Source organism: Spermophilus citellus (genome assembly GCF_964194105.1).
Source record: "Spermophilus citellus genome assembly, chromosome: 3".
In the NCBI taxonomy this organism is placed as follows: domain Eukaryota; kingdom Metazoa; phylum Chordata; class Mammalia; order Rodentia; family Sciuridae; genus Spermophilus; species Spermophilus citellus.
Window position 1 is genome coordinate 36,208,627 of NC_138184.1, and position 72,089 is coordinate 36,280,715.

A 72,089-nucleotide genomic window follows, 5' to 3' on the forward strand; every position below is an offset into this window, starting at 1 on the left:
GATGAGTGTGTGTGCTTGTAAAGATCGTCAGATTTCCTCGCCATTAGGAAGTATAAATTAAAACTACAATGAGATACCAAAACATGACCAATAGAACGGTTAATAAGAGAAAAAAAATGTTTGGGCAAGAATATGAACCAATCAGAATTCTCATTCACTGCTGGTGAGAGGTAAATTGGTAGAATCATATGGTGAATCTGTTTGGAAGTATGCATATGCTATGAGTGATCTATCACCCAGAAATTTTACTCCTAGGTATATATACCCAAAAGAAATGTATATACATACTCACCAAAAGTATGTACAAAAGTGCTCTTAGCATCACTATTCAAAATAGGTCAAAGTAGGAAAGTACAAAAATGCTCATAATCTGTAAAAGTTTCCGCTAAATAAAAAATAACAGAGCAATGAAAATTACCACTAAAAATAACAATATGTTAAAGGGGGGCGGGAATATACCTATACGTATGATTGCATCCCTATAAAGTTCAAAGATAGACAAAAGTAATCTGTGGAGTGATAGACCCAGATGAACACAGTCCCAAAACTGGTTCTTCTCATCTCCCAGTTCCCAAAGCCTTAGGCCATGGAAGAGTAATTAAAATACAATAGTAAACTTTGAAACACTAATTTGGGAAAAATACAGTTAGATTATATTAGTCAGGGTTCTCTAGAGGAACAGAACCAATAGGACATGTATATGTATAAAAATAAAAGGGAATTTATTAGATTGGTTTACACAATCAGCAGCTGAATAGTCCCATAATGACACCCTGAAGGCTGGAAATCTCAGTCCAAGAAGAGCCTCAGAACAGAGGGACAAATAATGCAGCCCTAGTCTGAGACTGAAGGCCTAAGGATTCCCTGGAGAGTGGCTGGTCAGAATCCACATTGGAAGAGTAAAGGATCTGCAGTCTAATGTCCTCGGGCAATGGCAGCAGCAATCAATCAAACACCTGCTCAAGAAGAAGCCACCTTGCATCTGCCATGGGTTCCTCCTTTTTCTTCAGCTCAGCCCAGCCCAGGAAACAGTGCTGTCCACATTCAGGATGGGTCTCCCCTCTCAGATTGGCTGTTTGACATGCCAGTTATCTCTGGTAACCTCCTTAGAGATAAACACAGAAGTCTGTTCATCCTAGATATCTCTCCGTTCAAACAAAAGAAAAGCAGCATAATGGGAAGGAAGGACAGAGAAAAAGAGAGAATGGAGACATGAAGGGAGGGGGCAGGAAGGAGGTGGGAGGGAAGAAAGAAATCAATTTCAAAATCCAGAATCTCCAGCTGATTCACGGAACAGCTACATGAAATTCAGATGCAGCAAATCTTGATCCAGAAACCCAGAACTAAACAGATAGGTTCACTGCCCTCCCACACATCTAATATATAGCAGAGGGACAAATGCATAGTGACTACAAAAAAAAAAACAGAAAAACATTTTGTTCGGAAAGAAGAAACTCGTATTTAGAAAGAACAAGGATGAGAGGTACATTGTAATCCTAAAGTCCTGCTGGGAAAATGTTATGGCCAAGAACCTATGCTGGGAATAAGCCTTCATTAGTCCCTATACCTACAGCCGCTGAGTAGCTCACCTATCCACTGTTCTCCATAGCTCTTGGCCCTGCCATCTAGAAGAATCATCTTTTTCAATTAATCTTTTTTAATAGATTCAAAGACAACATTAAAACATGCCTTCTTTGTGGATCGAAGGTCCTTTTGCCAATCTGAAAGATAGAAGCTATTAAGACTTCGGAGTCATCTAGCTTTGCAGCATGAGACTTGGCTCAGTGGAATAATACCAAGACTTGATGGTTTAAACAAAACAGAAATGTATTTTCTTTCTCACACCAGCAGTCCCAAAGCAGATGGTTTAGAGATGATATTGCCAACTCTACTCCACTATTCCACACGTGGACTTCTAAACCTGTTACTTGATTTCCTCTAGATTTTGGCCCTCGTCTCTATGACCCATGACTCACTACCACATCCGTCTTCATTGTGTGTGGTTTTAGTTTTGGGTAGACATTAGCCCAACTAAAAATTAAGAGTTATACCATGGCAGAAGAAGGCATGACGGATACTGAGCACACCTAGTCATACAGGTTATAAATCTACATCTTTCTCTACCAGCTCTGACTCTCAGATCAGAAATGGAACCTGTCACCTGCTCATTGTTTTCTGGGAATTATTCACATTCAGCGCACCCCTTGATTCAGTCACCCTTTATAACAGCGTGAGTCAGATGGCCTGGGGACATTTTATTAAGGAGGTGGGACTTGTGTTAGGCCTTCACATAGGAAATCAAAAAGGAAGAAAGATATCTTTCCAGGTTGGATATCATTAGAGCTATCATTAGGCCTGGAGGCTTCCCTAGAATCCTGAGGTAGAGATTTATATGCAGAAGGTTTATCAGGACTTGCTGTTTGGATCAACACCTGTGATGGAATGAGGACAGGAGGCTAAAACAGAGGGAGAAGCTGAACTTCCATGAGGTTACCACAAAGGATTCAGCTGATCTAGGAACACTCCATCTAGAATAGCCCTTTGGAATTATCCCAATAGGTCAGATACTTATTCTTTCAAAGGAACCATCACTGAGAGCAGGCTGTTCTCAAGAAGGAAACCTAACTGAGAGTGAAGCCATTCTTCCCTTTCAGCTGAGGGCAGTTGCTGCAGAGGGACTCAGCCATGAGCTATCAGTAGGCAATGCTTGCAGTAGTTGGGGGTGAGGTGGGGGGGCGGATTCCTGAGACAGATTTTGTGCAGTGCACCACACCATTCTCTACAAACTAGATAAAAACACAGGTCATTCACGTCTTTGAGGAGGTCAGTTTGGCCAAATTGAAAAATTTGTGCAGAGTAATGGTAACAAGCAGAAAGATTTAGGGGATCCTTCAATATGTCTATCACTGTCAATGAAATAAAATTCTAACTCTTCGCTTGACACCCAGGACTCTTCAGAGTCAAGCAACAGTCTGAATTTTCAGTCTTATTTACCTTGATTTCTTTTCATTTACTCTATAAATGAATCAAAATAAATAATCTGAAATAAATAAGCTTGTAAATTGTCGAAGAGTTAATCAACTATTAATCAACTATTCAGATTCACTGGGTGTATTTCCTATTGAGACCTTAGTCATAGTACTAAATAATGATATTTTGAGCTTTGTAGCATTATGAGCATTTCTTCATACAGATGACATTAAGGGTCCGAAGAATCTGGGTGTTTCTCTGCTGTAGATTCAGCAAAGTTCCAAGTTCAGTCTTTCAGAAGGGTAAATTTCTGCATAGCTCTCTAGCACTTATTCTCAAAGGACCCTAATTTTCCCCTCTAGAAGATATTTGCTAGTGTCTGGAGGCAATTTGGGGTGTTACAAATGATGGGAGAGGAAATCTAGGGGTGCCCTTCTAGTAGCTAACGGTCAGAGATGCTGCCAAACGTCCTACAATGCTCAGAACAGCTCCACCACCCCAATAAACAATCATCTGGCCCAAAATGTCAGTAGTGCCACTGTGGATAAAGTCTGTCCTATAGTTTGGCCCACAAGCCTAAGAAATGACCACAAAGAAATATGGAGGTAGAGGACTGGAAAATAAACAGTTCGTATCACTAAATGGGGAGGAGTAATATGTTTTTGGCAAAGAGCTCAAGGGAATAAAAGGGCAGGAGTGCACCTGCCTCCATTACTACAGCCCCCACACTCTACCCACGCTCTTCCCCATATGTCTCCATAGACTTACCAGATCCTGTAGGGAGTGGTGCACAGAAGCCAGATGGCTTTGCCTCTTACCCTCTGCCTGTCCACTCCTCTCTGGACTCCTTGACTCAACACAAATAATCCTAATTACCATAACTATTTTCAGCTCAAGGACAGATTTTTTTGATAAGCTGGGCATCCTTACTGAACAATAACAACATAAAAAAAGTTGAAAAAAAAACATAAAAAAATAAAACATGTGAAAAATCCCCCAACTTTTAAGTCCTTGGCACTCCAGTGCTTCAATTTCATGTCAGGCAACCTGGGCTTGGCCTGAAGGGGAGATGCAACAGAGCGTGCCATCCAAATAACTAGGTCAATTTTCAGCTTCTTCTTGGAAGGCTTTCTGCTTCTTCTCTCCCTGCCTGCTGGGCCCTCAGCCTGTCTGTGCCAACCACCTTCATTTCAAATAACTGGCTCTCTCAGCCTACATCACAAAATCCAAATGCCCCTGGGATTGAACAAATTGCCCACCCACCTTGAATGAAAGAATCCAGTCCTGCTCCTTCAATTTGGGCATCTGTAATTGGTGATGCCTACAGTGTTCCAGCACTAGACCACCTGGCAGAGAATGAAGTTTTATGCAATGCCTGCTGGCATTTTGGGCTTTGTCCACTGGCTCCATCAGAGCATGCCATTGGACCCTAGGAACCGCTAAGTTTCACAATGTGCCTGGAGACATAGTCTCAGTCTTGTGTCAGTGGAAAAAACATGATTTATCAAGCTCACATAAAATCAAACAATAAAACCAAAAAATAAGCCCAAAAGAAATCCAAAAGCCCTGGAGTGGTGGTGGTGGGGGGTGGATGTCAGAAAAGATTCTTTTCAACCAAATCTGCCCAGAAAATGGTGCCCATACTTTGTATTTTAAAAAAAAAAATGTGGAATGACTCCACATCATGTACAACCACAAGAATGGGATCCTAATTAGGATAAGTTATACTCCATGTATATCATGATACACTCTACTGCCATGCATATCTAACAAGAACAAATAAATAATTTTTTTAACTATGGAATTAAGAATGCGGAAAGTAAGACATCATTATAGAAATTCTCATAGTTACTTAACTATTTGTTTGGATTTTTTTTCAGTCCTGGAGATGGAACTTAGGGGCCTCAAACATGCTAGGCAAGTGTTCAACCACTGACAACATTCCCCAGTCCTCCAACTATTTGTTTATACATCTCTTTCTACCTCCAAGCACCAGGAAATAACTTATTTTTAGTCTTTTACATTCCCCAGATACAGCAGAATGTCTCACACATAGTAGGTACTTGATAAAGTGATTAATTCTTCAACCTTTTCTCATACTCTTTTTCTAAGTCTGCTCTCAAACATTTTTCAAAAGCACCTGTCACCCATTGGTCAGCACTCCCTGACCCATGGCCCCAACTGTCCCATTTTATATAAAGCAGTGCATGTTAAGAACTGGCTCTTCCCTACCTGGGAATTATTTGTTTTACATCAACTGGTTACTATGCCGACAATGAGTCAGCTAATAATACTACAAACCATGTGAGATTTGTATTCTAATAAATTAAAAATCCATCTTCATTCCCTTTTTTAAATATATTTAGTTGTGCATGGATGCAATAACTTTATTTTATTCATTTATTTTATGCGGTGCTGAGGTTTGAACCCAGGGCCTCACATGTGCAAGGCAAGTGCTCTACCACTGAGCCACAACCCAGCCCCCCATCTTCACTCTTAACTGACTTTTTGAAAGACAGTAATAAGTGTCTTATCTTACTCACCAGTTTACATTGCAAACTGATGAACTCAACTCTTTCTACCACAGTGTCCTATATAAAACAGATGTTTATAAATACTTGTTGACAAAATTCTTACTTCAATAAAGAAACAACCCTCTCCCAACATCAAAGAAGGCAGTTATTTAAGTGTATCTTTGTGTAACATTTATGCATCAAACAAATACAAAATGAGTCTTGGGAAATTCTTCCCAAGGAGACAAATAAGTAATATTAGGGGATAAACCAGATTGATAATCATAACCTCAATATTAACAATGACCTCCAGAAGCATGGATATTTCTTTTTTTTTTTTTTTAGAGAGAGAGAGAGAATTTTTTAATATTTATTTTTTAGTTTTCAGCGGACACAACATTTTTGTCCCTATGTGGTGCTGAGAATCGAACCCGGGTCGCATGCATGCCAGGCAAGCGTGCCACTGCTTGAGCCACATCCCCAGCCCCATGGATATTTCTTGACTTAAAGTAAATATTTGTTCCTTATTGAAGACTTCTACTATCAATTTCTTATAAGTGAACAAAATAAATGAAAGAAAAAAAAAGTCTAACTCAATATACAGCCTTTACTTAAAGGTATTTCAAACGTCTAGAGGATGAGGATGATATAGAATCAAAACAGCAGAACCTCCCAGTACCAAACCATTGAGGAATACATGCAAAAGGAGCAGGGAGTAAAGAAAGAGAACAAATGCAGCATCAGAGAACAGGAAGCCCGTGCATTGTCAGGTAAGGTGGTCTGCAATATTCTATCATTCCACTATGACCAAGTTCTGCCTTTAGTTCTTCTCTTAGGACACTCCTATTCCTCCATTGGCTCCAGAAGCACATCCCATAAACTCAAAACTAAAACACAGAATATGAGCATGACTTAGACAGTAGTCCTTTGGAATTAAACCAAAAGTTCTCAGAATATGAAAAGGTAGTTGAAAATTGCTATTTCAAGCCTGCAATGAAAGTTTTAAGACTGAGGTTTTTAAAGGCATATGATAAGGTAAAATTTTTAAAATGATAACATTGTCTTCCTCAAGACAACTCTATCTAATGAAATTTTTTAATGACTTCATGGTGCTAAGTAATACCGACAGGAAATGAAACCAACATTTATTGATCTGTACACTATCTCACACAATGTCCAAATCGTAACTTTCTGTAATATCAACTTTGTTAATATTTTTTAAGTAGACTTCCACGTGATTTAGAAAAATGCTGCATATAAAAGTTTTGCATGTTTTCTCCTGATATATTAAAAGTTTTTCTCCATGTAATCAAACATTTTCTAGATATATCTTTTTTTAGTTGTAGATGAACACAATACCTTTATTTTGTTTATTCATTTATTTATGTGGTGCTGAGTATCGAACCCAGTGCTTCAATCGTGTGAGGCAAGTACTCTACTGCTAAGCCACAATCCCAGCCCCTCTAGATATATCTTTTTAACTACAATGTGTTTTATTGATTTAAAAGTAATAGGTTTATTATAGACTGCTTGAAAAAATGTCATAGAAAAGCATAAAGAACAAAATTTTATATTTCCCAAGAGTTCATTCCTGTTGATCTGGGATGTAAATATTTCATTATGAAATTTACCATATTATTTTATCACATATAATAGCTATGTATTATTTCATCATAGAAAACTACTAAATGCATTTCTGCAATACCTTACTGTGTTGAATGCTTAGGTTTGCTGTATAGTGTAAAACCATTATTCTTGTATTGATGATCTTTGTTTTTATCAAGAGAAACTTTAGCATTTCTTATTTAAAGTTGCTATTTTGCTCTAATAATTGCAGTGAATGTAACTAAATTCTCTGTTCTAAGCATTGTCCCAAGTGTTTTCTGTTCACTATTTCATTTACTCCTCATGACAATTCTGTAAGCACTATTTTACCCTATTTTACAGATGAGGAAACTCAAAGAGAGGTCAGGGACTTACCTTAAGTCATGTGATTGTAAATAACAGCTCACAATGTGAATGTGTAGACATGGGAAACCAGGAAACTATTCTGTCTCTTCAGTAAGTCAGACAGTGAGTAATCAGTATTCAAGTAATAACAATATGTTTGTTTTTATAAAATCCTGTCTTCTGAGCAGCCCTTGGAAGTATGTCTTATTATTTCAACTTAGCAAATAAGAAAAATAAAGTTTAATAAATTTAAATGGTAATGCCAAGAAGCTAAAGCTAGCAAGAGACTAAAACAGAACCCCACGTTTTTTGACCACTTAACGGAGTTTAGTATACTTTGTTCCTTAGTTTAACCAATACATTTTATTTGTCAGTGGGTTTGCTTACTTTATTTTTTACGCTTTCTTATTTCTTTTTTCCTCTTTTGTTTTCTTTGTCTTTCCATACATTCATATGTAAAAGTTAAATATCCTATTTTTAATTCTGTTAATGGCTAGCTCTTTTTTTAAACCAAAATCATCCCTGGATCTACATTCCTCAATGTCTCAAATCTAGAGTAAATGAGTATCTTTTTAAATTTCTTCTTTTTATAAGACACAGGGAGTACTTTTTCCCCACAACCACATTTCAATCTTTTTTACTGTTACCTGGCAATAAACTCTAATCTAGATTATTATTGTTTTTACATTATTACTTATTAACCTGTGATTAAATATACTACATAATTTGTAAAATATTGTTTTTTAATCTAGATTATTATCTTTGCATTGCACATCTTTTTTAAAAAATAACACAAGTAAACCGTTATTAAGGTTTACAAAAGTTATTTAGAAGAAACCTTGTTAAATTAATCCTAACCATCCAACAGTCATCTCTTAATATGCATCTCCATTCCTGAGATCCCAGCTTCATCTTCTAAGCAGTTATATTTCCAGTTCTGGGACCACCTCGTTTTTATACCCTTATAGATTTCTTTTCTCCCTCATTTGATACTTACATTAAGATTGTTTTCCTTTGTCATTTAGTTCAATATTTTTTTGCCAGGATAAGTTTGAATATGGGCCTCTCTTCAATTATTTTTCTAGGATCATAATGGAATCTTTCAATATGCCTTCTGGCCTTTTTAGCTCATTTATTACATTTATGTTTATTTCTTTTGTTCCAACATTCTTCTCATGAACACAAATTACCCATTTGTTAAATGCTTACTCTCTGTCATCTGTTTTTATTATCTTCTTTCTTGTCATTTTTATCAATTTAGTTTTACTTCTGCATTCTGGGAGAGTGTGTCTTTGTTGTTCTGATTTTCTATAATGCTCAATCAACACTTTTTGCCTCCAATGGAGACCTTAACTCTACTATTTAATTTTTCATGTACATGAAATCTTTTTTATCATTCATCTCCCTTTTCATTTCACCCTCTTATCTTTACATCAGAGCCTTTTCCCTCTTTTAAATCTTGTCTACTATTCCATCGAGACCATATCTCCTTGCATACTATTGAGAATATTCATTTCTTTACAGTTTCCTCTAAGTCTCACAGTTCTTAGAATAATTTTTGAGAAAGATGTAATCTTGCTCAAAGATTTTATGAATCTCTTCTCTATATTCCATGGCATTCTCCATTTGCTCCATGTTGATTGTGAGCTTAATACTCCTCTTTCTTTGTTCTTTTTTAAAATATATATATATATTTTTAGTTATAGATGGACACGATACCTTTATTTAATTTACTTATTTTTATGTGGTGCTGAGGATCAAACCCTGTGCTTCACACATGCAAGGCAAGCGCTCTACCGCTGAGCCACAACTCCAGCCCCTTTTTCTTCATTCTTCATGGGAAAATATTGCTTGCTGTTGACCCAGCACTCTGTCCACTGGAGTAGTGATCAAATTCCAGTCCAAGTGCAAGTTTCTTATTCCAGCTCTCTGCCTCTGCTCTGTGAGGTAAGGTTCCCTTTCTTCCTGGTTCTCTGAACCAATAAAGGAAGTTCACCATGCACAGAATGCACTACTCAGTACTTTCTTCTTTCTCTGTCCAACTTACTTTTTCTGGAGACTATATTCCCAGGATGCCATCGACCACTATTAGATAAGCTGAACTTCCTTGCCATTTGTCAGTGTCTAAGAATGACTGTCTCTGACCTTTCAAGTAAGTTGGTGGATGAAGGGGACTGTGGAGAGTGTGATCTCACTACCTTAAAAATCAGCACCTACACAGAAGAGCAATGGTTCTGAACTTTTCGCTGTTTCAGGCTTCATCCCCAGAGGGTCTGATTCAGTGGGTCTGTGGGGAGATTCAGCATTCTTCACTTCTAACAAGTTTCCAAGTAATGCAGATGCTGCTAGGGTAGGCCTTCACTTGGAGACCCACTGCAACCAAAGGCTGTTTACTCCCCAAAGCAGACAATAGAGAGAAGAGTGCCCTTCTTTGTTTTTGTTTTGTTTCCAGGTGGGCTTTATATTCAAGACAAACTTGAATAGATTTCCTCTGGGTAGAAGAGATTAAAAATTTCTAGCATCAATTTATCTGTTGATTTTGGCATTCAGGAGTGGTCATTATGGATATTTTAGTGAGAAAGGGCGCTTTAAGGGCTGATAGCTACACAATATTTTAAACCTGAATTTGTAAACATCAATTTTTTAAAATAACATAATATTCCTTCAGATGGATGTTCCATAATTGCTTCATAATTCTCCTAATGTTATACTCTTAGGCTATTATCAATTTTTCAGTGTGAGTAAGTAGAGCCAGACATACTGAACACCTTTACAAATGAAGTCATTTCAGTATTTTTCGATTATTTCCCTAGATAGATTATGAAAAGAATAATTGCATGACCCCTTTCATGGCTACAGATACAAATTGCCAAATGGGTCCCTCAAAAGGAGACCCTCGCAATCCACAAGGCTATCTCATGGTGGTGGGATATTATTTTGTTAATATAATGTAGGAAAAGGGAGTTGTGTCTCATTATCATTTCATTTGCTTTTCTGAGATATTTGTTGTCAAGAAATGTGTCTCCTGCCACCCTGAGTAATCAAAACTTTCCTGAGACCCAACATAAACCCAAACTAGAATGACGGAAGAAGTCTTCCTCTAGTAGAAAAATAGAAGGCCAGAAATTCTTTCATCATAATAGTATACAGAAGACCAAGTGGCAGTAAGTTCATTTTGATAGTGTGAAAGGTCTTTCTTATGCTTTGTCTTAAGAAAGGTCATGCTACAGAACTATCTTCCCCATCCATCTCCAATCTACCTCCAGTATCCAGAACCCTGTGACCTTTCCAGCAACAGAAATGAATCTCAGGTAATGACCAAAATATTTCAGCAGAGGCTGAACACAAGAAAAAGGTGGTCCTAGGACAGGAAATGTAGAAAGGGGAAAGAGAATGAGGAGATTGAACTCAGGAGTGCATGACCACTGAGTCACCTCCCCAGCCCTTTTGGTTGTTGTTGTTGTTGTTTTAATTTTTATTTTGAGCTAGGATCTCACTAAGTTGCCCAGGCTGGTCTCAAACTTGTGATCCTCTGGCCTCAACCTCCTGAGTCACTGGGATTATAGGCATGAGCCACCACACCCTACAAAAGCAAGAGGCTTAAGAGCTTAGAGAAAAGAGGGAAAACCTACAGAGGGCCAGAAATGATTAAACACTTAGTCATATCTGAAAAATTGGATAAATGGAGAGCTATTCTAAGAAGCTCCAATGCTACATCCACTCCTTGGAAGAGCCAAGAGGTGTAAGGAATAGGTTATAGACTCCAATTTCTTCTTTCTTAAAGTATTCCAACTACCTCATTAGATGCTGTAGAACATGGATCCTCAACCCTGGCTGCAATTAGAATCATCTGGGGAGCTTAAAAAAAATCTGATGACCATGACTGTTAAGGTCTGTAAACAAGTCAGGATGGGCCTGGCAAATGTTAGAGTCTGTAAACAAGTCTGGATGGTGCCTGGCATTTTGCCAGGGGGAGTGGTTTATGAAGTAATGCCAGTGAGCCATTAAGTGTGGAGATTCCTTATTGGTTGACTGCTGTATCTAGTTTATGTTAATTAGGATAAGCTGTGTGGAATGTATAAATACCTCTGTTGTCCTACAATAAACAGGCTCCCACTCCTGCTGTATCAAAGTACACAAGCTGCTCGTCACACCCCCCCCCACCCCCGTTATTTTGCTGCAGCCGGGCTGCGGCACATGACCACAGTGGGGAATTTCTCATATAAATTCCTCATTGTAGATTGTAGTCATGGTACATATAGTCATGACTACAGTGAGGAATTTATATGAGAAATTCCCCACTGTGGTCATAGTCATCAGATTTTTTAATTGTTCAGAAATTCCCCAGATGACTTATGTGAAATTGTGGGTTAAAACTAGTTATGAGAAGTTTGGGGAAAACTATTCAATTCGAAACTCAAGAACAGTTCGATTATTTTTTCTGCATAAATGCCAGGACAGTGCATAGGAAGGGCCTTTGGGAACGGTCTGCAGCACTGCCTTCCATAACAGAGAGTGCAAGGCTGGGAGGTTAGATTGAACATTTGTTCATAAGCCATCCCTTAGTTAGCTGAATGGTGAGTTCATATCTATAAACCAGGGTCGTTTCTGCTTATTCTCTGAGTCTACCAACTCAGAGCTGATTGCGGGTCATTTGTTAAGTGCTATGGAGCATGACTTAGGGACAATTTCTGAGTAAAGTATTGTGCCTCTTGTTCTACCACACTCTGGAGTATGCATTTAATGGTGTGTGAACAGAGCAGCTGAAATGTGAACACTGACTTACAGAAGCAAAATCCTTTTTGTTCTTCTCCCCTCAACACCTGATTTGCATATCTATAATAGCAATGTTTATGGTGATGGATTTGAAATTAGATGCTATACAAATAAAACTCTTTTACTATTTAAAATTTTAAATAATTGAGGTTGCAGAATGCTAAAAGGACTCTCTAAGGACCTAAAACTATCAAGAGGATATATAAATAACTCCTTTAAATCAAGATGAAAAAGTAGATAACTCAATAGGAAAAAAAAGTACAGATGTTTTGAACATGTACTTCACAAAAAAAGGTTATTCAAATAAGAAATAGATACTCATCTGCTCTAGTCAACAGGGAAATGAAACTCAAAATCTAATGAGATATTTATATTAATCAACAACAATACCTAAAATGAAATATTCAGACAATATCGTATCAGACACAGAATGGTCATACTCTGCTTGTAGGGGTGCAAATTGGTACAATCACCTTAGAAAACTATTAGAAATGTGATCATACACACCTCCCATGACTCAGCACTATGTACCTCTATGACAGCCCTATGTAATCTATAACCAGACAATTTCAGCCCTAAGGATTTCCCCAAGAGAGATTTTTATCTAGATGTGAACAATAATGTGTATAGCGGTACTGTGATAGCCAATCTGAAAAACAACCCAAGACTCCACCAAGAGTAGGATAGATGAATGTATTATGCATATTCTTACAATGAGAGAGTATCAACAATGATAAAAGTTCACCTATAAACTCACATACATAACCATGTTTATAGATAAATCTTATAAACAGAATAATGACTGCAGAAGCCAGATTGCAAAGTCTGCATTCTCTATGAGTTTAGTTATTTGAAGCTCAAAAACAGACAAAACTAGTCCATAGTGTTATAAGTCACAATAACAACAGGATGGTGATTGTCCTTCAAGAGTAGTTGGGGAGGGTGGCTGGCTATGGGGAAATAAGATTTCTGAAGTTCACTAACATTCTATTATTTTGATATGGGGATGTTGCATGAATTAGTTTGTTTTGCCTAAATAAGCTATAGAGTAATGATTTTATTATCTTTAAGATAATTTTATTCCATAACTGTCAACAATTACAAAACACTAACTTATTTTTGGTTCAGGGGATAAGGAGGAAAGATGATTGCTCTTGATAAAGTAAACACTGTCTCAAAGTTCCTAAAAGTCCTCATTATTTTATTTTTACAAAGTTATTAATATTAAATATCAGTGTATTTAGGCAAGTCTGCCAAGTAGGTCCCAGGGTTACTCTTACATCAGAGATAATAAACCAAGAACTTGATAGATAACATAACTTGCCCAAGATGGTACATGGTGGACGTGAATTTTAAACCCAGGAGGTCTGGCTTGGGGCAGTAAGTGAAGAACATAATCAATTCACCAATGGTTCCCAAATGTCTCTGTAAGAACATTTTTATTCTCTTAAAAATCACTAAGGATTTCAAAGAGTTCTTGTTTATGTGGGTTGTATCTATAAATATTCACAATATTGACATTAAAAGAGAAAAAAAATCAAATCTACAAGTACACAACCATTAGTCCTTAAAGAGATGATGTCACCACACTTCCTATAGCTTCCAGAAAAATCCACTGTGTACACATGAGATAATGACAGTGGAAAAGTCAGAATGCCCCGATACTGTTATGAAAATAGTTTGACCTCACATTAGGAGAAGGGCTAGACATTGAGAACCACTGCACGCACTATGCTCCCTCTCTGTCAGGGATAAGAAGCGAACATCCAGTGATCATAAAGACATCCTTGGTATTGATCAAACTCACAACTCCAGTATCACAGTGTAAAACTAGTAAACTTAAGCCCGAATTTCAGGAAGGCATGACAGAAGCAAAACATCAGGATTTCAATTCTAACACTATGAATTGCTTTCAGGGTAGCCTTGGGGAAATTATTTCATCTCTAAGACTGTGCTTTAACTGAACAATGAGACAAGCAACACTTAGCCCCTATAACTATTGTTATTAAATAGCATGAAAATTAAGTGGAAATGCCCACCAGTGTCCAACATGCAACAAGAGTTCCATAAACATTTGTGGAATTTCTTTGTCTCGTGCTACCCACATGTGAAATAAGCAACAAGAATTACAAATATATATATATAAAAAAGAGCCTTAGTCTACTTTTCTTGGCAGATCAATAATGTTAAGTGATTCAAATTTATCTGATTGCAATTCTTTCCATTTTTCTCTTAGCTCTCTGTTCCCTGGAAGACAATGACTCTGAAAAATTATTTTTGGGGTCCTTCCACCTTTGCCAAAAATTCATCCAACTCTCTTACTAGAAAAATTAAGTCACCATTTCAATTTTGGGAAACCCAGATGTCTCCAAGAATTTCAAGGACTATGATGGATTTTCTAAGCAAGTCTACTTCACTTTAATTTTGAGACATCGCTGCATATTCTAAGAATAATTATAAAGATTATATATAGGGCAAGGAGATAACATATGATATCATGGAACCAAATAAACAGTGAAATGTCTTGGGAACCATTTATTTAAATCAGGGGTCCACTCACTTTCTGTAAGAGGTCAGAGAGTGAATTTGGGGGGCTCTCTGGACAATATTGTCTATGTCACAATTAACTCTGCCATCGTACAAAAGTTGACAATATGAAAATGACTGGGCATCCCCATGTTCTGATAAACCTTTATTTACAATAACCTGTGGTAGGATGTATTTGGCTCATAGGCCCTTATTGGCTGACCTCTGATTTTGATGATAAAGCCAATGGAGAGATGATTTAAAAAAAAAAAAAAAAAAAAAAAAAAAAAAAAACAAGAATCTATTTCTCAACACTTTTCAGGCATGTTTTTAAATGGCCTATAAAAATATCCAGACAATTGAATCCAAATCTACTTGGGACTCTGATGCTGGAGGGCCTTTCTTCCAGCCTTAGACTAATTAAAGACTTGCTTCTCTTTGACCCAAACTCGTAACAACTCCACAAGGATGAGGTACTATATTTCATTCCTCTTCCAGTCTCATCACAGCTGTGCCTCTCTTGTCAGCAAAACTCAGGGGCCGTCAGCGTTTTCATTATAATTTCAACATGCGGGAGGTTATAAATCTGCCTAGAACTAAACTACAACTTGGCACAGCAGTTTCCGGACCAAGACCATTCTCAAGGATGAGCGAGCTTGCACAACAAAATTAAGTTCATACTGAAAGATAGGCCAGAAAACTACCTTTGTGAAGTTCAGGATGATTTTTGGTTGAAAAGATTCTCATATAATTAAATTTAACGAATATTTATGGAGTTCCTGTCCCAGGTAGCCTCTGTTCTTTCCTCTGCCCCCAATTCATGTCAGCCCTGATGAACCTGGTATTAGGGTTTTCTAGCCTTCCCACAGAGTGGGTCACGTGACCTGCTTAGAGCAAATTAGATTATCCCTCATCCCCAGCCACAGAATTCTCCAAACTTAGAACAAATCAAGACTATGTCATTTTTAAAGAATTGACTGCTGAGGACAAGAAGATCTCTCTTCCTCTTTGCTATTTATAAAGTGAACATATGAACCTGGAGCGTCTGTGTGTGATGAATTTGAAGGACCCATGGGACATCCTGTGGGTGATATCCAGCAGGCTGTTAGATTTACAAGCCTAACAACTCAAGAAGAGTCTGGGGAAGCAGCTATGGATATGGAAATGATTGGAGCACTCCAAAGAACAGCTTGAAGCAAATTCTGGGCTCCTGCCGATCTCGGAGAGATCGGTTAAGAACATTGTGAACACAACTAGAAAGTAAAAGCATTCAAAAACTACTCAACAAATACACTGTTTCTATGTGCTTCCCTCTGGGCTAGGTCCTAGGAATATAAAATGGGTAATACTGATAAGGAGGTACAAATTCAAAGCACTTACCTACTGAGTTTCTTGGACCCTTAAAATTTAGGTAATATTTGATCCCTGTACCATGACCCAGGGAAGTTCAAAGCCACTAATACTGTCTAGTCACCTCTTTCTTAGGATTCTACTTCTTCTACATATGTGATTTCCATTCCTTAATGCAGCAGCCTAGACTGGAAACACATTTATGAATCCCAAGAACATTGCTCATCCATCTGCATGTGCTTGGAATCTATCTACTTAACATCTGCGAACACCAAATTTCTTCAGCTATACAAGGAATCTCCTATAAGCAGAGAACCCATCACTAGCTTGCAGACTTCCCAGTAGCAGTACCAGTGTCTTTGTTGGTAAAGCTTCATTCCACCTGTACTACTCTTGAGAATCCCTTCCCCTTTTCTTGTTTATTGTAAGTAACAAGGCAGCAACCTGTTTCCGCAACCTGAGGGATAATCTAATTTGCTCTAAGCAGGTCATGTGACCCACTCTGTGGGAAGGCCAGAAAACCCTAATACCAGATTCATCAATAATAACTTAACAGAGTAAAAATTTATTTTGTCTCACGGTTTTAGAGGTTTCAGTTCATGGTTGTCTGGTTCCATCATTCTTGGCCTGAGGTATGGCAAAGGAAAGCTGCTCAGCTCATGGTGGCAGGGAAGCAGAAAGAGATGGGGGAAGAAGGGTCCAGAGACAAGACAGAGTCCCCAAAGGCATGGGTCCAGTGACCTACTTCCTCCAACCATGCCCAGCCTACCTACAGTTTCCTTCATCTCACAGTAGTCCATTTCAGCTTTCAGTGGATTAATCCACCAATGATGTCATACCCCTTGTGATCCAGTCACTTCCGGAAAGTCCAACCTCTGAACATTGCTTCATTGGGGACCAAGCCTTCAACACAGGAGTCTTTGGGGGGACACTTCATATCCAAATCATAACAGCAATCATAATTGTTCTCTATGGCAAGTCCAATGTAATCCGACAGACAAGGTTGCATCAGCTCACAAACATTGGGTGTATCGTTTGGGTTAGACCAAATAGCTGTGACAAAGAGGTCCAAAAATGTTCAATAGTAAAAATAAAACTGAAGTTTATTGTTATTCACAAAACATAAGTGAACAAATAAATAAACTTCAAGGTAAATATTTTTGATTGGCTGTAACTCTTCCCTGTGGTGACTGAGGGGTCCAAGACTTCTTCTACCTGTGACTCTAGAAAGCCTTAGGACATCATTATTCCTGATATCCACCTGGCATAAAGAAAAAGAGCGTGGAGAGGCACATATTCTTAAAAGCCCTGGCCCAGAGGTGGACCACATCACAATATTTAATCTCACAGACCCACTTACCGTGGGCACACTGGAAGATGGATTCTATCTGATCATTACGTAAGGAGACCACAGATGTAGCTTGATGACCATTGGGTTCTTCCTTTATTGGCTTACCTGCTTTGGTAAAGATCACCAGCCTATAAAGTAAGAGGCAAAAAACTCAGTGTATCTTTTTATTCCCTTTTATCCATTAATTGGCCTTCTGTCTTATAGTCTCAGATATAACCTCATCCCAAACTCCCCTAATTACACCTATTCTCTTGTGCTTATAAGTAAAAAATGTATAATCCTACCATCAGATAATGGCTCTATTTCTGAGCATTTTTAAACTAACTCATGAATGTCCAATTTATTCATTACCTCCACAAATAATACATACTCTGCAAGATAGCCCCAATTTTATAATATTTTGTATGAATATGCTTACCCTGCACCTTTTACAACTGTATTAGTTATCCTAATGATGTCTCCTTTTTTAATACAGAAGACTTCTTTCCTGATTAGAATTTCAGGTCTCCTGAGCATGTCTTCCCCAGCAGCTAGGGGAATGTCACTTTATTTGTGAATTTTATTCAGCATTTCTAGTTACTTTAACCTCAAACATATTATGCATACATTTGGTTAAAAAAAAACATTAAAAGTCTATTATGTGCTCTCAGCAATGGAAAAGATACTGGAGGTTCGAGAGTGAAGAGAATATAGTTGCAGAATACCAAGGATTTATTATCTATTAGGGGAGATATGTTATAAACAGGTATTTAGAGCCCACTGTACTAACAGAGCTCTGAGCAATGCTTTATAAGACAAGAAAAAAGGAAAGTCTGACCCTTACCTGAAGATGACAAGGAAGTATTATTCAGCAGCATTTATTGAATCCCCAATCTGTATTCAGTGCTACGATGGGCGATGGGCGGTGAAGGCTACAAAAGAAATAAAAATGTTCTATCCTTGTCCTTGATGAGCATATCATCTCCATCTATGGTGCAATAATGTTCTCTACAAGGATGCATAGAGTATTGCAACTCAATGAAAAGGGTTATTAATGTTGTCAAAAGATGAGGTAAGCCTCCTGGGAATGGTCAAGTCTTAAGCTGAGCCTTGAAAATCTGTTTTGATTTAGATGGAAGTTGGGTGTGGAACAGCTGGCTTTGTAGACAAAGAAACAGAATCAGATAGAACAGGGAAGAATGTAGCCATTGTAAAGAAATTAATCTTTTTGGAGTGAAAGAAGTGAGTAGGCAATAATGGAAGAGAGTGTAAAAGAGGATGGGTGGAGTCAAACATTCTGAGCTGAGCCCGCAAGATAAGACTCAATACATTTTTAATCATGAAGCCCACTTGGAATGATGTTATTCTGATTTTGTCGGGGGTTGGGGAATGATGCATCCCTATGAGAATCTTATGAGAGATTTGGCTTTTCTTGCTAAAAAAAAAAAAAATACACTTCCAAACATCACACAGATCTCTGACTAAACTTTCACGGACTTCACAGACTCTCTGAATCACTCATTAGAAGCCTAAATCAAGAACAAATTATTTAAAGTCTGATTTTGAGAGAAATTTGTTAAACTCAGATCTGAAAAATGGGGACTTGGGACTACAAGCAAAATTAAAAATGACCAGGTCAGGAATGAAGGGTAACCATATGTTAGCTTTCCATCATTATAAGAAAATGCTTGAGATAATCAACTTGTAAAAAGAAAAGGTTTATTTTTGCTTATAGTTTTGGAGCTTCCAGCTGCTTTGCTTTGGGCTTATGACAAGGGAGCACATCAGGGTGGGAACATAAGTAAAACCACTTTCCTCATGTCCAAGAGGCAAAAGAGAGAAAAAGGAAGGAACCAGGGTGCTACAATTCCCTTTGAGGGCATATCTCCAATGACATAAGGACCTCCCACCCAATAGCACCAGATGGGAGACCAAGTTTTAATATATAGTTCTTTGGGAGAGAATTCAAGATCTAAACTACAGCAACAGTTCTCTGTAATATTGTTCCTGTAGCCATTTGAGATGAACTTCATGCTAGGTGCTGCTCGTTCAGGGTCTAAAAGCAACAATTTTCCATGGAGACCTGACATCTATCTTCAGTCTCCAAAAGGCAAACCTTACATTACTTGATCCTCTCCTATTAGATTGCTAGTATAATACATAGCACAACTGGACAGAAATAAGCCAGCCTGAGATGACATTCAGCAAGGAATTACAGTGGGGGGAGTAGGCTCTGAGTTTTATCCAGTCTGGACACCAGACTCTTGACAAATAATAATCACTGCAGAATGTCAGAATATGCTCTATCTGGAAAGAGTTTTTAACATGGGCTGCTAAGCTTTAGGCTTACTACTTTCGGTCAGGACTAGTTTCCTCTCTGGTCCTCTAGGCCTAGAGTATATACTTCTCTATTGATTTGTGACTTAAATAAATTGCAAGCATTTTACTGCAGTATCTATACAAGCAAGACTCTGCTCAGTGAAGCCAAGAAATCTGATGGGCAAAGTTCCAGACCCACTTTGGCACAGCCAACCAGCCAACAGCAGGCAGCACCATGATAATGTGAACACTTGCCTTTCCAAAGTGTGTGATTCACGGCAGTATTTTTCTCTCTCTAGTTTCTATCGCTCTCGAATCTCAAGCATCTTTTCAAAGTAAAGATTATTTTTGCAATCTTGTTTTAAAAAATGGGAAAGCTAATCGCCTTTGATCAAACAGTATTAATTTAATTTAGTTCTAATATTTTCTGGAGGAAAACATATAAGTACAGATTCATCTTCAAATATCTAGGAGCCACTTATGCTTGCATTTTTCGAATTCTGCTCTGAGTATTTTGAGTTTGGCTGGTGATGAGAAATTTCCTCTTTTGATGAAAGCCAGTAAACTCTAGACGTTGATACCTGATAAAGGGAAAAGCTCCCTTCAAACTTCATAAACAGGAGGGAGTCTGAGAGCATTCACTGTCTGTGGAAAGAAAATAAGGTACTGAGTGAAAAATTAAGTTTCAGGAGAGAAATTACCACAGGAAATTTATTTAAATTCTTTTCCGACTCAGTGTTAAAAGATTAAATGTTGTAAATAAGAGCTAGGTCATGCATTTTCATCTTCCACTTATACCTTTCAGTTGTGTGGCAACAACAACAACAACAAAAAGGGCCATTTTGAAAAATAATTTCTAAAAGCCATAAAAGTTAGTGTAATGTATAAAGTATAACACAAACTGTTTCCAAAAACTTCTCATATACTCATGCAAGAGCAGTACCCGATGGCTAACTCAGAGTTCACCTGATGTCTCCTCTGTGTCCCCCTTTCTCAATAACTCAGGGCACAAGGAAGCCCTCGATGAGGATGGAGCCCAGGAGTTCGAGACCACCTGAGCTAGAAGAGTAATTGATAACAATACAGTGACATTATAAGGTCTTTATACTAGGAAAGCCACTGAAGAACGTGAATTTTGGCCCATTCATGAGATCAGATAAAGATAACATTGAAAAAAAACACATCTTTGCAGACAGGAATTTTTGTCCTCTTCTCATCTCTGCTCTGCTATTCATTCACATCCAAGCTTGTTATCATCTCCCCAGAATTTAAACAATCCATTTAATGTGTATTGGTTAATTTATAAAACCCAAATTCAGTGAGATTTTTCTGTATAAAAAACTATCTTAAAATATAGTGGTTTAAAACAACACTTTACTAAGATGAGTCTACAGGTCATCTAGAGGATGCTGATGTGGCTAAGCTCATTCACAGGCCAGAGGCCTTTCCTGGGACCCTAGGATGACTGCATTAGTTCATGTCAGGTCTCATTCTCAATCGGGCTGCCCAAACAGGATTGCTCACATGGCTCAGGCACTGTTCCCAGACAGAAAATGGAAATACACACACTCACACATACACACACACACACACACACACATACACACACACACACACACACACACACACGCAGGGCTGCTTGAACTCATACCCAGTCACTTTACTGCATTACATTTGTCAAGGAATGTTACAAGACAAGTTCAGATGTAAGATTTGGACAGACAGACTTCACCCCTTTTTTTGGAAAAGCTGCAAAGTCTCCTGTTGCAAAGAGAAGCAGTAAGAGGAGAATCAGAGAATGGTAGCTATTTTTGCACTTTGTCACAGAAACAAGTAGCCCTTCCAAACAAAAATGTTAGGGAGTTTTGAATTTGGAATGAAGAGAAGAATTCTTTCCAACACCAAAGGGTTGTCGCAAATCTAAGCACATGAATCTGTAAAGCCAGGCTTCTACTTTACCAAAAACCACCAGTTTTCCCCTCTGAATTCTGTTGCCAGTCACTCCCCTTCCCATCAAACAACCCTTCAGTTCACACCCAGGAAGGAGAGTTTGGAGGACAGTGTTTGTTGAAAAGTAATTTAGGCAGCCTCTGGCCTGGAATGTATCCACTGAACTGGAAGATTCAGTAGCTACAAAAATAAAACGCTTGATGGACAAATGAATGCTTGGCTCCTTCTAATGGAGGGGGCTGGAGAGCAGAGGAACTGGCAGAAAAGGTCAATGCAAGAACATACACACCACAGGGTCCTCGCCCGGGCACCACCAGCTCCCAGGGAGGTTCAAAGCGCCCAGGGCATAAGGAGGAGGAGAGAAAAGCTCTTGACGGACGGACGGAAGTAGAATATCTGTGAAGGCAAACACAGAGAAAATGAAAGGGGGGAAATGAGACAATAGAAAATCTGGAAGAACAAAAAATAAAATGACTAGGGTTTTAACAAATTTCAAAAAAACTCGTTTTTCTGGAAAATGAATTTCTGGCATGCATGCCAGTTTGCCTAATAGCATTTCTATGATGTTCAGCATACAGCAACAAAAAATAAACAGACCCTTTATTATTTCAAAGGTATATTTTCAAGCCGTGGATTATTCAGTCCTCTTCTTTTTCTCCTATTTCCTTCAGCCGAGGGTCCTTTGTCCAGTAAATGGAGATTCACAAAAACACATTAACAGAAGAGGGTAGCAGGGATAATATAGATGATTAACTGCTATGTGTCAGAAACTTCATACATGTGAGATGTCAGCATCTTCACAACCCAGAGAGGAAAGTATCATTCTATCCCTTTGACAAATGCAGAACTCTAGTTTGGGAACCGAAAAGTAACTTATGCAAAGACTCACATCTTAAAATGTTTTGGTTTCACTCCCATTTCTGGATCCCAAAGCCCCATTGCTTAACAAGATTCCTTAGAACTCTGAGACCATTTACAGGCATTTATTCAAGTCCTGGTACATCCATCACTAATTTGGCAGAGGTGCCAAGCTGATATCCCAAGTTAATGACAGATCCTAGGCTGGAACTCTTTCTTCCACCTTCTAGTCTGAGGTTCCCCTTCATGTCACGGTCCTAAGGGGAACATCCAATCATATAATCATTCCATTCATTCAAAAATTCCTTACGGAGCAGCTGCTGTCTTCCAGGTGCTGTGTGAGGGAGTACAGTAGGAACAATAGTCCCCAGCCCCAGTGGAACTTGAGACCCAACATTATAAGACACAGGCTGGATGGGGAGGAAGCCTAAAACAAGGAGAAGGAAAGTTTGAGGATTCAAGTATCTGCATGGCTTCTACTTTTTCCTTCTCTCTCACTCCTTGGATGTTTGTTCCTCCTTCCTTTAGTCACCCCATGCACCATGCTTTATAACAGGAGTACTTGATCCAGTATTCCTTAATGACTCAAACAGTACCCATTGGGAGCCCCCACTCGCCACATTTGAGACTTTCTTCTGTAATTAAAGGAGCGAAAACCACAGACAACAACAGCTCTGAGGCTTTGAAAGTCCTGAGAACATTGACTACCATCACAGCACTTCTCTTCGTCCCTTCAGTAGGGTAGTAAAACTCACTGCCAGGGATTTTCTCCACAGGCTGCTGACTGAAATATCTCCTTTTGCTGGAGCTTGATGTCTTTCTGTACTTCAGTCCTCCACTAATGTCTAGAGGAGGCTGGGTTAGGGTGATGCCTTCGGAACCCCAAAGCTGGAGATGAGGGTTTGGTCAGGTGGTTTTATGGGAAGTGATCCCAGAAAGCAGAAGTGAGGGAACAGGAAATAGGAAGTGAGAAAAGGCGATGAAGTTGTGTGTTCACAGGCTGGTTACCTCTGTGGGCAGCAAGAGTTCACCTTTGCTGAGGAGCCACGGGGGAGCCATGTGGGTCATAACTCACTCAGACTTATCTCACCAGAGGACAAGAAGCATGAGATGTCCATATACTGGCTCCCATCAGCCTCTGGGGCAACTCTGCCCCGAAGGGCACTCACTTCCCAAGTCTTCCAGGTTGTGATTATGTATAGATGATCAGGTCTTCTATGGCTTCACAAAGAGCCCTCTCAGGCAGCAAAGTAGAGAGACACCATACCCCACACTTGAAGACGGATGCTGGTTACTCCCATGGAATTGTTCACCTCAGTGCACTAAAACTATATGGGCTAACAGGATGCAGCTCAGCACATCATAAGAATTTACTAGAAGTAACAGTAGTGCTTTAATATGAATACTCATTGCAGACCCAATTTGGTATTTTACAATTTACAAAGTGGTCTTCCCATAGTAGTCACATGCTGAGATTGATATTATTATTATTATCTCATTTCCTCATGAAGTTCTGGGGATCAGCAAGCAAAGTCAAAAGTGATATAAATATCCTGTCTTATAGTTCTAGTCTGCTTCTGTCAATTAAATTGACTAAATCAGAACATCTTCATTTGAATCATCAAGACTCCCTACAACTTTCTTTTTTTTTTTTTAATATTTATTTTTTTTAGTTCTCGGCGGACACAACACCTTTGTTTTTTGTATGTGGTGCTGAGGATCGAACCCGGGCCGCACGCATGCCAGGCGAGCGCGCTACCGCTTGAGCCACATCCCCAGCCCCTCCCTACAACTTTCTAACTTAGAAATCCTAAACAGGATTTTTTTTTTAATTTTCAAATTATTTTAGGTCCATGAACACCTGGCCTAATAATGTTCCAGAAAAGTGTGTATATATATATATATATATATATATATATATATATATATATATCAGCACCTCATATTTTTCTTATCCTCCAATTTAAATCAGAACCATAGAGTCCAAGAGATAATTAACAGATTCCAGTTTATCTTAAAATAATCCCCAATATAAGTCATATGGCAATCCAGCAATAGAAAGTTTATCCTTCATGCCAAAAATCCTCCATAGAAATCTGTTGCTGAAAACATTATGTGGCCACGCTCCCATCTGCAGATATGCTTGTCTTTCTCTGTTCCATGCCAGGGTACTTAATCCAGTCATCATAATAAATTGCTGTTTTCTCTGCCCTCTTTATACAATGATTAGTGTATATATCTGAAGAATCTTGAGATCTTAAGAATACAGAAAAGTCTACCAGAAACACTAATAAAATAAAGTCACATATTTAAGAATACAGAAAAGTCTACCAGAAACACTAATAAAATAAAGTCACATATTTCCAAAAAAGTGAAAACATAAAGTCTTAAGGTCTTCCAGCATGTCATCAAATTAAAAGACACAATTATTACTGAATCTTCTTAGTAATAAAATATGTTTATTACTATTCTTAATCATTTCTGTCAAGTGGTGTGATGGTATAAGACTTCCCTCAAAAAAAAAAAGAAATACATTTATGTCATGACTTTCAAGTCCTTGCTTACAGTTATTATTTCCAATTGCTCCCCTTTGATGTATTTTGCAAACTATATAAAGGCCAGGGAGACTTCTACAACTTCCTCAGTGATTACAGAATGGTTTACTGTCTTTCTTCATCCTTTGATATCAGAAGGGTTCACATTGCAAAACCTGGAGGATTTCATGGCTGCTTATTAAGAATTATTAATAAAAAAAGTTCTGTGTAAACTCAGCACACCAAGTTTGACAGATTTGTACATGCCTCTAATATATTTGCTTAAACACAGAGAAACGTTTCACCCAAGCAACCAAGAAAATAACTCATTAAAATGTTCAAAAGACTAACTAGTTTTTATTTTCAACTAAACTAATGAAAAACAGTTTTGGTTTGGGGGCTGGGGCTGTAGTTCAGTGGCAGAGTGCATGCCTAACATGTGTGAGGCACTGGGTTCGATTCTTTGCAACACATAAAAATAAACAAATAATATAAAGGCATTATGTCTATCTACAACCACCAATTTTAAAAAAGAAAGAAAGAAAGAAACTGTTGTTTTTTTCACAATATGCATGAAAACTTCACAAGTGACTTGGAGAGGGTAGATTAGACTTGAATCTTCTGATCTACCTTAAATTCTGCTGGAATTAAGAAAATTCTGGGCTGGGGATACAGCTCAGTTGATAGAGTGCTTGCATAGCATGCACAAGACCCTTGGTTCAACCCCCAGCACCACCAAAAAAAAAAAAAAAAAGAGGAAAAAAGAAAGAAACTTCCAATACTGTTGCTAAGAATCTGTTGCTTTTTACAACAAAATCAAAACATTCTCTTCTTCTCATTGCAAAAGCAGGGACCTGAAATTTCCTTGGAAAAGCACAGGAATGGAGATGTTAATACATGTAATTGTGAGACATTCTTGAAAACAAAAATTCCAGCTGGAAATCATATTTTTACCATCATATTTCTAATACTTCCCAGTACATAAAGCTTCTTAAGAATGGAAAACATACATAGGCCCATTAGTAGAGTCAAAAAATATCTGTATCCAATGTCTCTGAATAACTATATTTCAATAATAAATCACCCCTTGTCTCTATTTTCATTTATTTATACAAGTGTAAGTACCTACTCTGTGCCAGGTACTCTGTAATACATAGGAAATAAGAAAATGAAGAATGCAGAGCCTCTGAATTGAAAGTAAACATAATTCAACAGAAGATAAAAGGAGATCAAGGGAGCATGTCCCAATGAAGCTATAGGCTAGATGTTATAAGAAAACAAAGGGGGAACTAAACTGAACTTTGACCAAGGAATTCAAATTCACATGGGAAGTGATTTTGTTCTATTAAAAAATAAAGAGTCAGTGGTGGTGGACGGGGGACAAAGTGGCATATATACCTAAACAAACTCCAATTCAACTGCTTTTTCAAAAAGTCACAGAAAGGGGCTGGGGTTCTAGCTCAGTGGTAGAGTGTGTGTGAGGCTCTGGGTTCCATCCTCAGCACCACATAAAGATAAATAAATAAAATAAATGTATCCATCTACAACTAAAAAGAAATATTTAAAACAAAGTCACAGAAATTTATTATCTCACATAAGTAAAATATCCAGGAAAATCCAGCCTTCAGGTGTATAAAGATCTAGGCACTCAACAGATCACAAACTAACCTCTCTTCATCTCTGAGCTCCCCTCTGTAGACTAAGCACTGAGGTAGGCTTCCCTTCATGTGGCAAGATGGCTGGAAGCAGCTCTAGACTCACATATCAGCCTCTCAATGACTCCAATAGAAAGACTTTCCTCTTTTCTAACAGTTCTACCATCCTGAAATTCAGCCTTGTGTCCTTTTGAATCATACCATCCCCTGTTACTATGGTGAAAAGGATGTGACACTGGCCAGGTCAGTCACAGGTCCAGTGTTGGAACCAAAGTAGAGTCACTTTCACTCAATTCCCATGAGAAGAAGTGGAGAGGATATGGACCTTCAACAAAAATAAAGATTCAAGATGCAATGATCAGAAACAATAAATGAGAGAATAAGATCTAGGGCATACCTAAAACACATGGCCACTTCAAGGGAGTTTGGGGATCTGTAGTGGTTCAACATGGCTAGGGTGAAGCATATAGGTTCAGAGAAGCAGAAGATCCATCTGCATAGATGATAGTAGCACCTAATAAAGTTAGTTTTATGCTACACTATGTAGGTCAGAATATAGAATAGCAGAACTTCTCTGATTACTAATGAATGTCCTTCTAACAGCAAAGAAGAATCAACATATATTCCCCAGATTTTAAAGCTAAAGATTAAAGCAACTTCCTAGTTGGGCTAAAATTGTTTGAAATTCATATGTTTTAGCTTTAAAATTCATGCTAATTTATTCTCTAGTCCATAAAATATCCATGTTTGTTTAACATCTATCCATGGTTTTAATTGCCAGTGAGAAACTAACATTCCAGAAATTGACAGGAAAGAAGGGCAAGGAAGAGAATGATGCTCTCTGGCTTTGCATACCAACAACAGTATGTCTTTATTGGCCCCCTACTATCCGTCAGGAAAAAAAAGTACTTGAATTGAGAAGCTCTGTGAAGACGATGGGTAATAATCCAAAAGACCACAGATAGCATAGCAGTCTGGCAATCTGGGTTCTCTGGGAGCAGTTACTGAGACAGTTTGTGGAATGAGATGTTTAGGAGGGACCAATACTTGTGAAGGAAAGAGGCAGAGAGGAAGCACAAATGAATGAATGTAGGGAGAAGTTAAGCTAAGATTCAGGTCCAAAGAATACTTGATCAACCCAGTGGGGACTGACCTAGGAAGGGTCCTTCAGAGTTGTATTATTTCCAGAAGAAATCTTTGGGCCTTTATTCCTCACCTCCACCCAGGGTGATACCTGTGTGGGGTGAAGGGAAGTGGGGGCATGTGTAGTTCTGCAGCTGAGCTAGATCCTAAAGGAGCTGAGAACTGAAGCTATCTGTTGACCATCCTCCCCACTGTAGAAAATAAAATTTTCCACTGTAAAAGGATAGGAGCAGATTTGCTTTAGAATGATTACTCCAAGAATTACTGGAAAGGAGGGACTGGTGCAGTCGCCTAGGTAAGCTGTTCTTATTATTTATTTTCTAGTACCTGAAAACAGGGAAACTTGGCAGAGGAAAAATGCTGATGGAATGGAGAGCTTACAGGCCAACTTTATTTTCAACCGTTTTTCTCTTGCAAACCCTTTATTGAATTGCATTTTGATGTTTCAGCCAGAACCAGGATCTCATTTGTGTGATCCTCACAGCAAACTACAGAACTACATTATAACAGAAATAAGTCAAATTGCATTGGCCTGCTGCAGAACACCAGAGCACCATCTTGTCTTTATACACACATTTCCTAAAAGTAGTCTCACATGCCATAGGAATCCAGGCCCTCCTTCCACCTCTTCCATCAGGTACCATCTCTCTCCATTAGGTTTCCCTTTCTCCTTTCTCTTTGTTTATCTCCTCTTTAACTTGTGATTCCTAAAGCATCTCTGGCAGGTGTGAGGAAGGGAAGAAGCCTGATCCATTATTTTCTCCCTTGAGTCCTATTTTTTGTCTATCTCTTCCCAAGTCTGTTTCCAACACTAGTCAAGAAGATTAGATTTGATGACCATATTGGACTTACTTAGACTGGCTAGATATCTTCCAACATATAATCACCCTGAAATCCTTGCCACCAGGCAACAGCATTTCCAGATGGACATCCTGGCTTATGAAGTTGTTGTTTCCAAGTATAGCTCCTACCTTGCAGCCTTAAAAATCTGAACTACAAGACAACATTTGTGGCTGCATATAAATTGGCATCCCCAGACCTGATAATAATCAAACCATTATTAGACCCTCTGGGAAGTGGTATTAGGAAGGAAATAAGTCTGCTCATTGTAGTATTAGAAGCTTCTCCCCAAAGAATCTTTGCCTAAATCCAAGAAGGAGTGAGTGTACATGTGTGTGTGGGGGGGGGGTGAGGGAGAAGAGATTTATTTTGAGGAATTGGCTCTTTGTGACTGTGAAGACTAGCAAATACAAAATCAGTAGGGTGGGCTAACAGTCTGTATACCAAGTGAAAAGTTGCATTTGAAATCCAAAAGCAGTCTATTGGAAAAAATTTCCTCATCACTGAGGGACTTCAGTCTTTTTTCTTAAGGGCTTCAACTAATTAGATGAGACTCACTGATATTGTGGAAGGTAATTGGCTTTACTCAAAGGTAATCTGTTATTTATCAATTTATGTTATGTGCATATACAATGTTACAATGAATCCCATTATTGTGTATAATCAAAATGAACCAGTAAAGAAAAATAATAATGACAACAGTACCTTCAAAGAAACAACTGCGCCACACCAAATATCTGGGCACCATAGCTAGCCAAGTTGACATAAAATCAACCATATCAACTGTTAAGGTGTAGGAAATGTCAAATATCCCCATTCATACTTTGCATACTAATTCATATAGAGTTAACATAAACTCTATATCATACAAAGTGTATTTGGTTTTGGGGTTTGGTTTGTTAGCCTGTTAGAATTCTTGAATGCAAACAAAGAAACTGATTCTGGTTAACTTAGTCAAAAGATAATTTTCTGGAAGGATGTGAAGAGTTTAGAATACCAAGCTAATAAAATGGAAAAGAGCCAACACATCTGAAGCAGCTATACAACCAGGACTCTACTGCTGCCATAAGACAATATGGCCACCACTTTGGATCCTGCTGCCTGCCCCACACTGTACAGCCACCATTGCTGCACATTGGCACTCTCACCTCTGTACCATTCAACAGAGATTGACAGTCACTGAGAACAATGGGTTATCCAAGCCTAAATCATATGCCCACACTCTAGTCATTCTCCCCCACCCCTCAAGATAGAAAGAACATTGGATGTTTTTGGCTTCTATGATGTGAAATAACACCCTCTATTCAACAAGACCCAGACCATAATGGACTCTCAGAAAATGAGAAGAATGTTTGAATTGTTGTAGCCAAAGAATAATTAACTCAATACTTGAAGCCAGAAGCACCAACTCTTCTAAAACAATTAAGTTCTGATTTGTATGAATCTTCTTTTCTGGGAGGAAAAAAATCTGAGGAGAGCATGGAAATTCCAAAGGGAATTGATTGGAAGGCTGTGATCCAGAGTTTCTGGCTCTTGTAGCTTCTTCTTTATCCTCACCCTGAATCTTAGGCCAAAAAATCCACCCGAGAGTATGGACAGGGTTAGGAAATAGCTTTAAAGAAGCTAGTTTATGATCAAACACAACTGGCCTTCAACTCATCTCACAAGAAATTGAAGTGATAACCACTTGAATTACAAGTTATGTTACAGGTTGTTCTCTAAGAGAAGTCATTTGTTTGATGGATATTTATTTAACACCTACTATATGCTAAACATTGTTCTACACATTGGAAATACAGGAGGGCAGGGGCTGGGGTTATAGCTCAGTGGTAGAGAGCTTTCCTTGCACCTGTGAGGCACTGGGTTCGATCCTCAGCGCCACATAGAAAGAAAGAAAGAAAGAAAGAAAGAAAGAAAGAAAGAAAGAAAGAAAGAAAGAAAGATAATGTGTCCATCTTTTAAAAAATCTTTAAAAAAAAAAGAAAATACAAGAGTGGAAAAAAACCAGACATATCCCTACTCTACTGACAATTATATTCTAATGGAGCGATCCAGGGAATAAATAAATGAGTCTATCAGGTAATATACTAAGAGCCATGCAGGTAATATACTAAGGGCCATGCAAAAAGTAAATCAGGTAAAATTATATAAAAGCAAAAGAATGTGCTATTTGACATAGTCGTAGAGATAAGCTCTCTGAGAAGATGACCTTTAAGCAGACACCTGAATAAACCACATCTTTTATGAACAACTGAAGGAAGACCATTCCAGACTGCAGGTTCTCCAAAGCCTTGCAGTGAAAATGTACTTGAACTGTTTGGAAAAAAAAGAAAGAAAGAAATCAAGTAGGTCTGTGCGTCTGGAACATAATGAAGCATAAGGACCGTAGGATGAGGTCATACTGGAGAGTCAGCAGGGGCCAGACCATGTAGGACCTGGTACATTGTGTTCAGAGACTTTGAAGTTTGGGTTTCATTCTAAGGAAAATAGGAGTGTGAAAGAGACATTTTAGCAGAGGAGTGATGGGATCTAATTTCTATTTTTTAGTTGAAAAGAAATTTCTAGGAAGAGAGCAGGAACATAGGTTCTAATTATATAGGTCCCCATGAGAAAAGATGAGGTTAAGCGTAGGCTTTGGGCAGGAGAGGAGTGAAAAGTGACCAGTAGTGGATATGTTCTGAAGGTGGACCCAATGGGATTTACTGATTACATGTGAGATGTAAAACAAAAAGACAAGAATGACTTCAAAGTTTGGGGCCAGAGCATCAGTAGTGATAGCGTTGCTACCAGCATAAATGGGGAAGATTGGAAGAAGAAGAGATTTAGATAAAAGAGTTTTAGTGTGGGAATATAAAGTGTGAAATGTCTATGAGATCCAAGTAGAGATGGTAAATGATAATAAAAATTAAAAGAATCCAGCAAAGAGAATGAGGGCAGAGTAGCCAGACAGATAGGTGGAGAACCAAGAGGATGTAGTGTTCTAAATGGCAAGAGATTAAAGTGTTTCAATGAGGAAGTGATGGACTTTGTCAAGTAAGGTGAGAGCCAAGTGAGACTTTGTCAAGTAAGATGATGAGGACCATTGGGTTTGGCCATTGGAGGCTTGTGGTAACCTCAAGAATATAGTTTCAAATTATGATAACCTAGACTCATGTGGGAGCCAAGGCCCAGGCCTCAGCCAAAGACTGCCCCTACCAACCCACACAGGAACTGAAGCCCAGGCCCCAGCTCAGAAATGCAACCCCAGCCGACCAGCAGGCCTACGTTAAAACCCGGCCCCAGGCCTAAGACTGCCCCGCCAACCAGTAGACCCTCCCCGGAGTCCAGGCTCAGGCTTAGGACTGCCCCACAACTCATGTGGATCCAAGGCCAAAGTTAGTCCTGCAGACTGGCAGACCCACACTGGAACATAAGTCTACCCCACCTCCATCCTGGGACACTGCAGCCATCACCATAACCCTCCCCATGTGGTAGCATCCACCTTGGGACAACAGATAGGACCTAAAGGCAGCTGTATCTCTAAACAGGCATCCCATCTCTGAAATTGATTGCAAATATCCTGGGACACCCCCACTGTTATCTTGAGTTATCTCCACTACCACCACCACCACCTTTAGTTGCAGTAGCATTTATTGTGGGGTCTAGAAGCCTAACACCAAGGCGAGGTACAGGTAATCTGTAGGGACCCTATAAGATTATATTATAGGGTAGAAATGGTAATACCTCAGATCTTCACTGCAAGAAAAAAAAAAAGACATATAGATAATAAGAAAAAACAATGGAGGAAAGTGCCCCAAACAAACTAAGATACTACAATAATAGAATCCATGGACAGTGCAGTTGATGAAATTTCAGAGAATGAGTTCAAAATGTCATAATTAAAATAATCTATGCATTGAAGAATAATGTAAGTGAGCAAATACAGGCAAAAATTGATCACTCCAACAAAGGGATTAAGGAGCAAATGCAGGCAACCATTGATCACACTAAGGACATACAAGGGAGCAAATACAGGTAGCAAAAGACTACTTCAAGAAAGAAAAAAAATCAAAAATACTTGAAATGAAGGAAACAATAAATTTTTTAAAAAACTCAATAGAAAGCGTCACCCAATAGACTAGATCACTTGGAAGACAGAATATCAGATAATGAAGACAAAATATTATAATCTTGAAAATAAAGTTGACCACACAGTGAAGATGGTGAGAAACCATGAACAGAACATCTAAGAATTATGGGATAACATCAAAAGACGAAATCTAAGATTTATTGGAATAGAGGAAGGCACAAAGATTCAAACCAAAGGTATGCACAATCTCTTCAATGAAATAATATCAGAAAATTTCCCAAACATGAACAATGAATTGGAAAATCAAATACAAGAGGCTAACAGGACAACAAATGTCAAAATTACAACAGATCTACACCAAGACACATTATAATGAAAATGCCTAGTATACAGAATAAGATTAGAATCTTAAAAGTCATAGCAGAGGGGCTGGGGTTGGGGCTCAGCAGTGAAGCACTCGCCCAGCATGTGCAAGGCACTGGGTTCGATCCTTAGCACCACATAAAAATAAATAAAATAAAATAAAGGTATTGTGTCCAACTACAACTAAAAACAAAAAACTAAACACACACACACACACACACACACACACACACACACACACACAACAGAAAGGAATCAGATTACATATAGAGGAAAACCAATTAGGATCTCCGCAGATTTTTCAACCCAGATGGTAAAACCTAGAAGATCCTGGAACAACATATACCAAGCTCTGAAAGAAAATGGATACCAACCAAGAATCTTATATCCAATAAAAGTAAGCTTTAGATTTGATGATGAAATAAAAACCTTCCATGATAAACAGAAGTTACAACTATAAAGCCTGCACTACAGAACATCCTCAGCAAAATTTTCCATGAAGAGGAAATAAAAAACAATGATGAAGCTCAGCAGAGGGAGGTATTACACTAAAGGAAAAACTAAACAGAGGAGAAACCAAGTCAAGTTAAATACCAAAAATAAAGAAAAATGACCAGGAATACAAATCATGTCTCAATAATAACCCTGAATGTTAATGGCCCAAACTTACCAATCAAATGGCATACACTGGCAGATTGGATTTAAAAAAAAAAAAAGACCCAACAATATTCTGCCTTCAAGAGACTCATTCATAGGAAAAGACATCCACAGACTAAAGGTGCAAGGTTGAGAAAAAACGTGCTACTCACATGAACTGTGGAAACAAGCAGGGGTTTCTATCCTCATATCAAAGTTAGACTTCAAGCCAAAGTTAATCAAAAGGGATAAAGATGACCATTTCGTACTACTTAAGGGAACCATACATCAACAAGACATAACAATTATAAATATACATGCCCCAAACAATGTAGCATTCATATTCATCAAACAAACTCTTCTTATATTCAAATAGATGACAGAACAATAATTCTGAGTAACTTTAACACACCTCTTTCACCACTGGATAGATCTTCCAAATAAAAGCTAAACAAAGAAATTATAGAACACAATAATACAATCAATAATTTAGATTTAAAAGATATATAGAATATTTCATCCATCAACAAGTGAATACACTTTCTTCTCAGCAGCACATGGATCCTTCTCTAAAATAGACCATATATTGGGCTGGGGATGTGGCTCAAGCGGTAGCGCGCTCGCCTGGCATGCGTGCCGCCCGGGTTCGATCCTCAGCACCACATACCAACAAAGATGTTGTGTCCGCCGAGAACTAAAAAATAAATATTAAAAAAAAATTCTCTCTCTCTCTCTCTCTCTCTCTCTCTCTCTCTCTCTCTCCTCTCTCACTCTCTCTTTAAAATAAATAAATAAATAAATAAAAAATAAAATAGACCATATATTATGCCACAAAGCAACTCATAGCAAATACAAAAAGTACAGATATTACCCTGCATTCCATCAGATCATATGGAATGAAATTAGAAATCAATGATAAAATAAAAAATAGAAGCTTCTCCAACACTTAGAGACTAAATAATATGCTATTGAATGAACAATGGGTTGGAGAAGACATCAAAGAGGAGATTAAAAAATTCTTAGAGGTAAATGAGAACACAGATACAACATTTCAAAATAAAATTCTGATACCTGAAGTTCATATAATATAGTGTGTGTGTGTGTGTGTGTGTGTGTGTGTGTGTGTGTGTGTTCGTTCAAATATACTCTTTGTACAATCTCCAAACAGCAAACATAAAAGTAAGTTTGTTTTGGTCAAGATAATCGTGGGATCCAAGGGTCCTGTATACTTGCTTTTTCACTTTTGCATGTTTGGCAGCCACTGATGGAACCTCATTCAAGAGATCTTAGTTTGAAAATAGTGATCAAGTTCAGCCCCCACAGCGGGATACAGTGGAGCAGGCCTGTAATCCCAGCAGCTCCAGAGGCTGAGACAGAAGGATCATAAGTTCAAGCCAGCCTCAGCAAGCAAGAAGCACTAAGCAACTCAGTGAGACCCTGTCTCTAAATAAAATATAAAATAGGACTGGGATTGGTACCAAAAAAAAAAAAAAAAAATGTTCAGCCCCCACTTTAAACAGTGACCTGCCTCACTCCAGTCTACACTTTCAGCTTATGGCAAGGCTAAGACGTAAACCAAAATATATTTGTAAATACCTATTTGTCTTACTAGGTATTTGACAAATTGGTCACTTATTTGCTTGTTTTTTATATTAATAATGTGTTTAGGAGACACAAAAATAAAGACAAAAACACTGTTTTTATTCTCTTTTTTATAGTTTTTAAATTCCTTCTTTCATAAATCTCTAAAAAAAAGTTATTTCAAAAGGAATTTGAACTATAATAATTAGAAATGGATTCTAAAAAAAAAGATGTTTGAAAAAATTTCAGCTACCCCATTTCATGTATCCACTACTAAAGGTAAACATTGGTGCAAATTTCTGTTCACTGAGCAGTGAACGTTCTTAAACTATAGAGTACATAGAATCATAATGGAATGCAAGTTCTTAGGACATTCTACTCAAAGAGTCTGATCCAATAGGTTTGAGATAGAGACTTGGACTCTTTACTAGCCCCTTGGTGAGTGAGAAATTTCCCAATACCCTTCTAACACTCTAATTATGAGTATTATTTAATAGCATATTATCTCTAGAGCAAAAATAATTCTTTCAATATGTATATAGCCATCGCTATATTATTTAAACAGAATTGTAAGGATCTAGTCTACTAAGCATATTTACTTTTAAACATTTTTTTAATTAACAATATTGAATGTCCCCCAATGTGCCAGGTATAGTGCTAGAGTTTCATACCCATGGTCCAGCAAATGTGAATGACAGTGACTCTGACATATTGAGACCTTCATAGGACCTATACCATTTTCACTGATTAGAGTCATTATGCCACCATCCAGGGTAACCTATCAACTGTCTAACATTTTATCCAAAATCTTTTTTTTTTTTTTTTTGCAGAAAAGCTCATGTTGTTCAACATTAGCAGGTAGAAGGAATAGGAAAAAAATAAAAGTGAGGCTATCACAGAAATGAAAGTTTTTGGGCTGGGGTTGTGGCTCAGTGTAGAGCACTAGCCTTGCACATGTGAGGTACTGGGTTCAATCCTCAGCACCACATAAAAATAAATAAAGATATTGTGTCCATTTACAACTAATTTTTTTAAATGTAAGTTTTATACAAATATATATATAAACAATATGTTGCTTATTCTTTAATTTCTAAATCATACTCATTCACACACTGACTGCCTGAGATATAAATAAACATTATTTTATGACAAAGCAGAATATCTACATTATCTCAACTATACAAAAAGAAAAACAGGTCCAAAATAGTGTTAAGGGATTTCCTTAGTTAAAACTGCAAAGCTAAGTATACTGGGCTGGAGATATAGCTCAGTTGGTAGAGTGCCTGCCTCACATGCATAAAGCCCTGGGTTCAAACCCCAGGATTACCAAAAAAGAAAAAAAAAGCTGGGTATATTTATAAATATATATTTAAATCCCTGCATTTCCATTCCACTTTTCTTTTTTTGGGGGGAGCGTGGGGCTGAATTTTAAATAGATAATATCTGCTCTTATATTTCCACTCATATTAAAGACATCACTACCCTGTCACTCAAGCCAAACCTCCTCTCCTTTACCAGCCCCCCACCTCCAAACATCAAGTGTTAACAAGACATCTTCCTAAATTTCTCTGGAATGGATCTCTTCCTTAGTTTCCTTTTGCATGTCCATTTCTTCATGAGTCTGTTATGTCTCACTGTTTTCTCTTCTTCAGTGACAGCTGAAGAATCTGGTGACAGCTCCAGATCTGTTTGCTTTTGTAGTTCTTGTATCATGGTCATAGTCTTATTCAAAGTAGCATAAATGCGGCTCTTAGTCTCTTTCTGCTCAACAGCAACTGGTTTAAAACGTGAATATAAAGATTGATAGTGAGACTTCATCGCTGACAATTCCTTTAGGACAGTAACTGGATTTTTCTGGCCTGCTGAATCAGGATGATTTGTCTTGATTTCATATTCCAGCCTCTACTGAATGTAATCCAGATCAGAGTCAGCTTTCTGGAACATCAGTTTGAGCTTATGGACCTTCGCCTCCATGTTGAAGAGTTGACATTCCTCCTGTTATTTCATTTTTTAAACAGGGTCTCACTACGTCTCTCAGGCTGACCTTGAACTCGAGGTCCTCCTGCCTCATCCTCCCAAGTAGCTAGGATTATAGGCATATGTCACCATACTCAGTGTTTAACTATATTTACTTTTTATCAAAAAGTCTTCAAGTTTATTGATCTTCCAATGTCTACTCTTTCCTTTTTTCCTGTACTTCTTTTGATTTATCATTTTGTGGTAGCCAGCCTTCAGGATAACCCCCAACAATGCTGGTACCCACCTCTTTATTAGTGCTCTCTCACATCATATCCCAGTTCGTGTGACTAATATAAGATGGCTGTGACTTCTGAGGTGAGGTCTTAAAAGACCTTGTGGCTTCACATTGCCCTCTGTCTCTTAGATCACTCACTGAGGGAAGCCAGGTGCAATTTCAAGGCGACCCTCAGGCTGCCCTCCAGAGGATTCCTCATGGTGAAGAACTGAGGTCCCTTGCTAATAGCTATGTGAATGCACTTGATGAACGATCCTCAGGGCCCAGTCATACCTTCCGATGACTGAAACCTTAGTTAACATCTTGATTGCAGCCTCATGACAGATCCTAAACTAGAAATTTTCAGCTAATCTGTTTCCCTAATTTCTTTTTTTTTATTGTTGGTTGTTCAAAACATTACATAGTTCTTGACATATCATATTTCACATTTTGATTCAAGTGGGTTATGAACTCCCATTTTTACCCCATATACAGATTGCAGAATCACATCAGTTACAATTGCATTGATTTACATATTGACATACTAGTGTCTGTTGTATTCTGCTGCCTTTCCTATCCTCTACTATCCCCCCTCCCCTCCCCTCCCCTCTTCTCTCTCTACCCCCTCTACTGTAATTCATTTCTCCCCCTTGTATTATTTTTCCCTTTCCCCTCACTTCCTCTTGTATGTAATTTTGTATAACCATGAGGGTCTCCTTCCATTTCCATGCAATTTCCCTTCCCTCGCGCTTTCCCTCCCACCTCTCATCCCTGTTTAATGTTAATCTTCTTCTCATGCTCTTCGTCCCTACTCTGTTCTTAGTTACTCTCCTTATATCAAAGAAGACATTTGGCATTTGTTTTTTAGGGATTGGCTGGCTTCACTTAGCATAATCTGCTCTAATGCCATCCATTTCCCTCCAAATTCTATGATTTTGTCATTTTTTAATGCAGAGTAATACTCCATTGTGTATAGATGCCACATTTTTTTTATCCATTCATCTATTGAAGGACACCTAGGTTGGTTCCACAGTCTTGCTATTGTGAATTGTGCTGCTATGAACATCGATGTAGCAGTGTCCCTGTAGCATGCTCTTTTTAGGTCTTTAGGGAATAGACCGAGAAGGGGAATAGCTGGGTCAAATGGTGGTTCCATTCCCAGCTTTCCAAGAAATCTCCATACTGCTTTCCAAATTGGCTGCACCAATTTGCAGTCCCACCAACAATGTACAAGTGTACACTTTTCCCCACATCCTCGCCAGCACTTGTTGTTGTTTGACTTCCTAATGGCTGCCAATCTTACTGGAGTGAGATGGTATCTTAGGGTGGTTTTGATTTGCATTTCTCTGACTGCTAGCGATGGTGAGCATTTTTTCATGTGCTTGTTGATTGATAGTATGTCCTCCTCTGAGAAGTGTCTGTTCAGGTCCTTGGCCCATCTGTTGATTGGGTTATTTGTTATCTTATTGTCTAATTTTTTGAGTTCTTTGTATACTCTGGATATTAGGACTCTATCTGAAGTGTGAGGAGTAAAGATTTGTTCCCAGGACGTAGGTTCCCTATTTACCTCTCTTATTGTTTCTTTTGCTGAGAAAAAAACTTTTTAGTTTGAGTAAGTCCCATTTGTCGATTCTAGTTATTAACTCTTGTGCTATGGGTGTCCTATTGAGGAATTTGGGGCCCGACCCCATAGTATGTAGATCATAGCCAACTTTTTCTTCTATTAGACGCTGTGTCTCTGGTTTGATATCAAGCTCCTTGATCCATTTTGAGTTGACTTTTGTGCATGGCAAGAGAAAGGGATTCAGATTCATTTTGATGCATATGGATTTCCAGTTTTCCCAGCACCATTTGTTGAAGATGCTATCCTTCCTCCATTGCATGCTTTTAGCCCCTTTATCAAATATAAGATAGTTGTAGTTTTGTGGATTGGTTTCGGTGTCCTCTATTCTGTACCATTGGTCCACCCGCCTGCTTTGGTACCAGTACCATGCTGTTTTTGTCACTATTGCTCTGTAGTACAGTTTGAAGTCTGGTATTGCTATACCACGTGATTCACACTTCCTGCTTAGCATTGTTTTTGCTATTCTGAGTCTTTTGTTTTTCCATATGAATTTCATGATTGCTTTATCTATTTCTACAAGAAATGCCATTGGGATTTTGATTGGCATTGCATTAAACCTATAGAGAACTTTTGGTAATATCGCCATTTTGATGATGTTAGTTCTGCCTATCCATGAACAGGGTATATTTTTCCATCTTCTAAGATCTTCTTCTATTTCTCTCTTTAGGGTTCTGTAGTTTTCATTGTATAAGTCTTTCACCTCTTTTGTTAGGTTGATTCCCAAGTATTTTATTTTATTTTTTTTCAGGATATTGTGAATGGAGTGTTTTTACTCATTTCCATTTCAGAGGATTTGTCACTGATATACAGGAATGCCTTTGATTTATGTGTGTTGATTTTATATCCTGTCACTTTGCTAAATTCATTTGTTAGCTCTAATAGTTTCTTTGTAGACCCTTTTGGGTCTGCTAGGTATAGAATCATGTCATCTGCAAATAGTGATAATTTAAGTTCTTCTTTTCCTATTTTTATGCCTTTAATTTCTTTCGTCTGTCTAATTGCTCTGGCCAGTGTTTCGAGAACTATGTTGAACAGAAGTGGTGAGAGAGGGCATCCCTGTCTTGTTCCAGATTTTAGAGGGAATGCCTTCAATTTTTCTCCATTCAGAATGATGCTAGCCTGAGGCTTAGCATAGATTGCTTTTACAATGTTGAAGTATGTTCCTGTTATCCCTAGTTTTTCTAGAGTTTTAACATAAAGGGATGCTGTACTTTGTCGAATGCTTTTCCTGCATCTATCAAGATGATCATATGGTTCTTAATTTTAAGTCTATTGATGTGGTGAATAACATTTATTGATTTCCGTATATTGAACCAACCTTGCATCCCAGGGATGAATCCTACTTGATCATGATGCACAATTTTTTTGATATGTTTTTTAATCCAATTCACCAGAATTTTATTGAGGATTTTTGCATCTAGGTTCATTAGAGATATTGGTCTGTAGTTTTCTTTCTTTGAAGTGTCTTTGTCTGGTTTAGGCATCAGGGTGATGTTGGCATCATAGAATGAATTTGGAAGTTCTCCCTCTTTTTCTATTTTCTGAAATAGCTTGAAAAGTATTGGTATTAGTTCCTCTTTAAAGGTTTTGTAAAACTCTGCTGTATACCCATCCCGTCCTGGGCTTTTCTTAGTTGGTAGTCTATTGATGGTTTCTTCTAGGTCCTCAATTGTTATTGGTCTGTTTAGGTTGTCTATATCCTCCTGACTCAATCTGGGCAGATAATATGACTTAAGAAATTTATCGATGCCTTCACTATCTTCTATTTTATTGGAGTATAAGGATTCAAAATAATTTCTGATTATCTTCTGTATTTCTGAAGTGTGTGTTGTGATATTGCCTTTTTCATCCCATATGCTAGTAATTTGAGTTCTCTCTCTTCTTCTCTTTGTTAGCATGGCTAAGGGTCTGTCGATTTTATTTATTTTTTCAAAGAACCAACTTTTAGTTTTGTCAATTTTTTCAATTGTTTCTTTTGTTTCGATTTCATTAATTTCAGCTCTGACTTTAATTATTTCTTGCCTTCTACTTCTTTTGCTGTTGTTTTGCTCTTCTTTTTCTAGAATTTTGAGATGTAGTATGAGATCATTTATTTGTTGGTTTTTTCTTTTTTTAAGGAATGAACTCCAAGCAATGAATTTTCCTCTTAGAACTGCTTTCAATGTGTTCCATAGATTCCGATATGTTGTGTCTGTGTTTTCATTTATCTCTAAGAATTTTTTAATTTCCTCCTTGATGTATTCTATAACCCATTGATCATTCAGTAACCTATTGTTCATTCTCCAAGTGATGCATGATTCTTTCTTCCTTCTTTTATCGTTCATTTTCAGTTTCATTCCATTATGATCAGATAAGATGCATGATATTATCTCTACTCCTTTATATTGTCTAAGAGTTGCCCTGTGACATAATATATGGTCTATTTTTGAGAAGGATCCATGTGCTGCTGAGAAAAAAGTGTAACTGCTTGATGTTGGGTGGTATATTCTATATATGTCAATTAAGTCTAGGTAATTAATTGTGAGATTGAGTTCTATAATTTCCTTATTCAACTTTTGTTTGGAAAATCTGTCCAGTGGTGAGAGAGGTGTGTTGAAGTCTCCCATGTTTATTGTATGGTGGTCTATTAGACTCTTGAACTTGAGAAGAGTTTGCTTGATGAACATAGCTGCACCGTTGTTTGGGGCATATATATTTATGATTGTTATGTCTTGTTGGTGTATGGTTCCTTGAGCAGTATGTAGTGTCCTCCTTAATCCCTTTTGATTAACTTTGGCTTGAAATCTATTTTATTTGATATGAGTATGGACACTCCTGCTTGTTTCGGAAGTCCATATGAGTGATATGATTTTTCCCAACCTTTCACCTTCAGTCTATGTATATCTTTTCCTATCAAATGTGTCTCCTGTAGGCAGCATATTGTTGGGTCTTGTTTTGTGAGCCATTCTACTAGCCTGTGTCTCTTAATTGGTGAGTTTAAGCCATTAACATTTAAGGTTATTATTGAGATATGGTTTGTTCTTCCAGCCATATTTCTTTATTTATGTTACTAAACATGGTTTGTTTTCCTCTTTGATTATTTTCCCCCCTTTACTGTCCTACCTCCCACTGTTGGTTTTCATTGTTGTTTTCCATTTCCTCTTCCTGAAATGTTTTGCCAAGGATGTTTTGAAGAGATGGTTTTCTAGCTGCAAATTCTTTTAACTTTTGTTTATCGTGGAAGGTTTTTTTTTTTAATTGGATGTTCACAACATTACAAAGCTCTTGACAAATCATATTTCATACATTAGAATCAAGTGGGTTATGAACTCCCATTTTTACCCCAAATACAGATTGCAGAATCACATCGGTTACACATCACATTTTTACATACTGCCATATTAGTGACTGTTGTATTCTGCTACCTTTCCTATCCTCTACTATCCCCCCTCCCCTCCCCTCCCATCTTCTCTCTCTACCCCATCTACTGTAATTCATTTCCCTCCATGTTTGTTATCCCATTCCCCTCATAACCTCTTATATATAATTTTGTATAACAATGAGGTTCTCCCTCCATTTCCATGTGATTTCCTTTTTTTTCTCCCTTTCCCTCCCACCTCATGTCTCTGTTTAATGTTAAACTTTTCTTCCTGCTCTTCCTCCCTGCTCTGTTCTTAGTTGCTCTCATTATATCAAAGAAGACATTTGGTATTTGTTTTTTAGGGATTGGCTAGCTTCACTAAGCATAATCTGCTCTAGTGCCATCCATTTCCCTGCAAATTCCATGATTTTGTCATTTTTTAGTGCTGCGTAATACTCCATGGTGTATAAATGCCACATTTTTTTTATGGCTGGAACCCATTTTCTTTCAGTGTTTGAAATATGTTATTCCAGGATCTTCTAGCTTTCAGAGTCTGTGTTGAAAGATCAGCTGTTATCCTGATTGGTTTACCCCTAAATGTAATCTGCTTCCTTTCTCTTGTAGCTTTTAAAATTCTCTCCTTATTCTGTATGCTGGGCATCTTCATTATAATGTGTCTAGGTATGGATCTCTTATGATTTTGCACATTCGGCGTCCTGTAGGCTTCTAGGATTTGGGATTCTGTCTCATTCTTCAAGTCTGGGAAGTTTTCTCGTATTATTTCATTGAATAGTTGCTCATTCCTTTGGTTTGGACCTCTATACCTTCCTGTATCCCAATGACTCTTAAGTTTGCTCTCTTTATGTTATCCCATATTTCTTGGATTTTCTGCTCATGGTTTCTTAACAGTCTTGCTGAGCTGTCTATGTTCTTTTCAAGTTGAAATACTTTGTCTTCATTGTCTGATGTTCTATCTTCTAAGTGTTCTACTCTGCTGGTAGTATTCTCAATTGAGTTTTTAAGTTGGTTTATTGCTTCCTGCATTTCTAGGATTTATGTTTGTTTGTTTTTTATTACCTCTATCTCCCTGTATAGTTGATCTTTTGCTTCTTGGATTTGTTTATGTAATTCATTGTTGAAGTGATCTTTCATTGTCTGATTTTGCTGTCTAATGTCTTCCTTGAGACTCCAGATCATCTGAAGCGTGTATATCCTGAATTCTTTATCTGACATTCCATCTGCTGCAGCTATTACCTCTTCTAAAGTTGAGTTGACCTGCATTGCTTGTGGTCCTTTCTTTCCTTGTCATTTCATACTGCTCGCGTTTCTTTCTGCTTGGTGAAACTGTTGTGTTTTTGAAATTTTCCCCCTATATATTTATATTGCTCTTGTATAGTTGAAAAGTCTCCCTTGCAGGGCGGGCAGCGGCTGTGCTCCTCCTCTAGTTGGTTTGACATGTCTACCACGCCCGCGGACCCCTAGGGCTGTTCTGCTGGTCGGTCGCAGGTCTGCCTACCTTGCAGGCGCGGGCGGCAGCTCTGCTCTGCCTTTACACCAATTGGGGTGACGTGTCTACCACGCCGGGGGTCGCTGGGCCTATTCCAGGCGCGGGAGGCGGCTCTGCTCTGCCCCTACTCCAATTGGGGTGACGTGACTTCCACTCCGGCAGGTCGCTGGGCCTGTTCCGGGCATGGGCGGCGGCTCTGCTCTACCCCTACTCCAATTGGTGTGACGTAACTACCACCCTGGCGGGCCAGTGGGCCTGTTCAGGGTGCGGGCAGCGGCTCTGCTCTACCCCTACTCCAATTGGGGTGACGTGACTACCACGCCGGCGGGCCTCTGGGCCTGTCCCGGGCGTGGGCGGTGGCTCTCCTCTGCCCCTCCTCCAATTGGTGTGACGTGTCTACCATGCCTGCGGACCTCTGGGCCTGTTGTGCCGGTCAGTCGCAGGTCTGCCTACCTTGCGGGCGTGGGTGGCAGCTCTGCTCTGCCCCTTCTCCAATTGGGGTGACGTGACTACCACACCCGCCGGTCGTTGGGTCTGTTCCGGATGCGGGCGGCAGCTCTGCTCTGCCCCTACTCCAATTGGTGTGACGTGTCTACCACACCCGCAGGCCGCTGGGCCTGTTCCGCCGGTCGGTCGCAGGTCTGCCTATCTTGCGGGCTCGGGCGGCAGCTCTGCTCGGCCCCTACTGCAGTTGGGATGAAGTGATACCACACCGGCAGGTCGCTAGGCCTGTTCCAGGCGTGGGCGTCAGCTCTGCTCTGCCCCTACTCCAATTGGTGTGACGTGTCTACCACGCTGGCAGGCCACTGGGCCTGTCCCGCCGGTCGGTCGCAGGTGTGCCTACCTTGCGGGCTCAGGTGGCGGCTCTGCTCGGCCCCTACTGCAGTTGGGGTGAAGTGATACCATGCCGGCGGGTCGCTAGGCCTGTTCCGGGCACGGGCGGCGGCCCTGCTCTGCCCCTACTCCAATTGGTGTGACGTGTCTACCACGCCAGTAGGCCACTGGGCCTGTCCCGCTGGTCGGTCTCAGGTCTGCCTACCTTGTGGGCTCAGGCAGCAGCTCTGCTCGGCCCCCACTGCAGTTGGGGTGAAGCGATACCACGCCAGCGGGTCACTAGGCCCACTCCGGGCACGGGCGGCAGCCCTGCTCTGCCCCTACTCCCCTTGGTGTGACGTGTCTACCACACTGGCATGCCGCTGGGCCCGTTCCGCCGATCGGCCGGTGGTCTGCCTACCTTGCGGGCTCGGGTGGCAGCTCTGCTCAGCCCCCACCACAGTTGGGGTGAAGTGATACCACGCCGGCGGGTCGCTGGGGCTGTTCCGGACGCAGGCTGCAGCTCTGCTCTGCCCCTCTGGCCCCCACAGCACTCAGCAGGATCCGGACCGAGAAGCAGTCTCCGTGGGTTCCTCAGCCCTGGGTCAGAGCAGCTCCGGGAGCCAGAACTCGGCCGCTCCGGGCTCGGTGCATGCTCCGACAGGAGCAGGCCCCAAGAAGCAGTTTCCGCGGGTTCTTCAGCCCTGGGCCAGAGCAGTTCCGGGAGCCAGAACCCGACCGCTCTGGGCTCCGTGCATGCTCTGATAGGAGCAGGCTCCAAGAAGCAGCCTCCGCGGGCTCCTTAGCCCTGGGCCCCAAAATCTTTTTAAATTGTTGTCAATTTGCAAATTAGTGGAATGAAATGAAGGATACATGTACTTTATTAAAGGGAGAAATGACAAAATATATAAAATATAAGGGATATGAAGCTCCTTAAAAGATCAGAGGAATTGTTAGAGGGAAGCCCAAAACAAAGGTGGCCAAATTTAGAAGAGTCCCTACCTTTGAGAAGCTTACCTGAATGGTTTACTTATTGATAAAGCTAATGGGACTTTCTCTTCAACCCAGAATCGCTTCTCCTTACACACTCATGATCATCCCATTTCCATTCTCCTCTGTCACTCTGGGTTTCTATTTATTTCAAGGTCAAAAACAAAGAAAATTGAATAGACTCTTAATGGTGTCCATTTAATCTTAAATGTAAGTATATAGCCTGTTTTTTATGGCATGACTAGAAAATTGTTTCTTTGTAAAAATACAATAGAAAATATTTCATTTATATCAGCAACATTTTGGATAAGTCATTTTTTACAGAGGCAAAGTTTTGATTTTTGAGATTCAGGAAGAAAAATGTTTCAATAGGAATTGTTAATATACAATGCAGAGAAATCATAGCATTACCAATTCTTCAGCAACTTTGCTTTAAAATTTAGAGTAACACTTAGGTCGCTACTCATTTTTGCTTATAGATTGCTGTACTCCAACAATACCTTATGTTTAGCATGCTAAGGTAAGGCCAGCTGTAGTGAATTTTGAAGATGATTATTTCACATTCAGAAAACTCATTATAGAAAGAAAACATTTCTGATAAAATTTCTCTGTATGTGTGGTATATTTTAACTTCACTCTTTTAATTAGTTGATTTACCTAGCGGAATGATTTATCTAGGGTACAAATTTGCTGAATTAATGAGTAATCTGAGGTTTAGATGAGTCTTGTGCCTATTAAATTACGAAGGAAGTTGAGTAGAATGTGATGATGACAAAGTAACAATTCTATTTCCTCCACCACTTAACTGGATATAAGAGAAAAAGCACTATAATTGCTTTTTGTGTATTGTTTTGCAAAAAAAAAAAAAAGGTTCACCCCAAATCAGCTGCTTAGCTCTAGGCTAGAGTTAATTGCTTATAAATGCAAGGATATTGTTTGCTGGAAATTAACTCTCATTTAGATGTTTCTCGGAATACTCCATGTCTTTGGGAACTAAAGGAAAGAATTTCCAAATAGAATTCTTAACAGTCAAGGGGATTGTTTGTTAAAGCCCACCTGCTTGTATAGTCAAGCAAGGCAACAGTGGAATTGTACTGTTTATTTTTGGTGCCAGGAAGTTCTGCAGAATATAGATGCTGAAATGTTTACTCAACACTAATAGTATGGAAGGAAGGAAGAAAGGGGAGAAAGAAAAAGAAATCTAGAATATTATCAGAAATCCACTAGATTGTCTTCAGGTTACCTTTATGCTTCAGTGTACTGTCATCACTGCCAAGCATATAAGGTACAGGTGACATGAACTTCATGAAACAGACTAGCCAGTATGTCCCTCTTCCTCACTTGGAAGCCATGTCTTCTTTTAGGAGTCCACCTAATGTAAACTGACCTAAGTCCCCTTGTCCATTCAACAATTGCCCCTTTGTTGGTGAATACCACTAGTTTCCACTTAATAGGTAGGTTTTCTTTTCTTCTTCCACATCCTCTCTGCCAGGTGGCAGATTACAGTGAAAGTAAATATGAGGGTAAACTTTGCCACACTTACAAACACGTTTTAACAAGCAGGAACAACAATAATATTTCTGATTCTGTCTTCTGGACAGAATGTATTTCCAATAGAGACCCTTGAAATAATGCCCCTTTTTCTTTCTTCCAAGACAATGAATGTTCCAGAAAGGGTCTTATAGTGATGATAAAGCAAACTGGATCCTCAGTGAACATATAGCATAAAAAATAATAATAAACTTTGTTGTTTCAAGCTACAAAGCATATTTATAGATTATTAGTGCGGCATGACCTAGTCATCCTGACTGAAATATGGTTGTTATAAGCTCAGTGAAGTCCCCTTTTTCTTCTTTTTTTTTTTTTTTGATATAACAAGTATTTTGAATGAGAGTTTCACTCTAAAGCAAATGCAGTAACATTATGACAGTCGGCTCAACTAATCTTCTAAACTTATGGTGTCCTTCATATGCAATGTGAGGCAGCTAAATGCTGTATCAAGAGAATTGTTTTGAATTCAAGTGCCTGTCTAACCAGATTTGATCTTTTCATGCAATGAGAAATTGCCTGGGAAATCATTTTAGACAACTGCATATATTAAAAACTATTTATTTAATCAATGAAAATATTTCTTTTTTAAAATATATACATATTAATTACAGGTGGACACAATACTTTTATTTATTTTTATGTGGTGCCAGGAATTGAACCCAGTTCCTTACACATGCTAGGCAAATGCTCTACCACTGAGCCACACCCCAGCCCCAATGAAATACTATTTCTAACAGTCCTTTATACTACATAATGAGTTGCATAGTGAAGATTCAAATACTATCAAATTTGGATTTCTGGTTAGGATATATTCAAATACTATTTAATCTTCCCTAGAGTACAAATTAAAATTTATTGATATACATATCTTATATACCTATCTACCTACCTATCTATCTATCTATCTATCTATATATATATATCACAGCCTATACTGAAATATTTTAAGTTAATTTTATAGACAACATAAAAATCACTGAAAGAGCTCACACCCTCTTTTTTCCTATTTACAAAAATTAGTCTCTACTCCAAGGACACACCTCCTATCCACAAAAGTCCTAAAAACTCTCTAGATGATTACTCATAACTAAAATGCTAAATGCACTGTTCAACCACCTTTTTGAAGGTACTAGATCTCAGATGTTCCATCTTAAAGTTGGTGCCATCAGAAGCAAGTTGTTTAGAAATAGCTACAAATCTGGAAACTGTAAAATGTTATTGAATAGGACAGCAGGGTAACCCAGAGAGAGCTTCCCTTCTACTGTCTCTAGTTGAGATCCTTGACAGGTCTCAGTGGGTCTCTGGATACAAGGGAAGGCAGTTCTTTCTCCAACACCCTCCCACCTCCACCCTAGCCAGTGCTGCAATGGGTCATGTGCTTGTAGGTGGTTCTCCCTGCCCAGTGGGGCCGTGCTTCCAGTTTGACAGCTTTAAATTTACTCAATCTATTTGTCAAAGTCCAATGGATAAAAATGGTGAAACATAGCCATTTTTAAAAGGGAGTTTTTAGAAGTACAGGCATGGTGCAAGGAAATGCATGGAGGTGTTCAATTCACTAGAGCTAGCAATGGTAGGAAAGTGTTACCAACGCTCAGCCTGAAGGTCTGGGGAAGGGAGAAGATACGGGAAGGCAGAGAGGAGACTCTGAAAGGTCTTGACAAGACCTGTGATCTTCAGTTCAAGGAGACAGCCAACCTACAACAAAATCCATAAGAAGGGAAAGAGGGTACCAAATTTTGCCCTCTAGTATCCTGTTAGTAAATCTCATTGGCAAACCACCGTCATCCCCCCAACCAAAAAAAAAGAAGGCAAGGGAGCCCACTTAAGTGACCCAGAGTGAAGAAGAGGAGTGTGAGCCTCTAGAGAGGCAAATGGAAAATATCCACCACTGCTAAACCTACTCCTCAGGACACAAGCCTGCTCCAGGCGACCGGGCTAGAACCTCCCACCTCATAGATCCATTGCTCTTTCCCAATGGCCCTGTTTCTTTCTACCTGCACAATTATTTTATTCCAAAAACTCCTCCAAGCATCTCCACTCCTCAGAGATATCTACATTCTTCCTGAAAATTTACAAAACTGATCTTCAAGGAGTTAACATATAAAAACAATTTGTGTTTCAGGTGCTAGCCTTTTGTTGCTTTGAGCCATTTAAAAATTCTGTGATTTAATGATATGTAAATTCCATCTCTTTATGTAGACTTTCTATTGACTCACATTTTTTTTTTGGCAGGAAAACCAGTTTACCTTCACGCCCTTTGATTCATATAAACTTGAATCATACTCCTTTACTCCACATAAATTTGTAAGGATATTTTTGTTCGTTTACTTTTTACTTGAATTAGATTCAAGATCTACCTTGTTCTGTCATAAATGAGTAAAATAAAATCTTCAAATTGAATTCATTTTTAGTGTGGTGCTATAGCATGAAACCCATGACCATGAGTTAATTTTTCTATCTACAGTAGAGTCAGATTTTATATTTTTATGAAAATTATCTTTTAACAGGAGTTAGCAGGACTCCTAGTCATTTTTTTCTCAGGGAGTTACTTCAATTCTTTAAGCAAAGATAATTTGTTATATAAGTTTTATAGAAAATAAGCAAGTTGATGGCATGCTAAGAAAACAAAGACTCTGTGGTTAATTTGTGAAATGTTGAAATATTAATTTCTTAACAGTGTTTTATAATCTTAGCCTTTTGATTCATTCTATTGGTGTGACCATGACTCAGATACTCAATGAGATGCTGAATTTTATAGCAGCAGTGTTTGGTTTTTCAGGGTAATTACTATATTATTTTTCACATCTTCCAAAGATCTGTTGGAGACAACAGCAACTCGGTTTTACTGGGTGTGAAAGCCATTGAATAAGTGTCAAATGAAAAGCTCTGAGTGCTTCTGAAAGTCTAATGGGAAGTGTGTGTGTGTTTGTGTGTGTGTGTGTGTGTGTGTGTGTGTCCCCTATTGTGAGCAGGCAACCAAAGAAAACAAACAAAAACACAATCTATGATTCTAGAAATAATTATCCAGTGATTGTCACCTCACCGCAGGCCTGTGAAATCATTTCCAATTTGATTAATCAATAGGTTATGCTTTCAAAATTGTGCCTTGCATTATTAAAAGTTAATACCAGCTAAATCTAGTCTGCACCCATTTTCCTATCTTAACTCCTCATCACTCCCAAACAAAAACCTTCTACAGTATTTAGACTGGACTTCTCCTTCAGGTTGAACATTTCTTGGCTTCTACAGAAACTCACTATTGCTCCATGAGGGTCCTTCTGAACTGCCAATGAACTTACTTCTGAATCCTCCTTATGCTTCTGCCAGTGTAAACAAATTATTCCTTCAAGTCAATTCATTCACTTCTTCCATGAAGGTTTTCTTAACCATTTCAGATGGAAATAAATAGCATCTATATGTGTTTTGACACTTACAGTTTCTCTGTGTCATTCATTCAATGATGCCATGTAGGCTAAATCAGAGGAGATAACTATTATAAGCAGTCTGGATCTGTTGCTATAAGAACAAATAGCAAAACTATCAAGCACATAACTTTCCTCTATGGATTCTGAAATAATTAAGTAAAAGACATAGGACTTAGGCAGGAATCCAAATGTCAGCTTTATTGCTAGCAAAGCCAGATTAGTGAGCACTGCCTGGACCTGAGGATGAAACCAAGTTTCCTGTTGCCATCCCCTTAACTGGATCAATGTTCCCACCAGTACTGGGACCAAGAAACCCTGCCAGGTTATATATGCCTGCAAAACAGCAAGAGAAATGATAGTAGCATATACATCTCTTAAACAGACTGAGTTATCATGCACAATAACCTTTTTGCCCATGAAGGTAGTTACAAAAGTAATCAAGTATGGAGCTAAAGCTATTGATTAAGTGGTGGAAATATATAGAACTGTAGGAAGAATGAGAATGTAATCATGATAACAGGCAAAAAATATAAGTTTTGTAATTTTTGTCTGGGAGTAACTGGTTCAGCATCTCATCCCCCCTCTAGGATGCTACCTCTCTCAATGAAATAAGCAAACCTGTTGACAAGATAAAACTGAATTTATTGCTCATTATGTTAAGGAGGGCAACCACCTCTATAGAGCTTTGGCAATACCAGGAAGGGGAGCCAGTTTGAAGCAATGTCAGAATTTAGTAAGAATTAAAAGTTTGGGTTAAAGGGGGGTTTTCAAGTGGAAATTTGAGTAGGACAAGGTAAGGATTGCAGTGCAATAGTCCATTGTTGAACTAGTAAAGGAGTCATATGGTTTGTATCTTAAATGTCCCCAAAGGCTCAGAGGCTAAATGCTGGTTCTCCTGAAAGGTAATGGAAACTTCAGGAGATAGGCCCTAGTTGTAAGAAGTTAGGTCACTGCAGGCATGCTCTTGAAGGGAATATTGGGACCCCAGCCCCTTCCTCTCTTTTTGCTTCAAACCACTATGAGATGAGCAGCTTTGTTTCACCATGTGCTCCCTACCATGACATGCTGCCTCGCCACATGTCCAAAGTAACAGGATCACACAACCATAAACTGAAATTTCTGAAACCATGAACAAAAAATAAATATTTCCTCCTTATAAGTTGACTATGTCAGGTATTTTGTCATAGTAACAGCAAGCTAACACAAGGAGGATTTCAAAGTGAGAGATTCAAAGAGCCTTAAAGTACAAACTATCTATTAATGCTTTCCACTTAAGAATTCACATGACTTTTGAGAAGTTTCTGTAATTAATAATCAAGTCATAGTAACAAAAAATAATATCTCTAATTGATCAAACAGTGACACTGATTTAAGTTGATTGTCTCCAACTATTTCCAAGAAACATATCTGAAAACCCAGACTTCTGTCAGAACCCCACCCCCAATGAAACAACAAAAAACAAAATAATTTTTCAAACTTCAGGTAAGCAATTAAAACTATTTAATATAATGTCAATATTTCTGCATGTGTTGTATCATCTGTTAAACACAATAATTCTCTAGAAAGAATTGTAAGCAGTCATTAAGGAAATGAATGTTAAAATCACAAAAAGAAGTTTCTAATATTAAAAGGTATGGGGGGATAATAGTGAAGTTCAGTGGTAGAGTGTTTGCTTAGCATGGGTGAGGCCCTGCAACACACATTAGAAAATAATAAGTCTTAGTAAGAATGTGTAAAAAGTAGTACCTTTGCACATTATTGATGGGAAAATGTAAAATGAGGTAGCCTCTGTAGAAAGCATTTTGACAGTTCCTCAAAAGATAAAGATAAGATTAAAAAAATATCCAGTAATGCCTTTCCTACGCATATACCAAAAAGAGGTGAAAGCAGAGACACATATACTTGTAAACTATGTTCATTTCAACTTTATTCACAATAGCCAGAAAATGAAAACAACCCAGTGTCTATCAATAGATGAATGAATACACAAAATGTGGTATCTACATACAACAGGATAAAAGGAATGAAATTTTGACACATACTACAGCAGAGATGAAAATGTGTTGAAAACATTGTGTTAAGAGAAAGCAAACAAAAAACTGTGTTATTCTACTCATATAAGGTACTTAGAACAGTCAAATTCATGAAGATATAAAACAGAAAATAGGTTATCAGGGACTAAGGGGAGAAGGAGGTGGGGTGTTATTGTTCAATAGGCATGAACTTTCTATTGGGTGTGGATTTAAAAAAAGTTCTAGAAATGAATAGTAATGGTGATAGTAGTCATGATTGTACAAAATTGTGATTTATTTAACACCACTGAATTCATATATAAAATCATTAAAATGGTACATTTTGTGGTAGGTATATTTTACCATAATTTTTTAAAAATTGTTCCTTAGTTTTTAGACCACTCTTTTCACCCACTCTCAAATAGTGCTAGTGATTGAAGCATACTAGATACGTACAATTAAACAGACTTTTTGAGTTGAGAAGTAGCATATAATATTGTCCTCACAGTTATTACACTATATTCTCATAGCCATCATAGTACACAAGGAGCAGGTTTAAATAACAAAGCAAGTCATAAAAAAGTATCTTGCTCCTTGTGCTGGTGAAAATATTCAGAATTTCACAAGCCAAAGAACAATTATTTAAGCATTCAAGAAAGGCTACAAATTTGACCCCCAATAGAACACATAGGAATTTGAAGTCTGTTTTAAAGAGCAATTCAAACACACCTATAATACATGGTGGAGATCATTCATCTTAGGTCATAAATTCATCAGAAACTATGTCTGTATTTAAGTCTCTTTCCCACAAGAAAAGATAAATTGAATCATGCACCACAATTTTGCTGCAATGAGAGCTTAAGAAACAAATACTTTTTATTAAAGTGGTCTATCACAAATCTCTCCCTAAAAGCTAAGGAATTGTCAGAAGTAATTCATTAAATAACAGATTTCAGAAACCTTGGCATAGTTGTGACCTTCCGAAGTTCACCATTGAAGGAGTCACCCAAGCAGTCATGGAATTATTTGGTTATAAAAATGATTGTTGGCATATCCTATGCAATATCTAAATTGAATAGTGGTACCAGATAAATAATAGATGGGAATGAAGCTTGCATATCATTTATTATCATGTGTAATCAATAAACGATTTAATTCTCTTGGAAAAAAAAAAAACAGATTTAATACCCAAGGTGGTATTGGTATATTGTCTCCAAGAACAGCAATGTTCGAATAAGGGTCTAGAAAACTGTACCCAAGTTATGCTGAGTCTAAATAATCAGAATGGTAAGAAAAAAATCAGGATTTTTGGATCTATTTCAGCAATTTAAATTTTGATGGTAAATAACGCTGTTTGGATTGGCCTGCTTAAGGCAGAACTGATTGAGTTGATCAATGCTCAGCCTCCAAGGTCCCTCACAATTTTGGCATATTTCAATTCTATTATTGCAAAATTTGTTGAAATATCCAGCTATTCCAATTTGGACTATTAATTTTGAAACTAAGAGTATCCACAGTCTTGAGTTTAAGCCTACCTCAGTGTTTAATAAGACATTAGCAATTGTCAATTAAGTTTAATGATAGTATTAAAATGCAAACCAAGATAATTTGTATACTTTTCTGTGACTTGGAAGAAGAGTTTTTGTTCTACAGAACAAAATCTATTTAAAAAGACATTATGCATAAATTGAAACAGAATAATTTGCATAAAACAGATAATTGACTCACACTTGCATAGGGCTTTAAAATCTACAAAGTGTTTTAACATATCTTTCCTTATTTAATTCTTATTAATATGTTGCAATGTAGGCTATAGGCTGAATATTCAAGTTTCCCATTATATAATCTAAAACAAAAATAACAACAAATGATAGTGGCTTTAAGAGTGAACTGAGTACTACCTTAAATTTACAAAAAGGCTTCACAAGTTGTTTTTTTTTTAATTTTTTCTTGATAAACCTAATAACAATTTCCTTGGGACCAGAATTATGATGTCTAAATTATTCTTGTGTATCAATTACATGCTTGAGCCACTCAACAACATTATGCGGGCAGGTACAGTTCAAACACAAAAAAATAAAATGGGTAAGTAACTACAGTATTAGTCAATCTCTTCGTCACCACAGTAAAAGGCAAACAAGAAAGAAAGGCTGAAAACCTACTATTCAAAGTAAATGTGAATTAACCTTATGCTCATTTTAGACGGAGTTTAGTTTTTACAGTTAGTTATCTGTGTTTATAGTTTGAAGACTTGTGTTTCAGACATACAACAGTGATAAATATTTTAAGAGAACATTTAAAAAGTGACTGCATTCAAAACTGAGATGAGCAACCCCAGAGTGAACAGCACAAAATCAAGTCAATAATGAGCAGGATGTAAGAAGGATCTGTGGTACTTTGCTCAACTAAGTAGGTAGAGGATTCTGAGAATTTGGCTTTTGTGGTGAATAGGGTAGAGTTGGACCCTTCCTCTCTTAAAAGGAAAAAGAACAAATGCTGCCAACCACTGAAGCATCCGACTTGGTGACTGATTCTGCAATAACCCTATCAACACTGAGGGACAAGAGTAAGAACCACAGATATGAGATGTGATCCTGGATCAGAGGCCCAGAAATCGTCAGGTGGCTGGCAGGTGTGTATAACCTCAAAATTGCTAATCAAGAAGAAATGAGTGCAGAGGAAGAGGAGGCCCTTGAAACATGATAAGCCAGCAAGCCCTTAAGACCAAAATACATAAATAAACTCTAGCTAAGGAAGATAGTCCATGACTACACTATTCATAGTATGGATTTACGGCTAGCAAGTTATTTGACACATGATAAAAATGGAATAACACTCATAAAAATAAACAAGAAATCTAAATCCAGGGCAATTAGTAATAAAATAAGAGCAGATAATAGTGAATAAAATTAAGAATAATTAAACTTGTAAATATTGCAATTTGAAAAAAATAAAAATGATAAAGGTGGGCCAAAAGAGCAAAATAATTAACACATTTGAAGGCAGTCTAAGAAATTCACTCATAATGCAGCACTGAGAGAAGGGATTTTTAAAGATATTTCCATTTGCATGAATAGAAACAGAGAGAGAGACAGAGAGAGAGAGGCTCAACAAATACTTAAGAATAGTGTGAAATAAACAGAACAGAGGATATGAGGGAGAAGTAATAGTTTTGACTATGCCAATAACTTTGAAAGTTTAAAAAAATAAATAACTTTTTAAAAAGTATAAAAATTTAAAAGTTGGCTTGAGGAAAAAAATGGAATTTCTGTGTAAACAGCCATTAAAGAAAATGAGTTAAAGTTTTTTAATCTTTACTAAAAGAGCACATTAATCTCCCTCCATTTTACAGACACATTACATCCAATCTTCAAGGAATAGATAACTTCCCATGAACAAAATGATAAGTTAATATAGAACTTAGTAAACTTTAGTAATTAAATGGTGTGATGCTCATCCAGGAATGGAACAATATACCAATGAAACAGTGGGGGGAAAAGCTCAGAAAACAACTGTAAATTGCACCTTGGTAGATGACAGAGATGTCCCTATAAATTAGTGATGAAAGACAGGGCTAATTAACAAATGTTCCAGGATAATAACCATGGAAATAACTAGTTAACCATATGACAGAAAAAAATAATGCTAAATACTTCATATCATATGCAAAAATGCATTTCAAATACATTTAACATCAGAATGGAAATAACATTTTAAAATTTCAGAAATTGATACAGAAGAATATTTTTATGATATTGGATAAAATATAAATCATGAGGGATAAAATTGACAATAGATCTACCAAGTTGAAACCAAGTATCTGTATCTCAAATAGCATCATAAAAATATTAAAACATGGGACAGAGATTGGGAGAAGAGAACGTGTGACCAATATAAAATCAAGATCCAGAATATCAAAGTTAGTCCCCCAGACCAATAAAAATAAGACAACCCAGGCAGCAGAGGATATGGACCAGCAATTTACAAGAACCAACACATATTTGAAAGGATGCTCAGACTCACAAACCAAAAACCAACAAGAGACCATTTCACACCCATCAAACTGACAGAAACTAACAAGTCGGAAAATATCAGGTGTTGGAGAGCAAGAGGGAAAACAAGAATTCTCACACTCACTGCTGGTAGAAGGGAATTGATAGGGTAACTTGAAAGTAACATGTAATTAAAGATGTGATTTCCTTTATCCAAGCCATTCTCTAGATACATGCATTAAAACTTCTATATATACACAAGAAGAGATAGAAAAGTAGATAGAAATGTTTTTTGTTTGTTTGTTTGTTTTTGTGTGTGTATGTGTGTTTGTGTCTGTCTACATGTACTTGTTAATACACTCCATATTTGGTCCCTAAATTTCAGCTGTTCTAAATATACATACATCTTCATGGCATTATGGCTTTTAATAGCACAATAAATTGAGACAGAACCATCTATTCATAAATGGAAAATAGACAAATACATATATCATTGTTTGATGATATCAGGAAATATTATATGGCAATAAAATGAATAAGCAAGTGCTAAAGCTAGCATAGGTATATATCTAGAAAGTAGAGAGAAAAAAATCTAATTGTAGAATTTCGCTTTCAGTTTGATTTTATATGTTTAAAACACACAAAATGGCAATGTTTTCTATACTTACATTTGTCTGTGACGAAAGTTGCACAAAAGCTCAGGATCAGCATCAACATATTGCCTAAATCTGGTAGGAATAAGGAGGGACATGTGTTGTATTTCTTAAAAGAAAAGAACAGCGGCACATGTGGAAGACATTTACTAGAAGTGAATTTTTCACACAGACCTCTTTGTCATGTACTAGTAAATGTCTAAGAAATACTTTCTAATAAAAATTTTTTTCTCAAATATTTGTATCAGACAACTTCAAAAGAAAGCTACTTTATTAAAAGGTGATGAAAAGAAAACAGAACTTTTTAATTCCCAAACAGGAACAATAAAAATTGTTAGAATTTTTGGACAAGTGTCATTTTTAAAATAATGTTTTATGATAAATTACTAGATTGTGCTCTTCAAAAACTGTATAATGGTAAATCTCTATGCATTAACCTAGAAAATATTGATATAAAGCGAAAAATGTAATATTACCTTCTTAGGAACTTAATACATTTATACAGCCACCTACAAAAAGTGACAAGTATCACTACGGAATGTCAAGGTTTTATTTTATATTCCTGCAGTAGAAATCACCTTGTTCTTTACACTGTGTTCCAGCATCAGTGCAGCCACAGAAGGAACACCTAGCTGGCCATCACAAAGTTTGAAACCTGGATCTGCTATGTCCCATCCAGGTATAAACATAAGGGCTCTTCAGTCTTCATACCCAGCCCTGCCCAGTACTGAGTTAGTTCTAACCAAGGTTAGGAGCCCAATGGAAGACCCATCATCCAGCGAGCTCTAAAGTTCCTAACAACTCTACTCTCCTAAACACAAAAGTTTCCATCCTTCTTTTTCTTTTGGTGGTGCTTGGGGAATTGAACCCAGGGCCTTGTGCATGCTAGGCAAGCACTCTACCAACTGAGCTATGTTCCCAGCCCCGATTTTCAATCTTCTTATTCCTATTGTGAAGTTTCTGATTCTGTACTTCAATGTTGACATGTACATGGAGCTTCCTCCAGAATTTGGCCTTCTTCCCTGCCTGCCAGTTCTTACCTTTGTGCCTCAGCCTGAATCTTTGTTTCAGATACTTCACGTTGTCTTCAGTAAAAGTTCCCCTCTTGCCTCTGTCCTTGGGACATGCCTACTGCAGTTTTCCCCAAGCTATATCCCACTGGGAATTACACCCAAGGTATAATAACTGTTCATGTGGTACCCAGGCAGAAGGGAGTACTGAGGATTTCTATGCCAACCCAAACTTAGGCCCATCACTCCAGCCTCTGACCTATGACTAAACCTCCATCCTGGATTGCTAATTTGCTCTCCAATCCCCACTTCTGGAGTTAAAAGTTCTGCCTAGCAGAAATAACAATAATAATAATAGGTAGTTATCACTGTCAGGGTTGAGTCAAGAAAAAAAAAAGCTACTCTACATGTTACAAGTAGAAGTATTTTAATGCAAGGACTTAAGAGACTTTTACACAGTTGGAAGAGGCAAGGGAAAGTGGGTTGGGGCAGCCATCACCAGCCATCTTTCCTGATATTGAAGTGGTTCATTCTCTAGGACTCTCTGGAAAGCTCTGGAAATCTCTTGGCACACATTTCCAACTGCATCAGCTTCCAAAGGAAAGAACTTCCTTTTATTTCTTCACAAATCTTACTCAAGGATTTCTCTCGGAAACATCTAGATAGGGAAAGTAAGCCTGGGAAGGGCAGTTCCCAGGCTCTCCCATGCCATGAGAGACCTAAAAAGGGAATGGTATGAGCTGATTTGAAAGCACACAAGCCAATGCTCTAGTGCAAAATGCCATTACTTAATCACAATGATACATGTCCCAGAATCTTTCTAATGAACTACCCTTAAAAGAACCCTATAACATAATTGAAAACAAACTCTTATCCTCAGCCTGGTTGGGGTAGAATTCCTAACTGGATACACCTGCCGGAAATAAAATGGTGCTTCACTCTGGAATAGTTATTCCTGAAATTTTTTGGACAAATGTTTTCCAGGACCAAGACATGTAAACAAAGTCATGTGTTAGCTCTCTCTCTCTGGCCACTCTGATTTAGACTGTGGAACCTTGTCTCAGAGACAACTCTATTTCCATACCAACTCACCTAGACCTGGACTTCCCCCTTTCCTACTTCCTGCACTTTCCAACTAGCCCAAGCTCCCAGCATCCTACAAGGCAAACTATACATGTTGGAATACTACAAGATTCCCAGGAAGTCTATTCTGCCACTATCATTTGTTGCCAACCAGAACTTCCAACATAAGTACACTAAATTGTTTCCTAAGCCTGGACTCCCTGGCATAAATGTATTGTGAACAGTCAAGAAGACTTTTTTTTTTTTAGTTTATTAGATAACAGGAGTAGCATGGCACAAAAGATTTTAGTAGCTATTATTGCCTACAGAATAATATAAATCTTTCCACTTAAAACATTCAAAGCCAACCCCAAATGACTCAAAACAATCTCTCTAGTCTTATAGCACATATTTCCTTACCTATATCTTCTATCCTATCAAAATTAATCCAGTTATCATTTCTCAAAGAATCATATGGACCTAACAATATTCAAACTTGAATAAAGTTATTCTTTCCACTTAGAATGCCCTTTACTCCTAAGTACCCCTTGAAAACTACAGCCTATTTCTCAAGACACATCTCAAATGGTATATGAAAACTCTACTTCTCAGTAACCAACCCCATACTGTGCTTGTATCTGGCTGTTTGTGGGAGTGTGTTATCTCTTCTATTGAACTGAAAATCATTGAGAGCAAAGACTATTTATCTTAATGATGTCCCTCACCCACGTAGTCACACACGCCTACAGTGACCTAATACATTAGAGGTGATCCATAGAAAACTTTCAAATAGAGTTTAAGAGTTGAAATAAGGTCAAGATAACTGTTATCTTATAAGCTGAACTCTTTCTAACCTTCCCAAATGAGGAAAAAAAAACATACTCTATACAATCATTTCTCGTTATGTAAAACAGAGACTTTGGGTGATTTAAGTATAAAGAAATTTAATAAGAAATCATCCAAGGAAAAATTCCCGGGGGTAAAAAACACTCTAGCCTCCAATTACCAATACATTTTAACTATTGTCCCATCCCAAGGATAGAGATTTGTGAGGAGTCTATACAATTTATTGATTCTGAGCATTTATTCAATTATATTCCATTTGTATTAGTTATTTTCAGCCCATTAAAACACTTATTCAAACCTTTGGAATTTTCCCTATGCACTTTCCTAAATGTATTTCCTTCAATGTGTTAAATGAGTAACTGGAGATTTTGCTGAGTCCTTGCAGAAACACACTAAATGACTGAGACAAGAGCAAATAACCCTCCTAAGTTACTCGAGTGCAAGCATATTAAGGCTCTAGAGAAAATAACAGCTCAGTAGTGCAGGAAGTGTCAAAAGACCCGAAGACATTGGGAAGTCTCGAGGCACAGACACTAAGGGGGATACAGCAGAGAATCTTTATTTTATTTTATTTTACTTTATTTTTTTACTGAAGAGGGGAAATTCAAATTGTAGGGATAGATGTACTTCCTTCCTGGCTTACTGGGATGAGATGTATCTCCCTTATGATGAGGACTGCTGCCATGCTCAATGGTCCAGGTTAATAAAATTAAAACCTGAAGAGCACTGTGTAGGAGTAGGGCCAAGATAGGAGAGCTGGACATCCAGGTTTCCAGTACATCTGAGGAAACTAGCTATCAGACAAAAGGCAAAGGCAGAATCTACAAAACCTAAGCTGGCAGCTGTCAAATATCATCCAAAGGCCTGGAAGCCAAACTTCAAGCACAGAGGTGATGAATCTTGCAAAGATCCAGAGCAGGTCAAGCATTTGAAACACTGAAAAGTCAAAGCAGCGATGAAGAAGACAACAGGAAATTTGTGACCAAGGTAGACATAAATACAGAATTCTGAACTATCGGAGCAAGACATGAGCACTAATTATGGAGCAAGACACGGGCACCAAGAAGAACGTAAGACTGTCTGGTTTGTGAGGTACTCGCGATTTGGTTCTAAAAACTGATCCTTTCTGATTTCCTCTGTTTTACTAATTGTGAATTATTCCGAATCGACAGATATATGCAGAAAGTAATTAAACTAGCTGGAGCCCCCGAGTATTCTGAATACAGGTGAACAGCTGTTGGCAGCTGGAACTGGAGTAGAACTGGCTGGGCGTGGCAGATTGCCTTTTGCAAAGATAGCTCCTGTCCCATGTGCTCCCCTGCAATGTGCCCTCGTCAAGAAGTGGTAACTCATCACCCTACCCTGGGATTGGCTTTAGTAGTTTTCCTGACCCTTTAGAAAGTGGTAGAAGTCACACTGAGATTTCTGAGGCCAAATCATGAGAAATCTTTCAGTTTCCTCTTGGAAGAAGGAATGTTGCATCGCTGCTGAGCTGCTCCTCTGAGACCTGCTGCCATTCTACAAGGGATCTTTACTACATGGAGAAGCCACAAGTTCATGTAGGAAGCCCAGGCTGAGCTTCCAGGAAACAGCATCAACTGTGAGCCACGTGACATTCCAACTGCACTGGGCTTTCAACTGAAGGCAGCTAGAGCCTCTATTTTACCTCAACTACATGACAGACCCCAAACCAAGCTCTGTTAGCCCACAGAAATGTGAGATACAATAACAAATTGCTATTTAAAGCTATATTTCAGGATCGCTTTTTATATAGTAAATAATAATCAGTACCTGGGGCTATAAGTATGATTTTTGAAAATTACCTTTATCCAAGGCTACTACTACTGGGGCCATGATAGACGGTTGTTACTTGGGGTTACTTGGCGATTTTTATCTGCAGTGTCTCTAGAATGCCTTGTTTTGCACATAACTGAGATGAAGCCAAAGCCTAAAACCACTGAAAATGTTGAATTGTCTGTATTTAAAGGCCAGGGTGGAGAAGAAGCACTGGAGAAAAGTGAGCAATTACTCAATAACTTACAAAATGCACACTCTGGTGATTGTTGGCATTTTCAGGGAGAAATCTTCCAGAGAGATAAATGCTACCTTTCTCAAACAATTAATACCAGAGACTGTGCTGCTTGTTATGCTGTTGTGTTTCCTTTTGAAATATTATAGATGCCAGGCTATTTCACTTACCTCCCATCTCTCATTCGCTCAGTCCTATTAATGCAAGAACATAATGCAGAACATAAAGTGATTCTCAGTTTACAGTTGATTCTTCAACCTCAAAGGTTTATGGTATTATGGAACAGTCCAGTAGAGCTTTAAATATTGGTTTGGGCTAAATGAAAAGAGAAAAAAAGTAAGTATTAAAGATTGTCTTTCATGCTGTATATAAATTATCTAATTTAATCCCACAGAAACTCCGTGAGGTATTATTATCCTTATTTTATAGAAAATAAAACTTTAGAATCAGACTACTTTCACTGTAATATGTTTCTATGAAAATGGGTCTTCTACCCAATGGTACAGAATAGAAGACACAATGACAAACACATAAATTCAATTATCTCATATTAGTCGAAGGCGCCATAAACATATATTGGAGAAAAGCTAGCCTCTTCGACAAATGGTGCTAGGAAAACTGGAAATCCACATGAAATAAAATGAAATTAGACCCCTGTCTCTCACCCTGCCCAAAACTCAACTCTAAGTGGATCAAGGACCTAGGCATTAGACCAGAGACCCTGTGCCTACTAGAAGAAAAGTAGGCCAAAATCTTCATCATGTCAGTGTAGGAACTAAATTTCTCAACAAGACTCCTAAAGCCACAAGAAGTAAAATCCAGAATTAATAAATGGAATTGTGTCAAACTACAAAACTTCTTCACAGCAAAGGAAACCATCAAGAACATGAAGAGAGAGCCTACAGAATGGAGAAAATCTATGCCACCTGCACCTCAGATAGAGCATTCATCTCCAGGATATATAAAGAAATCAAAAAAGTAACCCCAGAAAAACAAACAACACAATCAATAAATAGGCAAAGAAACTGAACTGACACTTCTCATAAGAAGAAATACAAATTTCTTCAACAAATATATGAAAAAAATGTTCAACATCCACTAGCAATTGGAGAAAGGCAAATTAAAACTACACTGAGATTTCATCTCACTCTACTCAGAATGGCAATTATTACCAAGAACACAAGCAACAATAAATGTTGGCAAATATGTGGGGGGAAAAGTATACTCATACATTGCTGGTGGGACTACAAGTTGGTGAAACTATTCTGAAAAGCACTATGGAGTTTCCTTCAGAAAACTTGGAACGGAACCACTATTTGACTCAGTTATCCCACTTCTGAGCATACACCCAAAGGACTTAAAAATCAGCACACAATAGTGACAGGACCCCATTAATGTTCATAGCAGCTCAATTCACAATAGCAAAACTATGGAACCAACTTATGTTCCCTTCAACAGATGAATGGATGAAGAAAATGTGGTACATATACACAATGGAATATTACCCAGCCACAAAGAAGAATGAAATTATGGCATTTGCTGGCAAATGGATGGAATGGGAGGCTATCATGCCAAGTGAAATAAGTCAATCCCCCAAAATCCTAAGGCTGAATGTTCTCTCTGATATGTGGGTGCTGACTCACAATTCTGCTAGGGAGAGGGAGAACTGCAGGTTCACTGGATGGATTGGAGAGGGGAAATGGGGGGAAGGAAGGAAAGATAGGAATGAGAAAGGCAGTAGAATGAATCAGACATAACTTTCTTATATGAATACACATGACTAGTGTAACTCCACACCATGTACAACCATAAGAATGGTAAGTTGTACTCCATGTATATATGATACGACAAAATGCATTCTACTGTCATGTATATCTGAAAAGAACAAACTTTTTAAAAAAAGAAACAGAAGGGCAATGAACTTCTCCATAGCAATTCACTGAGCCAATGAAGCCAAACTTGGAATGGAACCACTATTTGACTCAGTTATCCCACTGAGTCTAAGTCTAAGGCAAAATGGCTTCCACCAGCATTCTTACACCCAAACTACCAGTTAAGTTTAATGGTAAAATAAAGAGGTTGTTAGACAAAAAAAAATAATAAAATTAAATGGGCTGAGGCTGGAGCTCAGTGGTAGCACACCTTTCTATCATGTGTGAGGCACTGGGTTCGATTCTCAGCACCACATACAAATAAATAAAGGTCTATCAACAACCAAAAAAGTATTTTTAAAAAATGGGCCTTCAAATGTAGAGTTCATTTTTTATATGTGTTTTATATATATAGCAGTTTGTGATTTAGTTTTCAAAAGAATTGTACTTTTCTCTTTTTTTAATTGCTTTTATTTTTTAAATACACGACAGCAGAATGCATCACAATTCTTATTACACATATAGAACACAATTTTTCGTATCTCTGTATATAAAATATGCTCACACCAATTCATGTCTTCATACATGTAAAGCTACTTTTTCCTTTTTTTTGATAGAATGCTAGAATTCAATCTATATTAAGAAAAATCTGGATTACAGTGGTAACTTTCATCCTCTTAAATCAATAACATATCATTTTTTTTTGTTGGTCGTTCAAAACATTACATAGTTCTTGATATATCATATTTCACAGTTTGATTCAAGTGGGTTATGAACTCCCATTTTTACCCCGTATACAGATTGCTTAATCACATCATTTACACTTCCATTGATTTACACATTGCCATTCTAGTGTCTGTTGTATTCTGCTGCCTTTCCTATCCTCTACTATCCCCCCTCCCCTCCCCTCCCCGCTTCTCTCTCTACCCCCTCTACTGTAAATCATTTCTTCCACTTGTATTATTCTTCCCTTACCCCTCACTTCCTCTTGTATGTAATTTTGTATAACCCTGAGGATCACCTTCCATTTCCATGCAATTTCCCTTCTCACTCCCTTTCCCTCCCACCTCTCATCCCTGTTTAATGTTAATCTTCTTCTCATGCTCTTCGTCCTTACTCTGTCCTTAGTTACTCCCCTTATATCAAAGAAGACATTTGGCATTTCTTTTTAGGGATTGGCTAGCTTTACTTAGCATAATCTGCTCTAATGCCATCCATTTCCCTCCAAATTCTATGATTTTGTCATTTTTTAATGCAGAGTAATACTCCATTGTGTATAAATGCCACATTTTTTAATCCATTCATCTATTGAAGGGCACCTAGGTTGGTTCCACAATCTTGCTATCGTGAATTGTGCTACTATGAACATCGATGTAGCAGTGTCCCTGTAGCATGCTCTTTTTAGGTCTTTAGGGAATAGACCGAGAAGGGGAATAGCTGGGTCAAATGGTGGTTCCATTCCCAGCTTTCCAAGAAATCTCCATACTGCTTTCCAAATTGGCTACACCAATTTGCAGTCCCACCAACAATGAGCAAGTGTACCCTTTTCCCCACATCCTCGCCAGCACTTGTTGTTGTTTGACTTCCTAATGGCTGCCAATCTTACTGGAGTGAGATGGTATCTTAGGGTGGTTTTGATTTGCATTTCTCTGACTGCTAGAGATGGTGAGCATTTTTTCATGTACTTGTTGATTGATTGTTTGTCCTCCTCTGAGAAGTGTCTGTTCAGGTCCTTGGCCCATTTGTTGATTGGGTTATTTGTTATCTTATTGTCTAATTTTTTGAATTCTTTGTATATACTGGATATTAGGGCTCTATCTGAAGTGTGAGGAGTAAAGATTTGTTCCCATGATATAGGCTCCCTATTTACCTCTCTTATTGTTTCTTTTGCTGAGAAAAAACTTTTTAGTTTGAGTAAGTCCCATTTGTTGATTCTAGTTATTAACTCTTGCGCTATGGGTGTCCTATTGAGGAATTTGGACCCCGACCCCACAATATGTAGATCATAGCTAACTTTTTCTTCTATCAGATGCCGTGTCTCTGGTTTGATATCAAGCTCCTTGATCCATTTTGAGTTAACTTTTGTGCATGGCGAGAGAAAGGGATTCAGTTTCATTTTGATGCAAATGGATTTCCAGTTTTCCCAGCACCATTTGTTGAAGATGCTATCCTTCCTCCATTGCATGCTTTTAGCCCCTTTATCAAATATAAGATAGTTGTAGTTTTGTGGATTGGTTTCTGTGTCCTCTATTCTATACCATTGGTCCACCCACCTGTTTTGGTACCAGTACCATCCTGTTTTTGTTACTATTGCTCTGTAGTATAGTTTGAAGTCTGGTATCGCTATACCGCCTGATTCACACTTCCTGCTTAGCATTGTTTTTGCTATTCTGGGTCTTTTATTTTTCCATATGAATTTCATGATTGCTTTATCTATTTCTACAAGAAATGCCATTGGGATTTTGATTGGCATTGCATTGAACTTATAGAGAACATTTGAAATATCGCCATTTTGATGATGTTAGTTCTGCCTATCCATGAACAGGGTATATTTTTCATTCTTCTAAGATCTTCTTCTATATCTCTCTTTAGGGTTCTGTAGTTTTCATTGTATAAGTCTTTCACCTCTTTTGTTAGGTTGATTCCCAAGTATTTTAATTTTTTTGAGGATATTGTGAATGGAGTAGTTGTCCTCATTTCCATTTCAGAGGATTTGTCGCTGATATACAGGAATGCCTTTGATTTATGCGTGTTGATTTTATATCCTGTCACTTTGCTGAATTCATTTATTAGCTCTAATAGTTTCTTTGTAGACCCTTTTGGGTCTGCTAGGTATAGAATCATGTCATCTGCAAATAGTGATAATTTAAGTTCTTCTTTTCCTATTTTTATGCCTTTAATTTCTTTCATCTGTCTAATTGCTCTGGCCAGTGTTTCAAGGACTAACTTGAACAGAAGTGGTGAGAGAGGGCATGCCTGTCTTGTTCCAGATTTTAGAGGGAATGCCTTCAATTTTTCTCCATTCAGAATGATGCTAGCCTGAGGCTTAGCATAGATTGCTTTTACAATGTTGAGGTATGTTCCTGTTATCCCTAGTTTTTCTAGAGTTTTGAACATAAAGGGATGCTGTACTTTGTCGAATGCTTTTTCTGTATCTATCGAGATGATCATATGGTTCTTATTTTTAAGTCTATTGATGTGGTGAATAACATTTATTGATTTCTGTATATTGAACCAGCCTTGCATCCCAGGGATGAATCCTACTTGATCATGGTGTACAATTTTTTTGATATGTTTTTGAATCCGATTCGTCAGAATTTTATTGAGGATTTTTGCATCTAGGTTCATTAGACATATAGGTCTGTAGTTTTCTTTCTTTGAAGTGTCTTTGTCTGGTTTAGGCATCAGGGTGATGTTGGCATCATAGAATGAATTTGGAAGTTCTCCCTCTTTTTCTATTTTCTGAAATAGCTTGAAAAGTATTGGTATTAGTTCCTCTTTAAAGGTTTTGTAAAACTCTGCTGTATACCCATCCCGTCCTGGGCTTTTCTTAGTTGGTAGTCTATTGATGGTTTCTTCTAGGTCCTCAATTGTTATTGGTCTGTTTAGGTTGTCTATATCCTCCTGACTCAATCTGGGCAGATAATATGACTTAAGAAATTTATCGATGCCTTCACTATCTTCTATTTTATTGGAGTATAAGGATTCAAAATAATTTCTGATTATCTTCTGTATTTCTGAAGTGTGTGTTGTGATATTACCTTTTTCATCCCATATGCTAGTAATTTGAGTTCTCTCTCTTCTTCTCTTTGTTAGCATGGCTAAGGGTCTGTCGATTTTATTTATTTTTTCAAAGAACCAACTTTTAGTTTTGTCAATTTTTTCAATTGTTTCTTTTGTTTCGATTTCATTAATTTCAGCTCTGACTTTAATTATTTCTTGCCTACTACTTCTTTTGCTGTTGTTTTGCTCTTCTTTTTCTAGGATTTTGAGATGAAGTATGAGATCATTTATTTGTTGGTTTTTGCTTTTTTTAAGGAATGAACTCCAAGCAATGAATTTTTCTCTTAGAACTGCTTTCAATATGTCCCATAGATTCCGATATGTTGTGTCTGAGTTTTCATTTAACTCTAAGAATTTTTTAATTTCCTCCTTGATGTCTTCTATAACCCATTGATCATTCAGTAACCTATTGTTCATTCTCCAAGTGATGCATGATTTTTCCTTCCTTCTTTTATCGTTCATTTTCAGTTTCATTCCATTATGATCAGATAAGATGCATGGTATTATCTCTACTCCTTTATATTGTCTAAGAGTTGCCCTGTGACATAATATATGATCTATTTTTGAGAAGGATCCATGTGCTGCTGAGAAAAAAAGTGTAACTGCTTGATGTTGGGTGGTATATTCTATATATGTCAATTAAGTCTAGGTAATTAATTGTGTTATTGAGTTCTTTAATTTCCTTATTCAACTTTTGTTTGGAAGATCTGTCCAGTGGTGAGAGAGGTGTGTTGAAGTCTCCCATGATTATTGTATGGTGGTCTGTTAGACTCTTGAACTTGAGAAGAGTTTGCTTGATGAACATAGCTGCACCGTTGTTTGGGGCATATATATTTATGATTGTTATGTCTTGTTGGTGTATGGTTCCTTGAGCAGTATGTAGTGTCCCTCTTTATCCCTTTTGATTAACTTTGGCTTGAAATCTATTTTATTTGATATGAGTATGGACACTCCTGCCTGTTTCCGAAGTCCATATGAGTGATATGATTTTTCCCAACCTTTCACCTTCAGTCTATGTATATCTTTTCCTATCAAATGTGTCTCCTGTAGGCAGCATATTCTTGGGTCTTGTTTTGTGATCCATTCTACTAGCCTGTGTCTATTAATTGGTGAGTTTAAGCCATTAACATTTAAGGATATTATTGAGATATGGTTTGTTCTTCCAGCCATATTTGTTTATTTATGTTACTAAACATGGTTTGTTTTCCTCTTTGATTATTTTCCCCCCTTTACTGTCCTACCTCCCACTGTTGGTTTTCATTGTTGTTTTCCATTTCCTCTTCCTGAAATGTTTTGCCAAGGATGTTTTGAAGAGATGGTTTTCTAGCTGCAAATTCTTTTAACTTTTGTTTATCGTGGAAGGTTTTAATTTCATCTTCTATCCTGAAGCTTAATTTCGCCGGATACACGATTCTTGGCTGGAACCCATTTTCTTTCAGTGTTTGAAATATGTTATTCCAGGATCTTCTAGCTTTCAGAGTCTGTGTTGAAAGATCAGCTGTTATCCTGCTTGGTTTACCCCTAAATGTAATCTGCTTCCTTTCTCTTGTAGCTTTTAAAATTCTCTCCTTATTCTGTATGTTGGGCATCTTCATTATAATGTGTCTAGGTGTGGATCTCTTATGATTTTGCACATTCGGCGTCCTGTAGGCTTCTAGGATTTGGGATTCTGTCTCATTCTTCAAGTCTGGGAAGTTTTCTCGTATTATTTCATTGAATAGATTGCTCATTCCTTTGGTTTGGACCTCCATGCCTTCCTGTATCCCAATGACTCTTAAGTTTGGTCTCTTTATGTTATCCCATATCTCTTGGATGTTCTGCTCATGGTTTCTTAACTGTCTTGCTGAGCTGTCTATGTTCTTTTCAAGTTGAAATACTTTGTCTTCATTGTCTGATGTTCTATCTTCTAAGTGTTCTACTCTGCTGGTAGTATTCTCAATTGAGTTTTTAAGTTGGTTTATTGCTTCCTGCATTTCTAGGATTTCTATTTGTTTGTTTTTTATTACCTCTATCTCCCTGTATAATTGATCCTTTGCTTCTTGGATTTGTTTATGTAGTTCCTTGTAAAAGTGATCTTTCATTGTCTGATTTTGCTGTCTCATGTCTTCCTTGAGACTCCAGATCATCTGAAGCATGAATATCCTGAATTCTTTATCTGACATTCCATCTGTTGCAGCTATTACCTCTTCTAAAGTTGAGTTGACCTGCATTGCTTGTTGTCCTTTCTTGCCTTGTCTTTTCATACTGCTCGCGTTTCTTTCTGCTTGGTAAAACTGTTATGTTTTTGAAATTTTCCCCCTATTTATTTATATTACTCTTGTATAGTTGAAAAATCTCCCTTGCAGGGTGGGTAGTGGCTGTGCTCCTCCCCCAATTGGGGTGATGTGTCTACCACGCTGGTGGGCCGCTAGGCCTGCTCTGCCGGTCGGTCGCAGGTCTGCCCACCCTGCGGGTGCGGGTGGTAACTCTGCTCTGGCCCCACACCAATTGTGGTGACGTGACTACCACGCCCACGGGTCGTTGGGCCTGATCCGGATGCGGGCGGCGGCTCTGCTCGGCCCCTACTCCAATTGGTGTGATGTGTCTACCACGCTGGCAGGGCTCTGGGCCTGTTCCGCCGGTGGGTCACAGGTCTGCCTACCTTGCGGGCTCGGGCAGCAGCTCTGCTCGGCCCCCTCTCCAAATGGGGCTACCTGACTGCCACTCCGGCGGGTTGCTGGGCCTTTTCCGGACATGGGCGGCGGCTCTGCTCCGCCCCCACTCTGACCAGTGTGACGTGTCTGTCTCGCCGGCAGGCCGCTGGGCCCGTTCCGCCTGTGGGCTCAGCTCCCCAATCGGTGCGATGTGTCCACCACGCAGGCAGGCCACCGGGCCTGTCCCGCTGGTGGGTCACAGGTCTGCCTACCTTGCGAGCTCGGGCGGCGGCTCTGCTCGGCCCCCACTCCAAATGGGGTGACTTGACTGCCACGCCGGTGGGTTGCTGGACCTGATCCAGGCGTGGGCGGCTACTCTCTTCGGCCCCAGCTGCAGTTGGGGTGACATGATATCACGCCGGCGGGTCCCTTGGCCTGTTCTGGGCGCAGGCGGCAGCTCCACTCTGCCCCTCTGGCCCCCACAGCACCCAGCAGGACCTGGACCGAGAAGCAGTTTCCGCGGGATCCCCAGCCCAGGGCCAAAGCATCTCCAGGAGCCAGAACCCGGCCGCCCTGAGCTCGGTGCACACTCTGCTGGGAGCGGGCTCCAAGAAGCAGACTCCGCAGGTTCCCCCAGCCCTGGGCCAAAACAGTTCCGGGAGCCAGAACCTGGCTGCTCAGAGCTTGGTGCACGGTCCGCTAGGAGCAGGCTCCAAGAAGCAGTCTCCGCGGGTTCCCCAGCCCTGGACCAAAGCAGCTCCGGGAGCCAGAACCTGGCCGCCCCGAGCTCGGTGCACGCTCTGCTGGGAGCGGGCTCCAAGAAGCAGACTTTGCGGGTTCCCCCAGCCCTGGGCCAAAACATTTCCGGGAGCCAGAACCCGGCTGCTCGGAGCTTGGTGCACGGTCCGCTAGGAGCAGGCTCCAAGAAGCAGTCTCCATGGGTTCCCCAGCCCTGGACCAAAGCAGCTCCGGGAGCCAGAACCCGGCCACCCCGAGCTTGGTGCACGCTCTGCTAGGGGCGAGCTCCAAGAAGCCGTCTCCGCGGGTACCCCAGCCCTGGGCCAAAACAGTTCCGGGAGCCAGAACCCGGCTGCTCAGAGCTTGGTGCACGGTCCGCTAGGAGCAGGCTCCAAGAAGCAGTCTCCGTAGGTTCCCCGGCCCTGGACCAAAGCAGCTCCGGGACCCAGAACCCGGCTGCTTAGAGCTCGGTGCACGCACTGCTAGGGGCGAGCTCCAAGAAGCCGTCTCCGCGGGTTCTCTAGCCCTGAGCCTGAGCTATCTGTCTGCGAGATGCAGGCAAATAACAGCCTGAAATCGCCTGTTCCATAGCTGAATGAGCTGAGATCAGTAGA

The 72,089-nt window shown here is 38.6% G+C and overlaps 1 pseudogene across 1 annotated transcript; it reads right to left on the minus strand.

Moving 5' to 3' along the window:
* Positions 1 to 22,667: 22,667 nt before the first annotated feature.
* Positions 22,668 to 37,337, minus strand: LOC308643334 (SKA complex subunit 2-like; annotated as a pseudogene). The gene is made up of 2 exons: positions 36,999 to 37,337; positions 22,668 to 22,799 (listed from the first exon to the last, which is right to left on the minus strand). The product of its transcript is annotated as an SKA complex subunit 2-like (transcript).
* Positions 37,338 to 72,089: the final 34,752 nt, after the last annotated feature.